We start from the raw sequence: 72089 nt of genomic DNA on the forward strand, positions 1-72089 counted from the left end.
ACCCCCGAGGACAAGACCTTACCCTACCATCGTTCACCAAAGCCACTATAAACTAGGAGTCACTACGCAAGCACTATCTCGAAAACAAGCAACAAAAATAAAATGAATAACCGAAATATAATCTACCATTAAAGGTTGCAAAACAGGTGAAGAAATAAAATAAAAGAACTAACGGGAACTATAATCTACAACTAAAGGTCAGAAAAACAGATGAAGAAATAAAATAAAGGCACTAAAGGGAACTATAATCTACAACTAAAGGTCAGAAAAACAGGTAAAAAAATACAATAAAAGAGCTAAAGGGGACTATAATCTACAATTAAAGGTCAAAAAGAATATGTGCAAAACTAGAGCAAAACTATTAGGGGATATATTGAATAAAGATTCAAAATAAAGATGTAAACAGGTAGATAACAATATAAACAAGTAGGCAAAGCTATCACTAATGCAATTAATTTGACAATACTAGGGTAAATACTAATTAAAGATTCAAGAACTAATAGGCAGGCAAGGAAATGTAATTACGCTAAAATATCAAACTATTAAAATATCAAGACAAGAGAGGAACAATAGAACCTGGATTGCAGCCTTTGAAGTTAACAGAAATCTGGCCGGCGGTGATGGATTGCGATGAGCTGGCTGAAGGGGACAATACAAACCCTTAAACTGATAAAAATCTCACCCTATAGCTCCTGATTCCTAATCTAAATCCCAATTTCTTTACCGGAAAAAGAAGACAAAATCGCCGGAGAAAGGCGAGTGAAATACGACGGCGGGAGAAATCTCTGCAGCAACGACGGCGACGGTACTAGCAGTGGCGGTTTGGTATGAGGGATCGAAAGAGAGATAACCCTCAGTAGTAATAACACCTTTCAATCTTGTGATTATTTCAGTGAGAGAACAACCTAGCAAAACCCCCCAGTTTTCTTGTTGAAGAACGAACAAATAAATCCCCCAATTTTCGTATCAAACAACGAAGAAGCAAACAATTTTCCAGAAAATGAAAGAACATCGATTGGGCGGCAATCTACTTGTAATTATGAGATTATTATATAGTATCCAAGCAGTAGATTTTTATAAGATAAAATACCAAATTTATGAAACTTCAAAAAGTTTTAATAAGTATAAATCTATTGCTCGATCATACTAAATATTTTTCATGAAAGATGATTTCCATCTTACCAAATACCAAAACATGGCTTGATCATGAAAAATATTTTCTTGGAAATTATTTCCCCTCATATGAGACATACCTTAAAAGGGAGCAGTTTGCTAAAAGTAGTTAGTAAGGATATTAAGCCTAATGGTAAGCTAATAAAAGGTAATATGATAATTTAATATTAGATAAGTAATGGATAATTCAATAATAATAAACAAGGAAGAACAAGAGAAAATATATAAATAAAAAAATTAGTTGTAGCTAATATAGAAGATTAAGAATTATTTGAATTTGAGATGAGTAAGTTATTTGAATTCTAAAATGAAAAGTCATAGTACTATATATATGGATAGATCACATAGATAAAGCCAAAATATATTAAACAATATAAGAATTTCATGTAATAGATTAAAATTTAAAAACGTAAAGCCACAGTCGTGTCAAGTAAACCTTAAACCACGGTCCTCCTCATGACTCTCTCAATGCCCACATGGCTAATATGAGTCTTAAGGACCACCAGTTATGTTGCCATAACCAAGGTTTACTGTCTGGACTGTTAAACTGTCTGTGCTCTATAGTCTCAACCTCAGAACCATTGGGTGGTACAGTATAAAACTAGCAGCAAAACATATTTTAAGAATAGACTAGTATGCATATTAAAATATAAAAACATAATTAAACTTCATATAGATAATTTCAACAATTAAATTAATACTTGATATATGTAGTAAATAAAATAGAAGAAAAAACATAATTGCTTATTACATATAATAAATATATTAATTATAAAATATATCGGTAATTTTAGAATAAGTAATATATTTGTTTAAGTATACATCAGGTATATTTCTAGGTTATTTGTAGTATAAATTATTTAATTATATATTTGAGTTGTAGGCAATCCAAATTTATTGAATTTAAATCCATAAGAAATTTGGATTTAATATCAATTAAATATATTTCGGTCCAAATAAATATTATGGGCTACTATAATTGGATTAATTATATAAGTCCAATACATATGGGTTAAATAAAGAAGTCCAAATTCATTGAGCTAATCCATTTAGTTGGGCTACAAATGATGAGCCAACTTTATTAGGCCCAATATGCCATCTTCCTAGAGGCCCAATTTGGTGCCACGTGTCAAATGACGTGGCATGCCAAGTCAAACATAAGAGCCAATAGGATCGTGCCACGTTTCAAAATGACAAGGCATGCCAAGTCAAATAAAAAAGCCAATGAAATCACGCCACGTGTGCAAGTGACATGTTATGACCAATCAAATGGGGCCTTGTCACTCTTCAATCTGATTGGTCGGAAAGAGTTTGTTCTCATCACAACTCTTCCCTTCACAACTATAAATATGGTCTTCATAACCTAGAAAAGAAACCAAAAGTTATAACAAGAAGACACAAGGGAGCTCGTGGATGAAAGGCCACAATTCTCTGCAAACTGCAAGTGTTCAAGCATTCAAGCACTTCAACACAAATTTCAAGTATCCAAGATCAAGAACGAAGTCAAATCAAATACAAGGCGTTCAAGATCAAGGCTACTTGTTCGTGATAAAATTCATGGCAACAATCAAAGCGTTCACGACGGATAAATTAAATTCAAATTCAAGATCAAGCTCAAAGGCCCTTGAATTTATGTTGGAAAAGTAGAATCAGAGGATCTATAGAGATTGTAACACTCATATTACTTGAAATTAAATACTACGATTGTTGCAATATTTTTCGGTCTCGATTATTTTCTCAATGCAAATTTATTGTCTACAAATTCTGGCACACCCAGTAGGACAATCTCTACCTCTCATCTCAACTTTTCAATCACCAAAGTTCAAGAACATCGAAATGGCTTTACATATCATCAACTCTAGATCAACTTCCATTAAGGCTGCTAATTCTAAGTTCTATGCTAATGTGGAAAGTATACTTGATGTTACATTTGAAAGCTTTGAGCCAGTTACAAGTAGCAAAGCAAGCTCTTCAGGACAACAAGCACTCTAAGTGTCATCTGTATCAACCCCTATTTTGGGATCTTCATCCTCAAAAGGAGTGAGATCTTCTCTAAGCACGACCCAAAAAGGGAACAACGTCGCCGAAGTGATTGAAAGTTCTTGCCCAACTTAGTTTATCAAAGTCCAAGAAACCCTCCATGCAAGCCGATGATGATGGCTTGAACACTAGATCTACTATAGCCTCCATTAATGCCACCTCTGAGCTCTATCCCAATAATGACCGATATCATTCTTCATCCTCTATGTCGATCATGCAAGTAATGGTTATTGAAGCTTCTACCATATTAGAACAACTTGCAATTTTGACAAAAATAGTTGAAGGCCTATCAAAGCGCATGCATGATCAAGATGCTAAACTTTCCAAATTAACAAATAAATTGGATAGCACGATAGAAGGAGAATCCACACAAACACCTTTAAATTTTCAAAGGTCACAAGAAAAAGGAGACTCTTCAGAAAAGCAAGCAACGACAGCCAATGAGATCCAAGTCTCCGTCGAAGGTCTGATTCCCGTTGAGAAATTAAATGACTTTATCATAGAGGCTATCAAAGATAAGCCTGAGTCGTCGTCCAAATTATCTGTCACATATACAAAGTCGTATACGCAAAGAATTGATAACTTGAAGATGCATGTTGGTTATCAACCTCCTACATTGCAATAATTCGACGGCAAGGGAAATCCAAAACAATATGTAGCGCACTTCGTTGAAACTTGCAATAATGCTAGAACGTACGGTGATTATCTTATCAAACAGTTTGTTCGCTCGCTCAAAGGTAATGCATTCGATTGGTACACAGATCTCGAACCTGATTCTATCGATAGTTTAGAGCAGTTGGAGCAAGAGTTTCTCAATCGTTTCTATTGCACAAGACTCATCATAATCATGATCGAACTTACAAACACTCATCAAGGAAAGAATGAGCCAGTTATTGACTTCATCAACCACTGGAGGAGCTTAAGCCTCAACTGCAAAGATCGCCTTAGCGAAACTTCTGGCATCGAAATATGCATTCAAGGCATGCACTGGAGTCTTCGCTATATCTTACAAGGCATAAAGCCAAAAACATTTGAAGAACTAGCAACTCGTGCACATGATATGGAATTGAGTATGGCTATAGGTGGATATCAAAGGTTTCCTGGATTTGAGCCTCATTATGAAATAGAAGCAGAGGATGCTGAGAATGGGGGCAAATATTCATCCGAAGATGAAACTGAAGAGTCCATGCATGTTGCAATGCTCCTCAATGCACGAGCGTAAACTGCAAGTTGTAATGCTCCTCAACGTACGAGCGTAAACTGCAAGTTGTAATGATCCTTAACGCATGAGCCTAAACTGCAAGTTATATTGCTCCTAAACGCACGAGCCTAAACTGCAAGTTATAATGGTCCTCAATGCACGATCCTAAACTGCATGTTGCAATGCTCCTCAACGCACGAGCTTAAACTGCAAGCTATAATGCTCCTCAATGCACGAGCCTAAACTGCATGTTGCAATGCTCCTCAACGTACGAGCCTAAATTGCAAGTTATAATGCTTCTTAGTATATGAGTATATATTGTATGTCACGAAGCTTCCCAATTTTGAACTAAATCTTTAAGGCGTAAAGCTCTTCAAATTTGGGCAAAGTGTTCAAGTCGCAAAGCTCTTCAAATTCGAGCAAAGTCTTCAAGTTGTAAAGCTCTTCAAGTTTGGGCAAAGTATTCAAGTCGCAAAGCTCTTCAAATAGGAGTAAAGACTCAAGTCGAAAGCTCTTCAAAGTCGAGAAATAACTTCAAATCGCAAAGTTATTCAAATTCGAGCCAAACTTCAAGATGTAAAGATCTTCATATTCGGCAAAGTCTTCAAGTTATAAAGCTCTTCAAAGTCGAGCAAAGTGTTCAAATTGCAAAACTCTTCAACTTTGAGCTAAATCTTCAAGTCACGAAGCTCTTCAAATTCGAGTGGAACTTCAAGTTGCAAAACTCTTCAAAATTGAGCAAGTCTTAAAGTAGCGAATCATTTCGAATTGTAAGCTAAATCTTCAAATTACAACGCTCCTAGATGCACGAGTCTAAACTGCAGGTCATAGATCTCTTAAAATTCGAGCAAAATCTTCAAGTTGCAAAGCTCCTCAAAACACGAGTTTAAATTGCAAGTCGCTACGCTCCTTGACGCACGAGCCTAAACTGCATGTTCCTATACTCCTGGCCCGCATGAGTCTAAACTGTGTACGACCAAAAAATAAAAGTCCGCTAGATTGAAAACCTCAAAATAGGCGGCCTAGTCAAAAGTTAGGACATAAAAAATAAAAAAAAAATTACCCATTCTGAACTACGGTATGACTTGATCCTCTTTACCGAGGTACGTAGGCAACTTAGAGTTTCATTCTGGGTTCAGTCGCATAAGTTCAAAAGATACATAATCCCCCAATTGTTGTTCGAATGAAGTACGATGGAATGTAATCCATTCAATCAGCACTTGAAAATCGAGCTGAGATACCATTCTTCTGTTAAACTTTGGATCCCATTTGATTTAAAGGGGGAAAGCCGCTATGGTAAATTGGTGTCTTCAATGAAATGATTAATATCTTTTAGGAGGCTGCCAAGAATTTGCATTGAAGTCCGGGGATTCGTTATGTCATTATGTTCGCCAAACCTTCAAGTTTGTTGGTCTTCAAGTCCACCATCCTTCAAGTTGAAGTCTGCAAGTCTGCTAGTCTTTAAGTTTAAGTATTCAAGCCTCCAAGTCTTCAAGTTGAAGTCTTCAAGTCCTTCAGTCTTCAAGTTGAAGTCCTCTAATTCGCCGGTCTTCAAGTTGAATTATTTAAGCCCTCCAAGTCTTCAAGTCTGCTAATTTTTCAAGTTGAAGTTTAAAAGTCCACCGCTCCTCAGGCTGAAGCGTCAAAGTCCGTCGATTCTTCAAGTCCGCAAAACTTCAAGTTTGTCGATCTTCAAGTTGAAGTATGCAAAGTCCACCAAGTCTTCAAAGTTCGCCAAATGTTCAAGTCGATGTCGTCAAGTCGACCAAGTCTTCAAATTGAAGCTTTCTAATTTTTCAATCTTAAGGTGGACATGTTAGTCCATTAGCACCTTAAGTTGGCCTCTTCGCGTATTTGTCCTTAAAAGGAACTATGATTTTCAATCTTAAGGTGGACGTTTAAGTCCCTTTGCACCTTAAGTTGGCCTCTTTGCGCGTTTGACCTTAAAATGAACTATAATTTTCCAGTCTTAAGATGGGCATTTAAGTCCCTTTGCACCTTGAGCTGGTCTCGTCACGGATTTGATCCTTCTATATGCTATTGAGGATCTTGTCCTTTCATAGGTTACCAGGAATTGGTCCTTCTATATGTTGTTGCAAATTTGATACTCCTTTTGATACTTTTATATGCGGTTATGGATTGGATCCTTTTGTATGCTGTTATGGAGTTGATCCTTCTATATGCTGTTATGGATTGATCCTTCTATAAGTTGTTGTAGATTTATCCATCTCTCTCAGAGAGAGAGAGAGAATTTGCTAATGAAGATATCTCCATTACCTACAAAAAGGGAAAGAAACGAACGCAAAGTAAAATGAGGAGAAATTACCGTGACGCAGCTAAGTCAGAATAGCCAAAAGAAAAAGAGGACTCAAAACAGCTCGCAAAGGCAGCAAATTGATGATGACAAGCGTAGAGAATTATGCCATATATATAGGAAAAGCAAATGTGGCTATCAAATAGTGATTTCGATGTGGGACGTTGCGATAATTAGTCTTTGAAAATGACTCGGATAGTTGAAAGGCGGCAGTAAGAGTTTGTTATCAACAAGGATTCAGTAGCAAACTTTGAAGACAAATATCCCTAGTCAACTCCTAAAGGGATTTGGATAAGTGTTAGCATGGTAAAGCAAGCTTGAAATAGCTTGGAATTGAGTTACGTGGAAACTTCTTAAGGCCAATTAAATTGCATTAATTATGAATTGAGCTGAATCTTAATTTATGGCCTTACACGAGCTGTACTAAACATGTCAAGTATAGTTCTCAACTAAAATAATAATAATAACAATAAGAGTTATTTTAAATCTCCAAACTCAAAGGGGACATGAGCAAACAATCACAACTCTCACGTGACTGAGGATTGGAACTTCCGTGTTTCAAGTATTTATTATTTGTAAGATGATTTGGCTCGAGTTTTACGTAAAAAGAGAAGGAATGGCGCTTCGATATTACTTCAATCCTTGTCTTCCAAATTCATCAAAATGTATATTTTGCCACGTCTTGAAGTAGGGGGCATTTGTAGGCAATCGAAATTTTATTGAATTTAAATCCATAAAAAATTTGGATTTAATATCAATTAAATATATTTCGGTCCAAATAAATATTATGGGCTAATATAATTGGATTAATTATATAAGTCCAACACATATGGGTTAAATAAAAAAGTCCAAATCCATTAGGCTAATCCATTTAGTTTGGCTACAAATGATGAGCCCACTTTATTAGGTCCAATATGCCATCTTCCTAGAGGCTCAGTTTGGTGCCATGTGTCAAATGACGTGGCATGCTAAGTCAAATAGAAGAGCCAATAGGATCGTACCACGTGTCAAAATGACAAGGCATGCCAAGTCAAATAAAAAAGCCAATGAAATCACGCCACGTGTGCAAGTGACATGTTATGACCAATCAAATGGGGCCTTGTCACTCTTCAATCTGATTGGTCGGAAAGAGTTTGTTCTCATCACAACTCTTCCCTTCCACAACTATAAATATGGGTCTTCATAACCTAGAAAAGAGACCAGAAGTTATAACAAGAAGACATAAGGGAGCTCGTGGATGAAAGACCACAATTCTCTGCAAACTGCAAGTGTTCAAGCATTCAAGCACTTCAACACAAATTTCAAGTATCCAAGATCAAGAACGAAGTCAAATCAAATACAAGGCGTTCAAGATCAAGGCTACTTGTTCGTGATAAAATTCGTGGCAACAATCAAAGCGTTCGCGACGGATAAATTAAATTCAAATTCAAGATCAAACTCAAAGGCCCTTGAATTTATGTTGGAAAAGTAGAATTAGAGGATCCATAGAGATTGTAACACGCATATTACTTGAAATCAAATACTATGATTGTTGCAATATTTTTCGGTCTCGATTATTTTCTCAAAGCAAATTTATTGTCTACATGAGTTTCATCAAAAAATTATTCATGATTATGATTCAATTCCTTTAACTTCATAGAGTTTTTTTCAAAAGAAAAAAAAATGATACTTGAAAAGGCTTTATTATTTTATATTCGCCGCACATTGCACCGGTTCTGATACTAGTTCAATTAAGAGATTTTTACATGATAGGTCTCTTATTTAAGAATATTTATATAAATAACATCACTTGTGGTTTGTTTCAATAATGAAAGATTTTTTTACTATTTTGGCAGGTTAAGAAAATAAATAGATCCCACTAAATCAGGAATTTATTTTATTCCCTTATTCCTTATTAAATGTTTCTCTCTCATCTATATGGTAATGAAAATATGAAAAATTCAACCTTTTTGGATTTTGATTTTTTTTAATTGTTTGGATATTTAGATCTATAAGCATGTATGAAGTAATGTAACTTAAATTCAGTAAATATTTATAAAACGTACATTGTATAACCACATATTTTTTATTTAATAATTTTATATTCTATTATATTTGAATATAACAGTTACAGATTCATCGCATCTTTCTAGAATAAATTTAAAGATTTATGTTATTCTTTTAGTATAAATTTGTCATAATAAATTTAAGAATCCTTTATGCCATGATTTTCTCTTCATTTTCACTATTTTCTCCCCTTTCCACAAAATTTAATCACTAAATAAAATGAAAGGTTTTAAACGTGAAACATTCATGAGTCATTTTTATACTTTATATATAATAGTAATACTTTATAATATTTAAACAACTGCAATGTGCTCTAAATATATAACAACTATACAATAAATATGTGGTATATTTTATATTATAAAATTTAATATTCCGAATATACGTCGTATATATTTATCATATTGAGAAAAAGAATTATATACTATGTATATCCAAATAAAATAATATTTTATACTAATAATATTTAATTTGGACTTCATAATATACTTATTAAATAAATATTAATGTATTATACTAATAATATAATATGTATAATATCTAAATATTATAAATATCACTTATTCATCCAAGCATGCACAGTTATACAAGCATTCATATTTATCAATAAAATATAGTTATACCACCAAATAAAATATTACCATAATTGAAATAGAGAGAAAGTACCAATAAAATAATAATTAATGATAATTTTATTATTAGATGGGAACTGAAACCCTTTGATTTTATATTTAAGGAAATGAACAGTTTAGATGCGTGATTGTAGGTACGGGTTTAAAGGTTTCTGCTAGGAATATAATTATGTAAAATACCTGCACGTTTGTGAAAATTTTTCTTAAATTTTGTCTATTTATGTTTTTTGCCCTATTTTAATGCCCCAAATTCGGATTCAAGTTTGCAATTACTGGAAACTTCTTAGGTACGTTTCTCTCCCAATCTCTTCGACCTACCGCCAAAATCGAAAGATTCAAATGCCTTAAGCAGAGATCAGCTTCTGAAAGAGTAAAGACGAGTAATGGAGGCCGAGGAGGAGGAGGTTCTTTCGTCGTCAGAACGTGATGATTCGAGCGACGAATTCCTTTGCGAGCCCGATGATGACATCGATTTCGAATCTAATAGCGGCGATGATGACCAGAATGTAGAATCTCACGCGGGTACCAGTTCGCCTGATGAAGATCGAAAATCGCAAAATGTTGATGCTCTTGTGAGGTAGAGTCAATTATTCATTTATTCTTTGCTTGCAAAGACCTAGCATATAAGTAGTAGGTGGATAAAACTGCTCTTTGAGGACGGTGGAGACCTTTGGTTAAACTAGGGTTTCGCAGTTATTCATATGTTATTGTGACAGAAGCTGTTTGTTTTGTCAATCGCACTGGCTCATGTCAGCAAAGAGTTCTGAGAGTAGCAGTTAAATATGGATTAGCTATGCCTAAATCCCAAACTAGTTAGGGGCGGTTATATGAATCTTCTATTTCCCTTCTGCTGAGTTTGGCCAAGTGCTCCCTCTATCCCAATTTATGTGATGATATTTTCTTTTTAGTCTGTCCCAAAAAATGATACGTTTCTATATTTAGAAATAATTTAGCATTAAACTTCCTATTTTTTCCGCAATTAGATGATTTTTAGCCACACAAGTATTTATGGGTTGTTTCCAACCACAAAATTTCAAAAGTCTTTGTCTTTCTTAAACTCGATCAAACACTATCTTATAAATTGGGACGGAGGAATTACTAAATAAATTTGTCTTTTAGGCAAATTAGGGGGAACTCTAACAGCAGCTCTATACAATTTGAAGTTTGTACCAATGTTCTGATCCAAGTCTTTCCTGCAGAGTTATTGGAATGCACATTTCACTTTTTGTGCAAAATGAATTAATACTTTTTGAATTCTGATAGATCACTAATGCTGAAGGGAAACTATTTAGGAATCTTATAACATGGATCTAAGATATCCTGATTGTGATGAAATCAGGGGTAATCTTATTGTGAAAAGACAATCCCTACTTCCACGAGTCTATTCAGTGACAGATGCAGCAGCCAATCTCCGAAAGCCATTCAAACCTCCAAGCTCCAATGGTTACAGTAGTACCAATGAGCATCTAGCCCGTCGTCTTTGTGCTCGTAAAAGGTTTGTGCCATGGGGGTCAACAAGGCCAGTGTTGCTTGCAATTACAAACAGGCTGCACGCTCCAGAAGCTGCTGAGATAGATGCGGTGGAAGAAAATGTAGAACTGCCACCTGGTGTTGAAGCTTTGGTGTTGTGGCAGCCTGAAGAAATTGTGGAGGAAGGCTGTAATTTAGTACCTATAATTGTGGATCCATTGCTTGTTAAGTTCCTTCGTCCTCATCAAAGGTACTTCATGATATAGGGTGTATCTGATTATTTGCATGTGATATTTAATGGTGCAATGTTGAATTAAGTGCATGAATGAAAGGGCAATGTTAGAATTGGAAGCTATGGACTTAAATGTATCTTAGTATGATGCCCTCAAAAGATTCCTCATATTGTCTGATTAGGTTACTTTGTACCATTTTAGTTCATGATATTCATATGGAATTTGCAACATTAAGCTGATGATATGCATCAGTAAGTTGATAAATTTTTCGCTCCTCGTCATAACTCCAAAAAGAACATTTATATTATTTGCTGAACTTCAACCTTCTACTTAATCTTAACACCATTGTAGTATTCAGTCTTCTTTTAAATGAATTTCAAACGCCCTAAGCAGCACCGAGAAACTCTTAAATTTGACTTTTTTTAGCATGCATGCAGCATCTAAGTCATTTAAAGACTATACTTGATTTTACTTGCAGGGAAGGGGTCCAGTTCATGTTTGATTGTGTCTCGGGTGCACTTAGTACCTTCAACATTAATGGGTGCATTTTAGCTGATGATATGGGGTAAAGTGTTTCTGATTATTCTCCCAGACTTCGTGCCTCTAAGTTGAGCGGGATTAGGTATTTTGTTTTGGCTTATTGGCTGCTCTTATTGTTTTTGTGCAGTTTAGGGAAGACTCTGCAATCAATCACTCTACTTTACACTCTTCTTCGCCAGGGATTTGATGGAAAACCAATGGTCAGGAAGGCAATAGTTGTGACCCCTACCAGTCTCGTTAGTAATTGGGAGGCCGAAATCAATAAGTGGGTTGGAGAAAGAGTTAAGCTTGTTGCTTTATGTGAAAGCACCAGAGATGATGTTGTGTCTGGCATAGAAAGTTTTATTAATTCACTTAGTAATTTACAGGTAAATTTTTCTGACCTATCCAATTTGCAGTTATGGCTAAGGGTTAGCAATTCATATAATGTTCTCGCAGGTCTTAATTGTTTCCTACGAGACATTTCGAATGCATTCTTCAAAATTTAGTAATTCTGGATCATGTGACCTTCTCATATGTGATGAGGCTCACAGACTGAAAAATGATCAAACGCTGACTAATCGAGTAAGACATGTTTACTTATTCTGATGACCTAGATTTCCTTTTGTGGATGAATTAGAATCTTTGTTAAGCCTGATTAAAAACTTGTGATTAGGCGTTGGCTGCTTTAGCTTGCAAGCGCCGGGTTCTGCTATCAGGGACACCAATGCAAGTGAGATCCTATCAGACTTTTCCTTTAATATCTGTTATTAACATAATCTGGTTTTGCTGTTTGATGCATTTTTCTTTCTTCCAGAATGATCTAGAAGAGTTTTATGCTATGGTTAATTTCACCAATCCTGGTATCTTGGGCGATGCTGCACACTTTCGGCGTTATTACGAGGTGACCTTACTACTTGAATACACTGAAAGTTAACGTGAATTCTAGTGTCCTTATTCTTTTCCCACAACTTTGTGGGGTTAAGGAACAACATAAGCTTTTTATCATATCAGCAGTGAATGCACACTCCATCTTATCTTTTATTCTCTGGGTAAGGACAAATATATTTTTCGGGGTAAGGAGAAATATATTGGTTGTTACTCTTTCTTTCAGTATATAAGTATTTAATCTAATTGTGTTTTTTATCCAACTGTTTGTAGGCACCAATAATTTGTGGTAGGGAACCCACTGCTGTCGAGGAAGAGAAGAAATTAGGATCTGACCGCTCTGCTGAACTGAGTTCCAAAGTTAATCAGGCAAGTTTTTCACTGAAAAGCATGCGGTGTCAGAATTTCGACTAGTTTATTTGCTGCTTAGCAATTCTACACCCAAAAATCCAGTGTAGAAAAGATAGATATATGATGGAAATATCACTCTATGGACTTAGAAGGCTTGAAACCAGTCCATAATCTTTTTGTTTTCCTTTAGGAAGCAAAAGGTTAAATCATTAAATTCGGGAAATCGAAAATATTCAAGAAATGAAATATAATCAGACATGACAGAAATTAATTAGTAAAAGTTAGTGCAAATTGGATTTGACTAGGAAATCCACTCCTTGCAGAATTAGATGCCTGTCTCTTGACTAAAGCAACATGTTAGGGACCTAAAATCTGGTAAATGCTCACATTGTACTGATTTTTTTTCTGATGAAGTAAGGTGTTATATCACTGGAATCAAGAAGAGGCAAAAGAGTACAAAAGAAGTTTGGTTAGCTCCTATTACAAGAATTCATATATCTAGAACAGGGAGTTAACCAAGACCAGAAAGTTGGTTTGTATGCCAAAGTAAGAGAACTAATGAAATCTAGAAGGGGGATACCATCATTTACAGGGGTTAAGTTGCTCCAACTGAAAAGATTCATCATCCACCGAGATTTGAAGGAACAGTTAGGAGTTGAAATGACATCATCAAAGCATCTGTGATTTCTTTGTGTCCAGATACACCAAAAAATACATGTTGGGGTCATATGCCAGATCTTCTTGATGGTTCTGTCAATTTTCCAAATGCTCCAACTTTCAACTTTTTCCTTTATATTCTATGGAATTGTTCAGCTAATGCCAAAAACTGATAGGAACATGTGCCATAGATCAGCAGTACAATGCAAAAATAGGTGGTTGACTGATTCTGAGCTGTCTTGGCAAATATAACATCTATTCACCAGCTGGAAGTTTGTTACGGTCCCCTGCTATCTAGTTATGGGACGATGCAGACCAAATCATAGTTAATATGGAGTAAATTAGGAGTTTGGGAAGATGTTTTCTTTTTGCGACCTATGGCGCTGGTTCGTTAAGAAAGAACCTGCAACTCTTGAGTTAAAGTACTCCAAGACTGGAATAAATTTCTATCTACCTTTCACTGAATTCAAATAACTTTAAATAAAAACACTGATGGATTAACCACCCACCTAAAAATTGTGAAATAACTTCCTAACACAACTGGAATGAGAAAGTGGCTTACCAGTGATAACCGCTACTACTAATAATTGCTACAGGAAATATATGAACATAACTAACAGATGCATGAAGTTGCTGAACTCATCTACTTCCTGATCTTCTGAAACATTCAATGTGTAAATGTTTGGTAGACTAAAGGGGTGCTAACATTACTCCCCTTCTTCAAATCGCGCTTGTCCTCAAGCGAGAAATGTGGGAAGTGTTGTTGGTAGACAAATCAGTGCAAGGATTTGACTCTTGTGCGTCAGATTCTTTCTCCTCTTCCTCTACAGATTCAATCCAGAATAATTTCTTGCATTGATGGCCCCGGGTGAATGGGTCATAACTATTAAAACAAAGTCCCTTAAGGCATCTTTCCTCCATCTTAGATCTGGTCAATTTCTTTACAAATCTGGTGTGTTGTTGAGGTGAGAAATCTACTGTCTTTGATCTACAGACATCTGATAATTCCGAATGAAGGGGTTATCCCTTGCGTTCATAAAGCCGGGACATACTCATAACCGTAGCCAAATCTGGAGGATTATGCAACTCCACTTCAGTTTCTATATAGTCAGCAAGACCATTGATATAAAGTTCAATTTTTTGCATCTGTGTGAGGGTATTGGCCTACGAAATCAATTGCTCAAACTTTTCCTCGTAATCTGCCACAGACCCGACCTGGCACAACTTGGCCAATTCTCCCAACTTCTAACTTCTGATTGGTGGCCCAAAACAAAGGTTATATTAACGTTTGAATTCATCCCAAGACGGTTGAGGCATATTTGTCTCTAGTTGAAGGAACCAGAGTTGTACATTCCCCTCCAAATGAAAAGAAGCAAGTCCAACCTTTTCTTCTTCTGCAGTTTGCTGGTGTCGAAAGAAGTGTTCGCACCTGTCAACCATCCCAAAGGGGTCCTCTTGGCCACTAATACGTGGGAAATCCAACTTTGTATATCTAGGAATGCTGGAACTTCCTCTAGTTTCTGATCCTGACCTTTCTGCCACTTCAGCTTTACCCTTCCAACCTCGATTATGACTGGTACTTTCAGTTGATTCAGAATCGGCCTTCGAATTTGCTAAATCCTTTGTGATTGCATCCAAGCGAGCATTTATGGCTTCCTGTCCGGCTAAATTGGGTGCACGTTCTTCTTGGAACAAGTTCATAGTACCAGTTGTTGTTGGATTTGGTCTCTCATAACTCCCGTCGTTGATACCAAGTTGTTACAGTCCCCTGTTACGGATCTAGTTATGGGACGACCCTAAGATCAGATCAGACTTAATATGGAGTAAATTAGGAGTTTGGGAAGAGATTTTCTTTTTGCGACCTATGGTGCTGGTTCGTTAAGAGAGAACCCGCAATCTCTTGAGTTAAAATACCCAAAAACTGGAATAATTTCTTCCTACCTTTGACTGAATTCAAATAACTTTAAATACAAACACTGATGGATTAACCACCCACATACAATTGGGAAATAACTTCCTAACACAACTGGAATGAGAAAGTGGCCTACTACTAATAACTGCTGCCTACTAATTACTGCTATAGGACATATATGAATATAAACAGATGCCTGAAGTTGCTGAACTCATCTACTTCCTGATCTTCTGAAACTTTCCATGTGTAAATGTTTGGTAGACTAAAAGGGTGCTAACAAAGTTCCTTCTACATGGATTGTCTTGGATCGGATAGCATCTTTGAGGGCTGTCCATGTAAAGCACATGACTCTTGTAGGGAGTTTTGACTTCCATATCAGCTTCCAGGGCCAATGTTCAATCACTTCATTAGGTGCACACAATTTGTTGTACCCTACCTTCACTGAATATGAACCTTTACTGGAGTTGCCCCACCTTAGTCCGTTGTTGACTTGTGAGTTCATTCTGAAGCCTTCTAGTATTCTGAAGTGCGTTGAAGTGTTCTCATTTGAAGTATTTTCCCTCGCATGTGATGATTTGAAGTGTTTTCCTGCATATTACTAACAGCCTTTTTTGTTCCTAATGTCAGTTTATTTTGAGGAGGACAAATGCGTTATTGTCAAACCACCTACCACCAAAGGTATGCCTTATCTTTAACTCATTAGATAATGTAACAGAGTGTATTATGAAGAAGTGTTGAATGTGCTAAGAAGATTCGACATTAGAAGAAGCACAATGACTTTATCTACTGCACTTTTTGCTACTCTATAGGATCTGTTATTTTGTGTAGACTGTTGTTTGAGGTACTAATTACATGATAAACTGCCAAGTTGTGATTTTGGCATCTAGGGCAAACTCCTTTCGTCTCCTGTATGTTTGACTAACAAAATTCGGACCAAGTAGAGTAGTAATAACTTTATTATACTCGAATTATTAAGTGACTTTTTGGAGTTTAATACGGCTTTTGACTGTGTTCTCTTCCTTACGATGGTGCAGCAGAACAGTTAACTCAATACTACAAAAAAGAAAAAAAACTAAATGAAAAGAATGTCATTTAGGTGTTAAAGCAATGCAAGTAAAAAAGAAATCAAAAGTTTTACCTCAAAAAATCTTTACTCATTTATACTGTTCAGAAAAAAGAATGTCTTCTCATTTATCTAGATAGTAATTATATGTTGGTAGTATTTTGATCTTCTGAAGGTTCTAAGTGAAATCACTCTTTTACTCTGCAGATAATCGAAGTTGTTTGTTGCAAGTTGACACCTCTCCAATCAGATCTATACAATCATTTTATACATTCGAAAAATGTACAATTCTTATTTGTTGTAGCTTTTTCTCATGTGGAGTATTTATATCATTTAGCTCTTCTCTAGGATAATTTAGTTTGTTTTTGTTCTACCACTACCAAGTACAGGTGAAACGAGCTATCACTGAAGAAGCAAAGCAATCAAAAATCTTAGCTTATATAACAGCTCTGAAGAAGCTTTGCAATCATCCGAAGGTGAGCTATCATTGGCTCATAGTTTCTCAAGTCTATTCATTTGTAACAACTATACTGCTTATTGTCTAAAAAAAGTATACTGGCATTGGGTCTTCTTTTAAGATACCAGCAACGCTACAAGGTTTTCCATTTTTTTTGTGTGTGTACACTATTAGAGGAAGACAAACAGATTAAAGAAGAGCAACTGATACTTATAAAATGTACCTGAAACCATTGCTTTAATGTTGATGCCTCGAAATGTACCTGAAACTATTGCTTCATGTTGATACCTTGAACATGTACCTGAAACTAATGCTTTATGACAAAAGTAGGTGTTAGAATATTTTGCACTTCCATTGCAAGATAGTGGTGAAGTTAATGGTGGTAACTTATAGGCACTTCCATAGAGGACTAATTCTTTATAATTGAAAATTATGGAAAGATAAACCTCTTGAATTGTCCTTGCTTTACCTTGTTACTTCTTTTTCTCAAATCCTTATTACTTTCATAGCAGAATGTAATCCCAAATAGGAGGTAAGAAATTTCTAATCCAACATAGCGAAAACCATGATATTATCCCTTTTGAATTTGTTAAGTTGATGGTCAGTGCCTGTAGTAACTTCTATAAATGAATATTCCTGAGAATTTAAATTTGGGAGAGCAAAACTTTAGGATAATTCTTCTTGTTGACCTTTTCTTTTTGATATCGAAGAAATTTCCTGTGGGTTTCTTGCCTGACTCCAGCAGCGCACAGGTTAGAAACTCCGGGGAGTATGGGTTTGCCAATTGACCCTCCTTCCAACTTAAACACCACACTTTGTCTACCGCAGGGTTTGAACCTGTAACGTGCACCTAACACCCACATCACGTGTTGGTTCTTTAACACGGGACCTAAGCCCTGGGGTCCTGTCCCCCTTGTGTTAACTTGTTACTGCTTTTCCTTATTACTTTCATACCACATTAAAATGCCAAAAGTTCCTACTCCAACAAAGTCCAAACCATGATATTATCCTTTTGAGTTTAGTCAGTTTTGCAAGTAACAAAACAGTTGCTTACTAATGTCAAATATTTGAAGCTGATATACGACACAATACGAAGTGGAAGTCCAGGGACATCAGGATTTGAGGACTGCATCCGCTTTTTCCCTCCAGAAATGTTTTCTGGAAGGTAAGCTGTTTTAGCCCACTGTCTCTCTGTCGATCTTCAGCTTTTTTCCCAAATAAAGGAATCTTACAAATAATCTGCTAGGTGTGGCTCATGGACTGGCGGATCTGGGTTGTGGGTTGAACTGTCAGGGAAAATGCATGTCGTAGCCCGGCTACTGGCTCAACTTCGTCAGAAAACTGATGATAGGATTGTTTTGGTTTCCAACTACACACAGGTATCGAGGAGCAACTCTATTAACAGAATCAGACGTGTGAAATACAAGTTTTTCTGTTACATGTGTTAGTTTTCTTCGATTTGAATGAATGTTTAGTTTGCTCTGGCTTTAATTTCAGCTTCTGATCACAATTATGAATTAATGTTCTGGGAGGGCTTTTGGGTGGCTTAATGTACTCGCCACTAGTGTTTTCATTAATTAATGGGCCTGTTAAGATCACCAAGTCATTTTTTATACTGTCTAAAAGCATTTGTATTTTTTGATGGGCTCTGTCAGGATAATGTTAGAAAAGAAAGGGAAGATAGTTATTGACGGTGCTTTTGTTGTCATTACCTCAGTCTGGTATAATTTCCATATTTAGTCAATCCTAGGAATTGCACTTCCTTTTGCAGATTTGCTAACTTTGTTCTTCCCTTTCTAACTCTTGGTCGAGTACTCATATGTTTTCTAAAAGTGAGGTACATGCCACAATGATCTTCATCTCCTAAATACCGAATGTTTTTCTCGGTATTACTAATCTGATTTCCATAATTGTAATCGGATCAAGTGGCTGTATTATCTATCTAGTCTCTAGCTCCTTTAGTTACTCGGTTTAATTTCTGCTGGTAAAACTTTAGCATCAGTCAGACAATCAGACTATTTTGATGACTATAACATCTGTTTCATAAGATAGCAAAGGTTAACAGCCTGCTTTCAAGATTCGAACACTGCTATATATCATTATTTATTTGTTTACCTATAATCAACTTTTCTAATGTATAAGTCAGTAACTGAAATCTCACTTTACTTTTCTCTTCTTTCTTTTGCGTCTGTCCTAACTGTGTACGTTGTGAATAATCAGACGCTGGACCTTTTCTCTCAATTATGCCGTGAAAGGAGATATCCCTTCTTAAGACTTGATGGAACTACATCAATTAGTAAAAGACAGAAGCTAGTTAATCGTTTCAATGATCCAACAAAGGTACACGGGGATGTTGTTACACTTTAATTTTTTTTATGCTTTCACAGATTTGGCATTAGCAAGACTTATTTAGTGCATATTTTAGGATGAGTTTGCATTTCTGTTGAGCAGCAAGGCTGGAGGTTGTGGTCTTAATTTGATCGGTGGGAACCGTCTGGTTTTGTTTGATCCTGATTGGAATCCAGCCAATGACAAACAGGTGAAAGCTTTTTCCTGAGAATTACCAAATGATGCCAGAATATATTGCACATCAGGTACATAATTTCCAGATTTTCCAACTCTTCCACAGGCTGCTGCAAGAATCTGGAGAGATGGACAAAAGAAGAGGGTCTACATCTATAGGTTTTTGAGTACTGGAACTATTGAAGAAAAGGTTTGATTGTTAGAAGCATTTGCTTAACAAGTTCCTATTTGCTCTCCTTCTCCATTGAAGAAGCATTATATTTATTTGCAGGTCTACCAACGTCAGATGTCAAAGGAGGGTCTTCAGAAAGTTATTCAGCAGGAACAAATAGATTCTGATATCCAGGTACTGTTTTGGAGTCTCTTATCTTTTCTTACTGTTCTGCTGAAATGTGGTACCAATACGTGATTGCAGGGAAACTTTCTCTCGGCAGAAGACCTGCGGGACCTGTTCACATTTCATGATAGTGTGAGGTATGTTCCTTTGCATTAGCTAGTGCATTAGAAGTCTCCAATACCTACACGGCTCAAGTATTTTTTATCAGTTATTACGGTGAAGTTGGGCATTCCATAGCGTGGAAGTGAAGAGGACTCCAACCCCCTCCCTCTTCTGCTTTAGCATCTGAGACATACCAAAAGGCGTATGTAATGGGATTCAAAGGTAGATCGAGGATTTAAAGGCAGTGGGTACAACTCTTCGCACGTGTGTGTGTGTGTGTGTATGTATACACATCATAATTATTTTCCAAATATTCTGTATACATACATTTAGTTTGAGTTTGCGGCGGTATGTGCAACTACTGCTTATATGCAGGATCTGTCTCTGAGAATTACACACTATCACCCGATTTCCTGTTCTGCATCTTCAAATGAGGAAAAAACATCTGAACACATTGAAGTATGGTTAAGAATTCTACTTTTTCTCTGATCTGTTTCCTTTGGATAAGAAGAAAGATTGTCTGCTATATCGGTGGGGTTAACTTTATAGAAGAAATTACTTATGGCAGCTCAACATTGTGTAGTTCTCATGTTCCTTCATGTTGGAGCGATGATTATTTAAGTAGGTTCAGACATTTTATTATGACCGAGTGTAATCTCATCTTCACGCTCTTCTATAACTTCATATCTCGTATAACCAAAATGCATATTGTCTTTCATATTTATTTCAACTGCAAGTGTCAATACAGGTCTGAGATTCATGAAAAAATGAGCTGCAACCGCTGCCAACCAGATGCAGTGATGCCAGATGACAACCCAATAGCTGATTTCAACACTCAGGGTCTTCAGCCCGACCAAGAGGATATTGGGGGATTTGCAGGTGTAGCTGGTTGTCTTCATGCATTACGAAGCTCGGAGAAACAGGTTGGTTTATATTTCTGTAGCCCAAGTTTCAGTTCTGTAATTTGGTTTTCATGCTAACAAACATCCTTTTCCAGATTGGAGCTCCAAAGGAAGAGGACTTAGCCAGTTGGGGTCATCATTTTTCCCCAAAATCCGTGCCAGATGTAATTTTCCAGTCTGCAGCAGGAGACGAGGTAAGCAGAGGTCAAATTGCTATTACATTGAGCTCAGAACACAACCTCCTCTCCTCCCACGCCCTATAACAACAAACCCCAGTGTATTCCCACAAGTGGGGTTTGGGGAGGGTGGGATGTACGCAGCCTTACCTCTACCGTGGAAAGGCAGAGAGGCTTGTTTCCAATAGACCCTCGGCTGAAGAAAAGAAGAGAAGGAGCACAACGACAAGTAGGAACAACTCAAGATAATAAGAAAACTGAGGCAAAGAAAGCAATCAAACAATAGTTAGTAATAGCAATCTGAGAATAAAACGAACACAAAATATCAAGAACGTTGACGCAAAGATAGTAATCAAACAATGAGTAGCAATATCAATCTAAGAATAAAACGAAACCATACAAACACTAATGCTACTGGACTAAGAAAGAAGAAGAGACACGCTTGACTAACTACTAATCTTCTATTTTAATCCTCGATCTCCACACCCTCCTATCAAGGGGTCATGTCCTCAGTAAGCTCCAACTGCGTCGTGTACTGCCTAATCACCTTTTCCCAATACTTCTTTGGCTTACCTCTACCCCTCCTCATACCCACCAAGGCCAACCTCTCACAGCTCCTAACTGGGGCATCTATACTTCTCCTGTTAACATGCCCGAACCACCTCAGCCTCGCCTCCCGCATCTTATCCTCCACAGGAGCAACTCCCACCTTATCCTGAATGACTTCATTCCTAATCTTATGTAACTTGGTGTGCCCGCACATCCATCTCAACATCCTCATTTCAGCAACTTTTAACTTCTGGACATGGGAGTTCTTGACTGGCCAACACTGTGCCCCATACAACATAAACGGTCTAACCACCACTTTGTAGAACTTACCTTTAATAAGTTCTTGGCAACAATAAAGTAAATGAAATAAAAAAGGAATGAATAGAGAGTCAAACTTTTGTGTTCTATTTAATGTACTAAAAGATCTTCAAAAATCTACTCACGTGGCATACTCCAATAAATGTTGAGATAGATTATTATGACCAATGGAGTATGGGCAGATTTAGTATTGGTTTATGGATGAATACCAAACAAAACTGTAAAAGTACCGCTTGAAAATTTTGCAAGTTGCTTAAACTTTGGAACCAAAATTAAGTCGATGTACAGGGTTTAGGATTAAAAGTAACATTTTAAATTCTAGTCTCTCTGCAGAACCCTATATCAAATATTATTTCCTTCTGTTGAATTCTGGTGGGCTTATTTGATAAACCTGTTGGAACATCTTGGAGGGGACTACTTACATATGTACAATATTTCAATAAATTCTAGTCTCTGTGTGTGTATTAAAATATATATTTCTGATTAATTTATGGTTTAAAGTATAGTTTTAGCTTCAAATAATTTTAAATGTCTCGCAAAACTCATTATATCATATGGTCTTGCACTACTGATACAGTTATTACGGTCCAATTTACAACATGAACTACACGTTTCTAGGAATTCTACTACTACAAAATTTTGTGAATTGCATGTCTAGGAGATCCTGTAGCTTGTACTGAGTAGAAACTTTTGGGGCCTGCTTTTCCGTACTCCAAAGTTTTAAGCTAAGAACAATGTGAAAGTTCGTTGTAGGATACTTACTAATGTTACATAATGAAGCCAAAAAAGGAGACAAAGTTAACCCTTCATGTCCCTCAGGGTCTTATTTACTGTTCTATTATCTGAAATTGGAATACTCATTTTGTAATATTTGCAGGTTTCTTTTGTTTTCTCTTGCCAAGTGGATGGGAAGCTTGTGCCTGTTGAATCAACACTAAAACCAAAACAGGAGGTGGAAAATAGAGAGTTGTCTCATTTCAAAGAAAAGCTTTTGAAAAAGTCCAATTTTTCATCTCCACGACGAGCACCATCATTACCAACATTGTCATCAAGCAAGCAATCCAGCGAGAAGGAAAATTCAATTCAGAAACTGAATTTGATATCGCAAGCTCAAGCGCTGTCAACATCAACATCAACTCCTAATGAAATTTCTCTGAGTACATTACCTGCATTTTTCAAACCTTTGCAAAAGCCAAGAAGCAAGCTATATAGACCTTTAGAGGATACTAAAATAAACTTGAAGAACAAACTCTTTTCCGAGAATCATTTGCCCAGAAAGAGATTATCTCCTGATTACATAAATGATGATGATTTTGCCTAGATTTTTGTTCCTTTGCATTGTTTCCTTCAAATGTTTCACGTTACCTGGCTACAATTTAACAATTTCCGGAGCTATCAAACCAGTCCTATGTTTCAATTATACCGGGTTCTCAGTAATGAACCCAAGTAGCTTCTTGTGGAGGCATTTGATTGGTGAAATATTTACACTGAAGGCATGGCAAAACATTTGATGGTATGTACCATTCTTCTGGCTTCAATTAGGGAACAATCACATTAGTTGATTCTTATGTTTTGCAGATATTTCTTATTTTCTCCCATTGTGGCATGCTGGAAGGAGACTTCTTGATACGCAGGTTTTATCTTCATATATACAATGGACAAACCAAAGTTGAACTTCTATTTGGTTTTTAATTGGGGGCTTTTGCATCTATACCCGGTTTTGGGGTCAAAATTGAATCTATACCCATTTTGCAAAAACATTTGCAAGCCTATTCACTTTATGATCAACTTCAGACTTATCGGGTCTGAAGTTAAAAATAAATTAGTCTGAAGTGAAAAAATTGCAGTTCAGATGCATTTAAGGCCAAATAGGTCTGAATTGCAACCAATGGTTTCATATACTTAAGACCAATAAGTCTGAAGTGAAAAATTGCACTTCAGATGCACTTAAGGCTAAAAGGTTTGAATTGCAACAAACGTTTTCCTACACTTGCCAATAAGTCTGAAGTGAAAAATTACACTTTAGATACTCTTAAAGCCAAATAGGCCTGTAGTGTAATCAATGACTTCATGCACTCAAGGCCAATAAGTCTAAAGTGAAAAATTGCACTTCAGATGCACTTAAAGCCAAAAGGTCTGAAGTGAAACAAACATTTTCCTGCACTTAAGGTCAATAAGTCTGAAGTGAAAATTTGCACTTTGATACACTTAAGGCCAAAAGGTCTGAAGTGCAACCAACGTACAGAAATTTGTTCTTCGAATTTTAACAATCCAATATACGATTTAGTACCTAAATCTATTCTAAATGAGCTCAAATTTGAAATATAACATCCAAATATCATCAAGAACAAACCCCAATCATCAATTTGTCAAAATAACAATAAATCTAACAAACCCAGTTTGCAATTAAGAAGAAGAAACCCTAAGCAATAGTAAAAAATAAAGCGCAACAACAGCTCACCACTGTAAAATATCATAAATTACCTTAAAATATATTCACAAATACCATATAAAATCACTGTCACCCGAAGAAGGAGAAAAAGAAGAAAAAAGAGGAGAAAAAGGCCTGAAGTTGTTTAAAAAGTGGATACAAGTTAAAAAAAATATTAAAAAGTGGGTGCATATTAAATGAGGACGACCAAATAGGGCGTAGGTGCAATTTTTGCGTTTAATTGCATTTGTCCATTTTGATGGGTTGGCCCATTCTTCTGGCCTCAATTCAGGGAACATTGCCTATAAGGATTGACATTAGTCAATTCTTATCTTCTGCAGATATTTCTTGTTATCTCCCGTTGTGGGATGTCGGAAAGAGACTTTTTGATATGCTCTCAGTAGTAATTGATTTCACCACTTCTTGTTGAGGTTTGTGAATTGTATTTGTTCATTCGAGTCTTTGAAATGAAATAGGGAGAGCATTTAAGGCCAAAAGATCTGAAGTGAAAAATTGCACTTTAGATGCACTTAAAGCCAAATAGGCCTCCAGTGTAACCAATGACTTCATGCACTCAAGGCCAATAAGTCTGAAGTGAAAAATTGCACTTGAGATGCACTTAAAGCCAAAAGGTCTGAAGTGCAACAAACGTTTTCCTGCACTTAAGGTCAATAAGTCTGAAGTGAAAATTTGCACTTCGATGCAGTTAAGGCCAAAAGGTGTGAAGTGCAACCAACGTTTTCATGCACTTAAGGCCAAATAGGCCTGAAGTATATATTGCCCAGAAACAGAAATTTGTTCTTCGAATTTTAACAATCCAATATACGATTTAATACCTAAATCTACTCTAAATGAGCTCAAATTTGAAACATAACATCCAAATATCATCAAGAACAAACCCCAATTATCAGTTTGTCAAAATAACAATAAATCTAACAAACCCAGTTTGCAATTAAGAAGAAGAAACCCTAAGCAATAGTAAAAAATAAAGCGCAACAACAGCTCACCACTGTAAAATATCATAAGCTATCTTAAAATATGTTCACAAACACCATATAAAATCACTGTCACCCAAATAAGGAGAAAAGAAGAAAAAAGAGGAGAAAAAGGCCGAAAGTTATTTAAAAAGTGAATAAAAATTAAAGAAATATTAAAAAGTGGGTACGTGTTAAATGGGGACGGCCAAATAGGGCGGCGTGCAATTTTTGATTTTAATTGCATTTGTCCATTTTGATGGGTTGGCCCATTCTTCTGGCCTCAATTCAGGGAACATTGCCTATAAGGATTGGCATTAGTCAATTCTTATCTTCTGCAGATATTTCTTGTTATCTCCTGTTGTGGAATGTCGGAAAGAGACTTTTTGATATGCTCTCAGTAGTAATTGATTTCACCACTTCTTGTTGAGGTTTGTGAATTGTATTTGTTCATTCGAGTCTTTGAAATGAAATAGGGTTTAAGGTCAAAAGGTCTGAAGTGAAAAATTACACTTTAAATGCACTTAAAGCCAAATAGGCCTCCAGTGTAACTAATGGCTTCATGCACTCAAGGCCAATAAGTCTGAAGTGAAAAATTGCACTTCAGATGTACTTATAGTCAAAAGGTCTGAAGTGCAACAAACGTTTTCCTGCACTTAAGGTCAATAAGTCTGAAGTGAAAATTTGCACTTCGATGCAGTTAAGGCCAAAAAGTCTGAAGTGCAACCAACGTTTTCATGCACTTAAGGCCAAATAGGCCTGAAGTGCATATTGCCCAGAAACAGAAATTTGTTCTTCGAATTTTAACAATCCAATATACGATTTAGTACCTAAATCTACTCTAAATGAGCTCAAATTTGAAACATAACATCCAAATATCATCAAGAACAAACCCCAATCATCAATTTGTCAAAATAACAATAAATCTAACAAACCCAGTTTGCAATTAAGAAGAAGAAACCCTAAGCAATAGTAAAAAATAAAGCGCAACAACAGCTCACCACTGTAAAATATCATAAACTACCTTAAAATATGTTCACAAACACCATATAAAATCACTGTCACCCGAAGAAGGAGAAAAAGAAGAAAAAAGAGGAAAAAAGGCCTGAAGTTGTTTAAAAAGTGAATATAAGTTAAAAAAAATATTAAAAAGTGGGTATATGTTAAATGAGGACGACCAAATAGGGCGTCGGTGTAATTTTTGCTTTCAATTGCATTTGTCCATTTTGATGGGTTGGCCCATTCTTCTGGCCTCAATTCAGGGAACATTGCCTATAAGGATTGGCATTAGTCAATTCTTATCTTCTGCAGATATTTCTTGTTATCTCCCGTTGTGGGATGTCGGAAAGAGACTTTTTGATATGCTCTCAGTAGTAATTGATTTCACCACTTCTTGTTGAGGTTTGTGAATTGTATTTTTTCATTCGAGTCTTTGAAATGAAATAGGGAGAGCATTGACAGTACATCTCTTCCCCACCCTCCCCACAACAAAAGTAGATATTATAATACTGCAACGAACAAACAAATTAGGCAAAGGTGCCCATAGCATCATGTGCAATCCAACTAGGGTAAAAGTGCTCTAGAGATACTTCTTTCAAAAAAGTAATAAAAAACTTAGCTAAGTTGTGTGCTAGTAATTTTGATTTCTAGGAATATAAACAATGTGTACATTATTAAGCAAAGTTGATAGCTTCCACATGTCTTCACAAGCTGCTTCTATCTCCAATGAGGCAGTAAATTTTGATGTCAAATAGCTCAAAAACCCAGTAGTCTCCCAGTAGCTCAAAAACGCAGCGAAACAAGAACAACAACAACAAACCCAATAGTCTCTCACGAATGGGGTCTGGGGAGGGTAAGATGTACCTCTACCCCTGGAAGAGCAGAGTAAAAGCGCAGCGAAAACGTACCATAAATACAGTCATGAAATTAACCCCGAATCGACCCTTTTTTCATCGAAAATTGCTGCTTAATAATCCCACTATTTCAGCAACATAAAACCAGCCTCGTACCACCGAAAACTACCCCAAATCAGTGTGAAAATAAGCCCGAAATCACAGTCCAAACCCAGTTGAGTTGAGTCTGTTCGGGGTTGTCGATTCCGATTCGAGTTTCTAGTTCATAGTTTCGCTTGAGGATTACTGTTTTGGAGCTTCTCTTTCACTGTACCCGTTGTATAATTCCAGCAATAAAGGTCTGTTCTTTCATTTTTTCACTGGTTATTTCATCTGCGTGTTTTGTTATTTGTTTGCATAAATGAATAGACTACATGAAACTTTAATTCGTTTGATTGACGCACGTGGTGGCAAGCGGGTTCAACTGAATCCGCTTCATCAAAAAATAATACTGTGTATATGTATAAATTAGGATTAAAGCTGCGTAGATTTTGTATAAATATTTTATTTGAACCCACTTAACAACTACTATTTTACAACTAAAGTTATATACTTCTAAGATTGAACCCGCTTGCACAAAATCCTGAGTCCGTCAGTGTTGATGCTTGGTCGTTTAATTTGATTATTTCTTTGTTAACTGAGTTTATGGTTGAAATTTTATTTGGTTTAATGTTTAGAGTGAGTTTCTAGCTTTCTGTTGCTATGCTTTACTAGAAATAGATAACCGTAGTATTTTAATTTTGACAATAATTAGTTATGGCTATAAAATAAGTAAAGGGCTAAATGTGGCAAAATTGGTTATGTGGTAAATAATTGGTGCCAAAATGAAATGGGCTAGATCTGGAGCTTAGTACAAAAGGCCTTCAAATATCATTTTTGGGCCAAGAACGACTTTGCCTAGGCCCACCTATCCCACTTCAGTTTTGGCCTATTCTCAATAGCTTTACAAGTCAGCCCATTTCTTATAAATTAATGAATCGTCTGAATTCTTCTAGTTCGGGAAGATGATTAAACTCAATAATCTCAGAATTAGTAAATGAACAACTTTTGAACATTCGTAACTTGCTTTAGGCACGATCAATAATAAATTATCGTGACTATGGTTACGGTTCCCGTGGCATAGTCATGATATATAATTCTAAATCCAAGTGCACGTTTGCGTGGCTTGCCCTTATAACTTCAAAGTAACAATAAAATTAAACATGTTATAAATTGCGGGTGCGTTTCACGCGGCGTGATTTACGACGTGTATAAAATGACAAGTGTACGACATCGTAACTTGTTCTGAAATAAATCCATAAACACTCGAAATGAGTTAAAATAAAATCAAAAGCGGTAAAATGGTCAAACACAAATAGGTCTAAAACGTGTAATCATCAAATATTTAAGCCAGGTTTATTTGTTGAGCGACCGTGCTAATACCACGGAATCCGGGAGTGCCTCACACCTTCTCTCGGGTTAACATAATTCCTTACCCGGTCTTCTGCATTTCGCAGACTTTAAACAGAGTCAATTTTCATTGATTTGAAATTTTAAAATAAATGGTGACTCGAAAAATCGCAATTAAATAATTTTGAGTGACGACTTTAAAAATAAAACAAAAATAATCTCATTTCAAATAATACCACTTAAATTGAAAAATCACCTTATCTTTGGAAAAAGGAGGTGTGACATTGACACAGTCACAATGTACAAGGCGGTGCACATGGGATCACATGATGGATAGAATCTTGTAGCCTCTGGGGAACAAGAGTACTAACACAAGAGTTACCCAGGGTTTACTAGTGGGTTCTCTAGCTGCCTTGTATTGACTGCATGTGTTATGATCTTTCTTTCTTTGGGCGCGGTATTAATTTATTATTTTTTGTTTCATGATATAATGTATATTATTGCAATAATAGAAAAAACAGTGTTTCATTTCATTTGAACACAATCCAGATCTCATTCATCCCAGAGCGATTTGTTACAATTATTCAACTACATCTCCAGATCTCATTCATCCCAGAGCGATTTGTTACAATTATTCAACTACATCCGCCACCCCAAAATAAGAAAATTTCTTTGTAATTCAATTGAAAAATATCACTGTTTAGAGGGTTTTAAAAGTTACATTGATGATATACATATAAGATTTTCAATCTTTGATTATTTTATAATGGAGTGTTGTCCAGCATATTTTTCTGATTGGAAACGCAATTAAAAGACAGAATATTATGTCCTTTTGTGGGTGGTATTTACCAAAAGTTTAAGATGTGAAAATAGGGCCGGGCTTGTGTTTTTTGGAAGGACTAATTTCTCGAAGTGTATGACGAGTTATGTACACACGATTTTGTAAATTAATATCATTATTATTATAATAGAGATTTGAAAGAAAAATTATACATAAAAGAATAAAGTATAGGTTTATGTATATAATCAATGTGTATCATCACTTGTAAAAACAATTGGATACCGTCTAAATCTAAAAAGATGAACAATCAAATTTTAAATAGAAATATGTTTTTATTTTTATTTTTAACTTATTTTGATTTTATGACTATCATGTAATGAAGTGTATACTTCATTATATACGATATCCTTGTTGTATGTTATTTTTTCTACCGTTCCCAATGATAATTATATTAGATCGCGATTGTGTTTTTCAATTTTTTTTTGGTGTTCTTAATTGTTATCTTCGTGTTTATCTCTTCATCTTCAATTTCAGTTGCACCAACCTTTTCAACTTCGTGTGTATTATCTTCAATTAAATGTCTTGTAACTTGACCTCCTTAGTTTTGTGTGTTAATATTGATAAACAATGTGGAATCTTCATTCTTAGTCAACACCAATTTGCAATAAAATTTGAATTCTTCTTTTTGTACTAAAAGTTAGTAGGTTATCTTAAAAGGATCATTGCAAAAATAAGGAAATATTATTACTTGATATGTTTTGTAAATTAAAAATTAAATGAAAAGGTAATGTGAGATTGATTGTATATACGTTTTAACATCGGAACCAAACAACCGTCTTATAATTTTAAAGAGTATAATATTACTTCCCCGACTCTAAGTTATGTGGCGGTATCTGACTCGATACGAAATTTACAAAAATAAAATTTTTAAAAAAAAAAGATTATTGGAATTTGTAGTCTAAAAAAATTATAAATATTTGTATGGTTGTATATCAATGAAAGTATGAAGTCTATAGATAAAAGTATTTCTAGATAAGGAAATGTGACATTCTTCTTGAGACCGACTAAAAAGGAGTTTCACATAAATTAGAACAAAGGAAATACTATGTTCTTTGTCATCAAATACCTCGACTTTTAGAGGGCATATACACATGGACGGATTTATAAGAGAGATTATGGGACACGTAAACCCATGGTCTTTTCTCAAAATTAGATATTTTATGTACACATTTTCTAAAATTGGTAAGATATTAACTGTTGACACCCATACTCCAAGAAGTTTGAACGATACACTTGGTTAAAGGTTGAGTTATTTACCAAGAGGAATACAGATCAATTCTCACTTAACATATTTTTTCCTCCTTTTTTTAGTGCACCCATGTACTAAAAATTTTAGATCCGCCTCTGCATGTACAAACATACATAAATAAACTATTGGCTTATTTAGTGATATATAAAAATGTAGATAAAATTTTGAAAAGTATGAGTACTTTCCTTTGGCTGTAATCAAGATTTTCAATGTTTTATTGCAATATTATATTTACAAAGTTCACTTTCTTGCAAGAAGAATTGCTCGGGTCATCTTTATTTACTTTATTTTTTAATATTTGCATTAAATCTATCATATATATAATAAAATAAATTGATTAGATTGTATATTATTAACAACTACAGTGGATATCACGAAATTTCCTTCTAAAATATAAAAAGAAAAAGGTTAAGTATAATAAAAGATAAAGAATTTACTATAAATATATATTTTTTTGATACATGACCCTGGTATATTGTACCCGTAACAACACATAATGCTACAACAGATGCTCATTAATTAACTAATGCTCATTAATTAACTATTGTAGCATTTCACCATCTTTTCTGCTAGTTCACCCATAAGGTTATACGATCACACGTGGATTATAAAATTTAATATTATATTAATTGCAATAAATACCTTTGATTCTATCAATTAATGATTATGATAATTATTAACAAATAATTTAACTGATTTCAACTACCTTTTGTTCATAAGTACTATTACAGTTCTTTTTCTTTTTTATTCTTTAACGGTGGTCTTAACTTCCACTAAAACGCCAAGTATGTCTGTAAAGAAAATTAAAAGAGTAAATATGTAAACTGTAGAGGCCTTAACTTTCAATTAAATGTCAATATGCCTGCAAAGAATATTAAAAGAATATACATCTATATTTTTAAGAAATTGTTGAGTAAATAGAAGTAAAATACATTTGATGGAGTATTAATCATTGAAGTATAAAGAAATTACCAGTGTTCTTTTGGTGCATGTTGCCTCTTCGAAGGAAATCATGTTTTCTTTGTGGGTGTTGTTGATTTTGTATCTTCTGGTTGCTTGAAGTAGTTTGAGTTCATCTAGTTGAAGATAATCTATATGGAGTGAGATGATCATCCACATGACCATTTCACCAAATGATGACTGTCGGTGGCTTATATATGCATCCTTTGGCAAGTAATCCAAATGGCACCTGTAACATTTAATTTGAATTAAACATTGTATCCCTTGGCAAATAATCAAAACAACCATTCATGTTATTAACAAGGGTATAGATAAATCTATTTTATATTATTCAATAGAGAATCTAATTAAATAAGAAAGATATTTAGGTAATTTAACTCTAAATTTTTGGGTTCCAATCTACTAAACAATATATCAAAGCAGCAAACCAATAAGCCTATGATATTCCAGTGAAAACCTCTCATAAAATGATGTATAGGATAGCAAAATAACACATGAAACTCAAAGTGCACTTATTTCTTTCTTATTAAATAAGGTATTTAATAATGATAAAAATAGAAAGTAATTGAGATCTATGTATACGGTGGAAATAGATTTCGGCCTTCGTACGATTGATCGAGGTCGAAACATAATGGATCGAAGAAAGATTTCGTAATATCGAGATGGGTTTCGAAGATGGTATGAACGAGCTTCAGATTTCAGGTATAGGTCAAACACCGAGTTCGAAGTCATTATCGAGCTCAGATCCGAATCGAACTATGATGAGATGATTTCGAGCTTAAGGGGCAGAGGCCAACCGATATCGAGTCCGAATCATTACCTGATTCCGAGTCCACATCGAGCTCTAGAAGCAATACCGACCAGCACCGAGGCCGATCGAGCTTGAGCTCATAGACAAGAGCCGTTGCAAACACACTAAGGGAGAGAATCTCGGCGAAAATTAGGAAAAAACTGATTTATCATGGGTTCTCCACTATGTATTTTTAATTATATCTAAAGTAGGATCCTCCACTATAAAGAGGATGGCTACATTTCTGTAGAGGGCAGTTTTTTGACTTACATGGTAATTCAAGCACCATATTCTCCTATATTCAAGAGTTACTCTTTTAAGCTTCATAAATTGATTCATCTTGCTTAGTCCTAAAAATCATCTTCTTTACAACCTTGTTTATTTTACATTCTTTGCAATCCATATTTGATATTTCTATTTATCCTTACAATTTGTATTAAGCTATATCACATATCCTTAGAACTACGTACAAATTCAACTCTATCCGTTTTTCTGGTAAACAGTTTGGCGCCCACCGTGGGGCTAAGGATAACAGTGATTATTTGATACGAATCTACAAAAACACACCGTTTTACCCTTGTTTCCGAAAGTATCTTGGATTTCGGATTAGCAACGACTAACTACCAATCAAATGGCCTTACCTATCGACAACGAAGCTGGTCTTCAAGATGAGAACAACAACTTGACACCTAGTACTTAAAGACCACTTGTCAATACCGTTGGAGCTCGAATCGAAGTGCCGATAGATATCAATTCGCATATAGAAATTGAAGCGAACCTACATTCTGAACCTGAAAATAGCATTCATGGTGGCACTCGGTCTGCAGCTCGAGATACCCATAACGTCGAGGAAAACGGCGTCAGCTTGCATATGATTTTCAAAATATTGCAAGCTCAACAGGCAGCAATCGCTCAGTTGCAGAGTCAAATCCAGATACCGAGTAGACCGGAGCCCAGTCAACCCCGAGAAATCGCCCATACAGCGGAACCAGCTATAGTGAAATCAAATGAGCAGGAGTCGGGGACTAATCCAGAAATTGCTAATATGTTCGAAGAACTGACCAAACGAATAGAATCGGAAGAAAGGAGGATCGAAGCAAACGACAAAAAGGTGGAGACATACAACTCTAGGGTTGATCAGATCCCGGGGGCACCACTAATATTGAAGGGCTTAGATTCTAAAAAATTCATACAAAGCCTTCCCCCCCAAGCGCGGCTCCTAAACCGATCCCAAAGAAGTTCCGCATGCCCGAGATTCCTAAATATAACGGAACTACCGACCCCAACGAACATGCCACCTCATACACATGTGCCATTAAAGGGAACAATTTAGAGGATGATGAGATCGAATCCGTATTATTGAAGAAATTCGGTGAAACCATGTCAAAGGGAGCAATGATATGGTATCATAATTTGCCATCTAATTCTATCGATTCTTTTGCTATGCTTGCAGATTCCTTCGTAAAAGCACACACCGGGGCCATAAAAGTTGAGACCAGGAAGTTGGACCTGTTTAAGGTAAGACAAAAGGATAACGAGATGCTAAGGAATTCGTGTCTTGTTTTCAAATGGAACGAATGGATCTACCCCCGGCCACATACGATTGGGCTGTTCAGGCTTTCACTCAAGGTTTGAACGAACAAAGTTCGATGGCTTCACGACGGTTGAAGCACAACCTGATCGAGTACCCGACTATCACTTGGGCCGACGTGCACAATCGGTACCAATCAAAAATTAGGGTCGAAGATGATCAGTTGGGGTCTGAACTCGCTGCTCGAAGGGATATCAATCGAGAACAAGGTCAGATCAGGGATCGATACCGACCGTATAATGAAAACCGCAGAATCAATGAATCGAGACTTAACCCCGGACAAAGCAACAAAAGAAGTGATCGAGGTCAACGGTCTCGGGGGATGATGAACAGAAGTGGGTTCGATAGGCCTATCGGATCTAAGGAAGTGCCTCGGTTATTAGAGTATAACTTCAGCATTGATGCATCCGCTATCGTGTCGGCTATCGGACGCATCAAAGACACTAAATGGCCTCGACCCATGCAGTCCGATCCTGCTCAGAGAAATCCCAATCAAATGTGCGAATATCATGGCACCCATGGCCACAGAACGGAAGATTGCAGGTAACTAAGAGAGGAGGTGGCCCGATTATTCAATAAAGGGCACCTTCGAGAATTTTTAGGCGACAGGGCGAAGAACCATTTCAAAAACAGGGATTTCGGCAAGCAAAACGAACAAGAAGAACCACAACACGTCATTCACATGATCATCGGCATCGTCGATACCCCTCAAGGGCCGGTGCTTAAATGCACTAAGACATCGATTGTGAGAGAAAAGCGATCTCGAACTCAGGATTACGCACCCATAGGAAATTTGTCCTTCAATGATGAAGATGCAGAAGGAGTCATACAACCTCATAACGATGCACTGATAATATCCGTACTTATGAATAAAACTAAAGTTAAGCGTGTGTTAATTGATCCAGGTAGCTCGGCCAACATTATTAGATTGAAGGTCGTACAATAGCTCGGTCTACAGGACCAGATCGTACCCGCGACCCTGGTTCTAAACGAATTCAATATGGCATGTGAAACCACCAAAGGCGAGATAATTCTGTAGATAAGCGTGGCCGGGACTATCCAAGAAACGAAGTTCCACGTAATCGAAGGTGACAAGAGGTACAATGCCTTTTTGGAAGGCCATGGATCCACAACATGAGAGCTGTACCTTCGACCCTACACCAGGTTCTTAAATTCCCAACATCGAGGGGGGTCATAATAGTGTACGGAGAACAACCGGCCGCAAGAGAAATGTTTGACGTCGAGGAAGCGAATCCGATATCCTCGCCTTCGCCAATAAAAGGATCGAGCTCAAAAGGGGAACAAGATGCCAAATAGCAATCACAGACACCAGCTTTAACCCAACCAGAAAATCAGAAGATCGATGAAGATGATGATCAAAGGATCCCTCGATCCTTTGTGCTTCCCGATGATTCTGACGCTACCCAATCAATGATTAAAGAGTTGGAGCAAGTCATATTAATCGAGCATTTGCCCGAACGAAAGGTATACCTGGGAACAGAATTAACCCCCTAACTCAGGAACAAGCTTATTCAATTTTTTTATCGATAACATGGATTATTTTGCTAGGTCCCATTTAGATATAACAGGGATCCCACCAGATATAATGATGCATCGGCTAAGCCTGGACCCTAGGTTCCAACCAATAAAGAAAAAGAGAAGGCCCCAATCTGAGGTAAAGCAAACATTCATAAAGGACGAGGTAACTAAACTTCTCAGAATAGGGTCCATTCGGGAGGTGAAATATCCCGAATGGTTAGCCAATGTAGTTGTAGTCCCTAAAAGAGGGAACAAACTTAGAATGTGTGTATATTACAAGGATTTAAACAGGGCATGTCCCAAAGATTCTTTTCCACTGCCTAACATCGATCGCATGATCGATGCCACGGCTGGCCATGAGATCCTTACTTTTCTCGATGCTTATTCCGGGTATAATCAAATCCAAATGAACCCCAAAGACCAGGAAAAGACTTCATTTGTCACCAAGTATGGAACATATTGTTATAATGTGATGCCCTTCGGGCTAAAAAAATGCAGGAGCTACTTACCAACGCCTGGTAAATAAAATGTTCGAGGAATAAATAGGTAAATCAATGGAAGTTTATATTGATGACATGCTAGTTAAGTCCCTGCGCGCAGAGGACTATTTGACCCATTTGCAGGAAACATTCGGGATTTTAAGGAAATACAACATGAAGCTCAACCCCGAGAAATGTGCTTTCGGGGTCGGTTTGGACAAGTTCCTCGGCTTTATGGTGTCAAATCGGGGGATCGAGATTAACCCCGATAAAATCAAGGCCATCAAAGACATCGCCATCGTGGACAGCGTAAAAACTATGCAGAGGCTAACAAGACGGATTGCAACCTTAGGCCGATTCATTTCGAGGCCGTCAGATCGAAGTCACAAATTTTTCTCTTTACTCAAAAAGAAGAACGATTTTGCTTGGACCACGGAATGCCAACATGCATTAGCGGAATTAAAACGATATCTATCGAGCCCACCACTGCTTCATACTCCAAAAATAGACGAAAAACTTTGCTTGTACTTGGCAGTATCGGAAATCGCGGTAAGTGGTGTCCTAGTTCGAGAATAGCAAGGTATGCAATTTCCCGTCTATTATGTAAGTCAAACCTTAGGAGAAGCAGAAACTAGATATCCACACTTAGAAAAATTGGCACTTGCACTGATAAGCGCCTCTAGAAAGTTAAGACCGTACTTTCAATGTCACCCTATATGCGTATTGACCACTTACCCACTCCGTAATATTTTGCACAAGTCCAAACTATCAGGCCGATTGGCCAAATGGGTCGTCGAACTCAGTGGGTACGATATCGAATATCAACCCCGTACGGACATCAAGTCTCAAATTTTAGCAGACTTCATAGCTGATTTCACGCCGACCCTCGTACCTGAAGTTGAAAAAGAACTCTTATTGAAATCGGGTACGTCATCGGGGGTATGGACCCTTTTTACGGATGGGGCTTCGAACGTGAAGAGGTCCGGGCTAGGCATCGTTTTAAAGCCACCCACGGGTAACACTATTAGGCAATCTATCCAAACTACTAGGTTGACTAACAACGAGGCCGAGTATGTGGCCATGATTGCATGTCTCGAGCTAGCTAAAAGCTTGGGAGCAGAAGTCATTGAAGCCAAGTGTGACTCTTTGCTGGTGGTAAATCAAGTAAACAAAACCTTCGAAGTTCGAGAAGATAGAATGCAAAGTTATTTGGGGAAATTGCAGGTCACTTTGCACCGTTTCAAAGAATGGACTTTACAACATGTTCCACGAGAGCAAAACAGTGAGGTCGATGCACTTGCAAATTTGGGATCATCGGTCGAGGAAGACGAGATAAGCTCGGGGACTGTCGTTCAACTCTCGAGATCCGTGATCGAAGAGTGTCATGCCGAGATAAATTCTACAAGCTTAACCTGGAATTGGAGGAATAAGTATATTGAATACTTGAAGGATGGAAAGCTCCCATCAGACCCTAAATATTCGAGGGCCCTACGAACCAAAGCTGCTCGATTCACATTAACTGCAGATGGAACGTTATACCGAAGGACATTCAATGGACCATTGGCAGTATGCTTAGGTCTAGGAGACACCGACTACATCCTACGTGAGGTGCACGAGGGCACTTGTGGAAATCACTCCGGTGCCGACTCATTAGTCCGAAAAATAATCAGGGCAGGGTATTATTGGATCGATATGGACAAAGATGCAAAGGAGTTTGTTCGAGAGATATATATGCATTTTTGCGAGACTGCGCAGACTGCTAGATGACAAGTAGGTATGTCACCTACTTGCTTAAATGAGAGGATTAAATATTTCCAAAAAGGGGCTATTTAGGGTTGGAAAAAGAGACATTTTAAGGGCTTATCTCCTGAAAATATAACACTCATTATATAGCAAAATAACCAGAGATAAGCCCCTGCAAAAATCCTCCCAAAAATTGAATAGAAACCCCAATTGATTTTCTCTTCTTTTCTAGTTCTAGTTGAAGAAAGACCTAGGGTTTGAGGAATCCAAGATATGATCTAAGTTATTCAACAAATAAGGTAAGTTTTCTGCTCTCTTTCATCCATTTTTATGCTGGAAATGTATGAAAAGTCATTCTATAATTGTAAGAACTCACGGGACCGTGATCGGAAGCCATGAGTTTGAGTTATTCAACTTGTAGTGGACTGTTTTGTGGGTTGTTTGGTGTTACTGTTGGATTGCATATTTTGCTACTATTTTAGGGAGTTTTGTAGGAGAAAGTGTGTGGAGAAACACCACATAAATGCAGGGTGGTGGGCTGGACGTTTGTCGTAACATTTTCGGGCTGTTTGACACTCCTATGATGGTCGTTTTGTGTATGAAGAGATTGGGGTGTGTTGGCTGTTTTGTAGTATTTTGTGGTGTATGTATGGTTGGAAAATAATGTATATATGTTGTTATTGTTATGCTCTTGTGTTGTTGGTGTTATCTCGAATCGGGAGGAAGTAAAGATTATATGAGAGATGCTGCCCATTTTAATATAAAATAAGCTTGTCGTTCGTTATACAATTGTTGTACCTTTTGTAACTTAATGATAGTATTATTATCGTTGTTGTAGATTAAGGTGAAAAGAGATGATTTCAACGTGGTTATTGGAAAGATTGTGATAAGGTATGTTAAGGCTAAACCTTTTCTTCATTTTGGCATGATCTCGTACCTTCATTTTACCATCGAGCTATAATCAGTGGGCAGGCCCCTATTGGGCAACCTCTGATCAGATGGTAAGTTATATACCGAGCCTACTGTGGTTGAGCGTCTATGAGCAAGCCTAGAATGGCCAAGATACCGAGCCTAGTATGGCCGAGCGCCTATGAGCGAGCCTACTACGGCCGAGCAGTTACACGTACCGAGCCTTATAAGGCCGGGCAGCTATTTTACTTACTATATTGAGAGAGTTGAGTCAGTATCATCAGGTAAGTATATCTCCAGATCATCTTTGACTCCCAGTTACTCTCAAGTATTATATTATTAGTTCAGTTTCAGCTTTTATTTTATTTCCTTACATACTCAGTACATTATTTCATACTGACGTCCCTTTCCTGGGGACGCTACATTTCATGCATGCAGGTTCGGATAGACAGACTGGTAGACCTCCTCCATAGGTGCTATCCGTGTTCAGTTTGATCGGTAAGCTCCTCTTCCTTCGGAGTTGCCGGGTCTAGGGTTTTGAGTACATATTATGTATGTAGGTATATTATGGCTAGGTCGGGGCCCTTTTCCGACCACAATACATCCATTAGTAGAGGCTTGTAGACATATCCTGTCAGTTAGTGCAGTATATTGGGCTGGTAGGCCTTGTATTTAGATTTTTGTTGGTTTGTCAGTTATAGTAGTTATGACGGCCTTGTCGGCCCAGCTTTATATTGATATTCAGTCAGAGCTAGTTTCCGTTCAGTTTCATATTTTGTTTCACAAATTGTCTTGCAATGTGGCCCTATTGCCAAAGTATGGCATTGTATGTTCAGGGTCCCTCTGTCTCAAGTTGGTACACTCGGTTAAGTGAGGCACCAGGTGCCGGTCTCGCCCCCCTAGGTTTGGGGCGTGACAAACATCTTAGCAGAGTAGTTCTATCCTAGGGAGTATACATGCCGTGTCTAGTAGGGTCTTGTTTATGGATGTGTTGTGCACCACATCATATAAGCAGGGAACTACAGGGCATTTAGGAGTTGGTTACCCGTCTTTAAAATCTAAATCGTGTTGTAGAACTGAGTTATAGGAAATTTGAGTTAAATTTACATATTGGTGTTTGCATACAGAGATGACGATGACTAGGAAGACTACGGCTAGTCAGAGGATAGATACAGCAGCGGGTGAGGGTGACGAGTGCAAAACACACACTAAAATATGCTTGCTATTTGAATATAGTATAATATAATATCGTATCCACATGGATTAGAATTAAATAGTATTTTCGTAGTTTATAGATTGGTTGCTATCCAAGATGATAGACAATTGAGAATTATGTGATTAAAAACTAAAATTAACTAAGAATCTAAAGCTAATTGACGAATGACAATCGAAACAAAGGTAAGCAAAGAAGCTATCAATGGGAGAAAATAGGGATTGATTGGATAGGTGAAAGATAATTGTCTAGGATTAAACTCTAGTTAATTCACTTCTAATATTCAAGTGAGTCTCTCGAATTAACTCAATTATTCGTTCAAACGTTTAGTAGAAACTCCTCTCTCGATTAAGTCTTAACCTCACAATGTGAACCAATTTAAGCTCGATGAAGATATGCAAGAGTTCGTAGTGGATTGGTCTTTAGGAGAACCTCTCTCGATTATCCTCCTAACTATGTCTAAACAATAATTCAATTAGCCTCTTTTGATAACTAACAAGAATTAATGAATTCAACCAACAAGATAATGCAAAGATATCACAAGTATGCCTCTCTCGATTACATGAACATGTGAATATAGATGCAACAATTAAAACACCCAAAACGATTCAATGCATAAAAACTAGAGTTAATATCCATCAATAAATATCAATAAACCAAATCCATCAATCCCTAAAGAGAATTACTCCATAGATATGGAATAATTCATCACAAATATAAAGAAAAACATAAAACGATCCAAACTCTTGTCTTGAGTGAGGATTGAATAATGAATCCATTGTGCTTTCGCTTTTCCACCTTCTCTCTAGCCTCCTTAGGTCTTAGATGTGTCAAAAGTCTATAAAATAATGTTTTTACATATATTTATACTAAGTAGGGTTAGGCCCAGACGAAAATACCTTTTCTGCGCGAACTGGGATAATAACTCTGTAAAACTTGTACAGGCACGCCGCATGGCAGGGCGGTTGTGGGAAACTTCATAGAGCTTGTTCTGACAGACTTCAAGAAAATTGGGCAGCCGCGGCGCCTCACGCATCGCGGCTGTGGGACTTTCTCTGAGTACGGATTTTTCTTGCTTTTTATCTATCCCGACGTGGTTCTCGACCCCCGAACGCGATCCCGGCTTATTCCCTTGGACTTTTACTCAGACTTCAAAGCTCCAAATCACTCGAATTCATTCCATAACATCTATATAGCTCGGAATCACTCCTACAAGGCATAAAACACACAATTGGTGCAAAATACTAGCGATTAAAGCTCAAACTCAATTAATGTGCAGTAAATTGGAATGTAATAAGCAACTAAAACACGCAATTATAGCCTACCATCAACACCCCACACTTACACCATTGCTCATCCTCGAACAATCAAACCACACTTTATAAATACACGACCTTTTTAAACAACTCTCCTAACTCATCATACCAAGAATATTTAAAATAGGCTAAGCACAATAGTGTAACATTCTTGCCTCAAGATTTGACTCACAAGTACCACGCATTATTTATAACTCGCTCACTTACTCTAACACAGAGGTCAACGACATTACCTTTCCTTCATGAATCACGTGCCCTCACAACAAAAGAGAGTAGTTCCATACACAATAGACATTAAGAATAATTGGGAACTCAAGATAGAAAGAATTTACTCACTCTCAGAAACAACATTCATATGCCACAAAAGATGCACCATAGGCTTACCCGTAGTGTACTACTAAACTAATCGAGCCCTTTCGGTCAAGGGTCAAGTAGGAATTTAATAGGTTATAATGTAGGCTGCGGGATGGGTAGGATACATTTAGATATAAGAGTGACTCCACCTCCCTAAGCACTTTAATACATACATTTCATTGTTCAAAACCCCACACATATGTCAAACTATAACTCCACTTTTACATCAATATACATTAACTCCCAACTTCTTTAAGAACAATTAAATCAAGATTTACTACTATCATGGAATATTTTGCATAATCATACAACATTTTTTTTCTTTTTCAATTCAAGTGGCTCTTACTTTTTCAAAATATTGCACCTTTCTCCTTATTTCAGTAGTTCCACTCAAAAGCCAAACCAACCACCCCACACTTCAACTTTTACAAAGATTCATAACAAATTTAAGTGCTCACGAGAGGTTAAAGGTTCAAATAGATGGTCAATTAAAAACAAACGGGTAAGGCTTGTAATGTGGTTGCCAAAAAAACAAGTTTACGGGCTCAAAGGGAGGTTAACTAAGATATATAACAATTAGGTGGGTAAGATCATATAACTGGTTCAACAAAGAAATGCCTAAATCACTTCCAAGACTGAACAACACTACTATTTCGCTTTGCAAACACACGAGGCAAATTCTTGACATTAAATGCAATGCACAGAATACACAAAACCTCACACACACATGGCACATAACTCACTCAAGATTGGACTATCAAGACACTCTAGTCAAAGCAGTTAAGCAAAGTTAAGATCATACAATTTAAGGTACTTATGCAAGAGTCAAAAACTGAGCGTAGGTGTCACAACTAAAGCACTCACTATTCTCAAGGCATAACCAAGTCAAAAGATATTGCCTTCAACTCAAAACATAGCACAAGGTTTCCTACATCTAACAAAAATAAAAACTAACTACACCCGGTTCAAACAAAACCCTTGGAAAAAGAACCGTGGCATAAAGAAAAACCAAGGTGAAATTATTACACTACCTAACAAAATAGAATCTTTTTGTCTTTTTCTTTTGATTTTAATCCCTCAAGAAAACCGTCGAATGATATCCATCGTCGGGAAAAGTCAAAAATTTTAAATGTTTATGGTTTTTCTCATTTTTCTATCTCTAACTACTAAAACAACAAAACTAAATTACTAACACAGATACATACAACATACAATTTTTCCCACCCCACCCTTTAAGTTGTGGCATGTCCCATGACACACAATGAAAAAGCATAAGGTAAAGGAAACTTCCCTGAATTTTCAGTCGGGGTCTGAGTCGAAGTCGGGCTCCATTCCACGCGCTCGAACCAATGCACAGATCCATGCAGACAGCTTCTTCTCAGCCTTCTTGGGGTACACCACACACTTATCTTTTTCACTAGTTGTAGCCTTTTCTTTCGGGCTCTTCAGTTTCCTTCAACACTTGCAGCTGGATTCTCCTTCTTCACCCCCGTTTCTACATTCATCTCAAAAGTCACAGTCTCCTCACCCACTCTAAGCATGAGTCTTCTCTCATGTATATCCAATATCGCTCTGCCCATTGCTAAGAATGGTCTTCCTAAGATTAGGGGTATCTCCTTGTTCTCCTCCATCTTTACCACTATAAAATCTACTGGAAATACGAACTTATCTACCCAATCTAAGACATCTTCCACTATCCCCTCGGGTATTATAGTTGTTTGGTCTGCCAGCTGCACAGATATTGGTGCAGACCTTATCTCTCCAAGCTCATTCTCCAGTTTTCTGTAAATAGACAAAGGCAGTAAATTAATTGAGGCACCAGAATCACACAAAGACTTATCAAAATTAAGAGTGCCTAACGAGCAAGGTATAGTAAAACTCCCTGGATCTTCATACTTTTGTGGGAGTTTGTTTTTCAAAATTGCGCTGCAATGCTCTGTGAGCTTGACTACTGATGTCTCTTCTATCTTTCTCTTCTTTGTCAGGATTTCCTTCAAGAACTTAGCATAAGCTGGCATTTGGGAGAGCACCTCTGTGAATGGAAAATTTACATTAACTTGTTTCAGCATATCCAGAAATCTCTCAAATTGCTTGTCCAGCTTCTCTCTATAAAGCTTTTGGGGAAAAGGTAAAGCAGGCATGTGCTCGCTCTCATTAGATTCATTCCTTCTTGAATTCTCTTCCTTCTTCTTCTTCTTCTTCTTCTTCTTCTTCTTCTTATCAACTTTATTTTTCAGCTGCTCCCCACTTTCTTTTTCAGGTACCACCTCTTTTTGGATAGGGGTGGGCTCTTTCACTACTTGTCCACTTCTCAGAGTTACAACATTTACCGTCTCCTAGGGGTTTCTTTCAGTATCAGTTGGCAAAGTACCTGGGATCCTTTCAGACAATATGATGGCAATTTGTCCCACTTGCTTTTCCAAGTTTCGCAATCCTGTGCCAAGTTATTTGATAGCTTCTCTATGAGCATCTAATCTCCCATCTGTCTTGATAATGAAAGACTTCATCATATCTTCTAGCCCATGCTGATTGGATTGTTGAGGTTGAAGCTACTGCCTTTGCTAATTTTGGAAGCCTAGAGCTCCTTGTCCCTGGAATCTGGAGTTGTTTTGTTGCCATGCATTTGCAGTAACCCCAGGTGAACTCCATGAACAACCCGGGTGCTTCTGACCCATTGCATTGAAGTTATAATTTTCCACAACATTTACTTCCTCAGTTGAGGCCCGACACTCATAAGTAGGGTGTCCTCTTCCATATATACCATAAGCTGCGTGATTCTCACTTTGTATTGAAGCTAAGGTCAGCTTCCTTATCTCTTTCGCCATGGTATCAAGTTGTACCTGCACAGATGTGTTAGCATCAAACTGGTGAACACCATTCGCCCTTCTTCTTTCAGCACTTTCAGAGGGCCATTAATTTGCATCTTCAGACAATTCATTGAGAATAGTGACTATCTCCTCTGGTGTCTTTTTCATCAAAGGACCTCCAGCTGCATTACTCAATGTTCAACATGAGGCCGGTGTCAAACCATCCCCAAAATCCTGGAGTTGCATCCAGAGTTCAGTTCAGCTATGTTGACACTCTCGAACTAATTCCTTGAACCTCTCCCACGATTCAAACACAGTTTCAGTATCTTTCTGGCAGAAGTTATGGATCTCTCTTCTAAATTTGCCCGTCTTAGCTGAGGAGAAATATTTATCAAGAAATGTTTTGGTCATCTCATCCCATGTTCTAATTGATCCCTAGGTCAAGTTTCGAAGCCACTGCTTTATATCATCTTTGAGTGTGAAGGGAAATGCACTTAAGTAAACTGCATCTTGTGAAACACCATTGTATTGAAAGGTGTTCATAATCTCCTCGAAGTTCATTAGATGTGTATTTGGATCTCTGTTTGGCTTCCATCTGAAGACACAATAATTCTGAAGAGTTTGGAGCAACCCTTGCTTCAATTCAAAATTGTTAGCAGCCACTGGAGGTGGTCTAACACTTGATATGCCTTGGTTGTAGACCAGTCTAGCATAATCGCCAAGTGGTCTCCCAGCACCCAAAGGTTGATTCTGAACAATTCTCCAAGATCTCTCCTCCTCATAGACAAGTTGTGCATTCCGAAGAGCTATTTCCTCCGCATCTCGTGCTTTGTTTTTTCGTTGTTGGGCTGCCTCTCTTGTAGCCAAATCAACATTATCATCATCTCCAGCCATAATTTCTTTGAGTGAGGATTGCCCAACCTTCTCTATATTCTTGGGGAGATTTCTTTTCTTCCTTAACTGTCGCAGTTGTTTCTTGATTTCTGGTTCGCATGGTAGCAATTCTTTCCCAGAATATCGAGTCATGCACCAATCTAATCTGTAGCCTGCGCACAATTAAATAACACCAAGCGTAAAAAGGAAAAAATAAAATAAAAGAAAAAATTCCTGAATTAGCACTACAAACTATTTCAAACACTATTGATTGCCAATCTCCGGCAACGACGCCAAAATTTGACGAGCACAAAACACACACTAAAATATGCTGGTAGTCGAATATAGTATAATATAATATCGTATCCACAGGGATTGGAGTTAAACCGTATTTTCGTAGTTTCTAGATTGGTTGCTATCCAAGATGATAAATAGTTGAGAATTCTGTGATTAAAAACTAAAATTAACTAAGAATCTAAAGCTAATTGACGAATGACAATCGAAACAAAGGTAAGCAAAGAAGCTATCAATGGGAGAAAATAGGGATTGATTGGATAGGTGCAATATAATTGTCTGGGATTAAACTCTAGTTAATTCACTTCTAATATTCAAGTGAGTCTCTCGAATTCACTCAATTATTCGTTCAAACGTTAAGTGGAAACTCCTCTCTCGATTAAGTCTCAACCTCACAATGTGAACCAATTTAAGCTCGATGAAGACATGCAAGAGTTCGTAGTGGATTGGTCTTTAGGAGAACCTCTCTCGATTATCCTCCTAACTAGGTCTAAACAATAATTCAACTAGCCTCTTTCGATAACTAAGAAGAGTGAATGAATTCAACCAACAAGATAATGCAAAGATATCACAAGTATGCCTCTCTCGATTATATGAACATGTGAATATAGATGCAATAATTAAAACATCCAAAACGATTCAATGCATAAAAACTAGAGTTAATATCCATAAACAAATATCAATACACCAAATCCATCAATCCTTAAAGAGAACTACTCCATAGATATGGTGTAATTCATCATACATATAAAGAGAAACATAAAACGATCCAAACTCTTATCTTGAGTGAGGATTGAATGGTGAATCCCTTGTGCTTTTGCTTCTCCACCTTGTCTCTAGCCACCTTAGGTCTTAGATGTGTCAAAAGTCCATAAAATAACATTTTTTACATGTATTTATACTAAGTAGGGTCGGGCCCAGATGAAAATACATTTTTCTGCGCGAATTGGGATAATAACTCTATAACAATTGCACAGGCGCATCGCATGGGGCTACGTGCCAAGCGGGGAAGTTGTGGGAAACATCAAAGAGCTTGTTCTGACAGACTTCAGGAAAATTGGGTAGCTGCGGCACGCGCACCGCCCTACGCGCCGCGACTGTGGGACTTTCCCTGAGTACGGATGTTTCTTGCTTTTTAGCTATCCCGACGTGGTTCTCGACCCACGAACGCGATCCCGGCTTATTTCTTTGGGATTTTACTCAGACTTCAAAGCTCCAAATTCACTCGAATTCATTCCATAACATCTACATAGCTCGGAATCACTCCTACAAGGCATAAAACACACAATTAGTGTAAAATACTAGCAATTAAAGCTCAAACTCAATTAAACTGTAGTAAATTGGAGTGTAATAAGCAACTAAAACACGCAATTATACCCTTACATCATAATGGACTAGCAAGGTACCCCCAGTAGATGGGTCCTAGGGCAAGACCCCCACTCGACCATTACCGGCTCCTCTACCACCTGAGGAGATTCCTAGGGATTTCGCACATCCAGTTCCCCCTACAGTTCCATCAGATCAAGACTTGAGGAGTGCGGTGCATTTGTTGACACAGTTGGTAGCTACCCAGCAACACGCTAGGGCATCAGCTAGTGCAGGATCTTCTGAGGGGTTTGGGAGTTCAAGGGTCCGAGAGTTTATTTCCTTGAGTCCCCTAGAGTTCACGGGGACAGATCAGAGGGAGGACCCACATGATTTCATAGATCAGCTTCACAGGATCTTTTGGGTTATGCATGCGACGGAGAAAGAGGTAGCTGAGCTGGCAGCTTTTCGACTCCGAGATATAACCGTCCTTTGGTACGAGGGATTGGAGAGGTCCAGGGGACGTGATGCACCTCCAACTATTTAAGAGAACTTTTTAGATGCCTTCCTTGTCCTGTACTTACCGCGGGAGTTTCGATAGGCTTGAGTCGATCAATTTCTACCCCTTAAGCAGGGCAATATGAGCGTTCAAGAGTATAGTCTCTGTTTTGACTCATTGGCCAGATATGCTCCATCCATAGTTGCTACTATGCGGGATAGGATCCACAGGTTTATAGCAGGGTTGGCCCCAGAGTTGACTGAGGTATGTGCCACCGTTGCATTTTAGGATAGTATGGATATCTCCCAAATTCAGGCATTCTCCCAGAATGTAGAAAGGGGCAGGCGTCGACAGCAGGGTACAAAGAGGAGTGAGCAAGGGCAACGTAAGAGGATGAGATTTTCCAAGTTTTAGGAGCAGTCTCAGGGTAGTTATAGGCCCCAGTACTTCAGATGGCCACCTAGGCCTCCACCGCCTTAGTTACTGGGTTACCGGTATGACTGCTATACTCAGTCAGGACCAGGTGAGAGCTCACGGGCGCCGGGTTTGCAGCGACAACGAGGTTCAGGACAGAAATGGTCATTTCTACCGCGGTGTGATATCTGTGGTAGAGGACACTTGGGTCAATGCCAAGTAGGTTACGACTCTTGTTATATATATGGGCGTCCGGGGCATATAATGCGAGATTTCCCAAATAGAGATTCCGGGGGTATGGCACAACCAACTAGTTTAGCAACAGGATCATCTATGTCTGTGCATCCTTCAGGGCACGAGTCTCAGTCTTCGGCTGGTAGAGGTCGAGGCAGAGGTAGATGTTCTAGTTTAGGCGGTAATCAGTACCGTATCTATGCCTTAGCGAGTCGACAGGATCAGGAGTTTTCGCCAGACGTTGTGACAGGTATATTTACCATCTGCTCTCACAATGTTTATGCCTTGATATATCCAAGATATACTTTATCGTATATTACCCCGTTTGTTGTGGGGAAGTTTGGTATAGTGCCTGAAATACTAAGTGATTCTTTTATGGTATCTAAACCGTTCGGAAAACCGATTATTACTAGACAGGTTTACCGAGGTTGTACGGTGACAGTTTATAGTCGTCAGACCTCAGCCAATCTAGTTGAGCTAGAGATGATGGATTTTGATGTTATCATGGGCATGGACTGGTTGGCAGCTTGCTATGCCATGATTGATTGCCGAGCAAAGGCATCCAGATTTCATTTTTCGGGGGAGCCAATCTTTGAATGGGTAGGTAATACAGCGACACCCAGAGGTAGGTTTATTTCCTATCTGAAGGCGAGGAAAATGATCGCAAAAGGGTGCCTTTATCATATTGTGCGAGTTAGAGATGCAGATGCTGAGATACTTACACTTCAGTCTATTCCAGTAGTCAGAGAATATGCAGATATGTTTCGAGATGATCTTCCAGGTATTCCTCTAGAGCGAGAGATGGATTTTAGCATCATTTTGCTTCTGAGAACTCAACCAATATCCATCCCTCCGTATAGAATGGCACCTACCAAATTGAAGGAGTTGAAAGAGCAGTTAAAAGATTTACTGGATACCCAGTACCTCACCTTGGGGTGCATCGGTACTGTTTGTGCGGAAGAAAGATGGCTCGCTGAGGATGTGTATCGATTATAGGCAGCTGAACAAGGTGACTATTAAGAAAAATAGCCACTTTCAAGGATCGATGACTTGTTTGATCAGTTGCAGGGGGCTAGATGCTTTTCAAAGATAGATTTGAGGTCGGGGTACCATCAGGTCAGAGTTCGGGAGAAAACTATTCCGAAGACAGCCTTCAGAACCGATGTGGCCACTTCGAGTTCCTTGTCATGTCCTTTGGGTTGACAAATTCACCTGCCGTATTTATGGACTTGATGAATAGCATGATAGTATTTATTGATGATATTCTGGTTTATTCACGTTTAGAGGAGGAGCACGCGGACCACCTACGAACGATACTCCAAACCCTCCGCGATCGTAAGTTGTATGCTAAGTTTTCTAAATATGAGTTCTGGTTAAAGTCTGTAGCATTCTTAGGGCATATTGTATCCGATGAAGGAATAAAGGTAGACACTTAGAAGATTGAGGCTGTGAAATCCCTGCCTAGACCTACCACTCTAACAGAGGTTCGTAGCTTTCTAAGCTTAGAATGCTACTACCGGAGATTCGTAGAGGGTGTTTCTTCCCTTTCGGCACCATTGACGAAGCTGACTCATAAATCAGCTAAGTTTCAGTGGACAAAGGCTTGCGAGGGGAGTTTCCAAGAGCTTAAGAACAGGTTGACCTCAACGCCAGTTCTAACACTTCCAGAGGGTCCAGAGGGTTATGTCGTGTATTGTGATGCCCGAGATGTTGGCTTAGGATGTTTCATAATGCAACATGGAAAGGTAATTGCATACGCTTCAAGGCAGTTGAGGAAGTACGAGAGGAATTATCCAACCCACGACCTCGAGTTAGCTATGATTGTCCATGCACTCCAGATACGGCGACATTATTTATATGGTGTTCATGTGGATGTATTTACAGATCATAAAAGCCTGTAATATATCTTCAAGCAAAAGAGTTGAATTTGCGATAGAGGCGATGGCTAGAGTTATTGAAATATTACGACGTTAACATTCTCTACCATCCAGGGAAAGCTAATATTGTAGGTGATGCATTAAGTCACCGACCTATGGGTAGCTTAGCACATGTAGAGGATGAGAAAAGAGAACTAGCTAGAGAGATTCATCAATTGGCTTATTTGAGGGTTTGGTTAGTAGATTCTGAAGATGGTAGAGTTGTACTCCAAAACACTGCAAACTCATCTCTCATAGATGAAGTAATGGAAAGGCAGTACGAGGACCCAGAGTTGGTCGAGTTGAGAGAGTGAGTTCCGCAACAGAAGAATCTACTGTTAGAGCTCAAGGAAGATGGGGTTCTCAGATACAGGGGTCGTCTGTGTGTCCCAGATGTAGCAGAGCTATGAGATAGGACTATTTCAGAGGAACATTATTTGTGGTCCTCCATTCATCCTGGGTCGACGAAGATGTATCATGACATGAAAGATGTGTACTAGTGGAATGATATGAAGAAGAGCATTGCTGAGTTTGTCGCCCAATGTCCTCATTGCCAGCAGGTGAAGGTAGAGTTCCAGAAACCCGGAGGGCTAATGTAGACTATAGAGATCCCGACATGGAAATGGGAGACGATAAACATGGACTTCTTCACGGGTTTGCCTCGTTTTCATCGTAAGTTTGATTATATATGGGTGATAGTCGATATGCTCACAAAATCAGCCCATTTCCTACCGGTCAAATCCACATATACAGTTGAAGATTATGCGAAGTTATATATTAAGGAGATAGTGCGGCGACATGAAGGTCATTTTACAGCGCATTTCTGGAGGTTATTTTAGAGAGGTCTAGGGACTCAGGTGAATCTCAACACAACTTTTCATCCACAAACTGATGTACAAGCCGAGCGCACAATTCAGACGTTCGAGGATATGTTATGAGCATGTGTGTTGGATTTTAAAAGAAGTTGGGATGAGTATCTACCTCTTATTGAATTTTCAAATAATAACAGTTACCACTCCAGTATCCAGATGGCTCCGTACAAGGCTTTGTATGGGCGTAAGTGCAAAACTCCTATAGGGTGGTTTGATGTTGGAGAATCTGAGTTACATGAGCCAGACTTGGTTCAGGAGGCCGTATAGAAATTAAATCTTATCCAGGAGCGACTGTTGATAGCTCAGAGTCGTTAGAAGTCATATTCTGATGTGCGGTGACGAGACTTAGAGTTCGAGGTTGATGACTGGGTATTCTTAAAGGTGTCACCTATGAAGGGCGTAATGAGGTTTGGCAGGAAAGGCAAGCTTAGCCCACGGTATGTTGGGCCTTATAGGATTATTCGAAGAGTGGGCCGAGTAGCTTATGAGTTAGATTTTCCCTCAGAATTGGAATCTGTCCATCCGATTTTTCACGTATCTATGCTACAGAAGTGCATTGGGGATCCTACCCGAGTGGTGCCCACTGATAATGTACAGATCACGGAGGACTTATCGTACGAGAAAGTTCCAGTTGCCATCCTAGACCGATAAATCCGCAAGCTACGAAATAAGGAGGTAGCCTCCGTGAAAGTTTTATGGAGAAGCAAGAACGTGGAAGAGATGACATGGAAGCGAAGAAAAAAATGAAGTCTAAATACCCCCACCTATTTCAAACTGAAGATATGGCTCGAGATGGGATACTTCAGCACAGATCTATTCAAGCCAGTAGGTCATCAGGTAAGCTCTTATTTTTGACTTGCAGTATTTATGATTGACGGCTGTGTGAGGCCAAGTGTTGCTATTTATAGACATTGGCCATGTGTGGCATGTATTGTATGGTTTATGGATGTGTGCATATTAATTTTAGTCTAGTGTACGTAGGGGACTCTGGGGATATTTTCCCAAGTTTCTAAGAGTCAACATTCGAGGACGAAATGTTCCAAAGGGGAAATGACATTACACCCCAGATTTCCGTACGTAAAAGTACGTCGTAAGCAAACTGTAAGAACAAAAATGAGATCATCTTTGAAAGTATATAAATTAAGTTAATCATGTTACTTCGGAGGTTACAAATATTGAAGATCATGAATAACAAGTACAAAGAGGGTTGGAAGGTTCAGAAGCTAAAGGAATTGAAGAAAATAATGTTTCGTCGAAAGTTGACAAGTTAGGAATGTTATAACCCGTATCTTTGGGGTGAGACTAGGGTTCTTAACATGATAAGTGGTTTATGTTATAATTTATGTTAGTCTTATGATAGTCATGTGTTATGTTTTGAGGTCAAGCGAGTTGTGGAACAAAAGTCGATGAAAGTCATCAAAAGTTACGTCTATAAGTTTTACTGAAATTCGGGTCAAATGTCACTGCGATTTGCTCCCAATATACTTAGAGTTATGAGGTGATCAACCCATCAAATTGAAGATCTATGAGTCTATTTTGTAATGCATTAAACCGTTTGTCAATACGATAACGAAGTACAGAGATATATGAAAATTTTGCGAGACTGCGCTGACTGCTAGGTGACAAGTAGGTGTGTCACCTACTTGCTTAAATGAGAGGATTAAATATTTCCAAAAAGGGGCTATTTTGGGTCAGACAAAGAGACATTTTAAAGGCTTATCTCCTGCAAATATAACACTCATTATATAGCAAAATAACCAGAGATAAGCCCCTGCAAAAATCCTCCCTAAAATTGAACACAAACCCTAATTGATTTTCTCTTCTTTACAAGTTCTAGTTGGAGAAAAACCAAGGGTTTGAAGAATCCAAGATAGGAGCTGAGTTATTCAACAAATAAGGTAAGTTTAATGCTCTCTTTCATCCATTGTTTATGCTGGAAATGTATGGAAAGTCGTTCTATAATTGTAAGAACTCACGGGACGGTGATCGGAAGCCGTGAGTTCGAGTTATTCAACTTGTAGTGGAGTGTTTTGTGGGTTGTTTCGTGTTGCTGTTGGATTGCATGTTTTGCTACTGTTTTATGGAGTTTTTGAGGATAAAGGGTGTGGAGAAAAACCACATAAATGCAGGGTGGAGGGCTGAGCGTTCGTCGTAACATTTTTGGGCTTTTTGACACTACTATGGTGATTGTTTTGTGTATGAAGAGATTGGGGTGTGTTGGGCTGTTTTGCAGTATTTTGTGGTATATATAAGATTGGAAAATAATGTATATATGTTGTTATTGTTGTGTTCTTGTGTTGTTGGTGTTATCTCGAATCGGGAGGAAGTAAATATTATAGGGGAGATGCTGCCCGTTTTAATATAAAATAAGCTTGTCGTTCGTTATGCGATAGTTGTACCTTTCGTAACTTAATGATAGTATTATTATCGTTGTTGTAGATTAAGGTGCGAATAGAGGATTTCAACTTGGTTATTGGAAAGATTGTGATAATGTATGTTAAGGCTAAACCTTTTCTTCATTTTGGCATGATCTCGTACCTACATGTGTTTGATAACGAGACATAAAGAGATGTTCGTATTCCTGAATTTATTCACATTATCCTAGTTTTATAAGTTATAGTATTCTCCCTTATCAGGACTTTATATTCAGTTAAGTATTGTTTCCTTCAAGTCAAGAGAGCAGAGAGTTTATATATATATATATATATATATATATACTATCGAGCTATAATCAGTGGGCAGACCCGTTTTGGGCAACCTCTGATCAGATGTAAGTTATATACCGAGCCTACTGTGGCCGAGCGCCTATGAGCAAGCCTAGAATACCCGAGATACCGAGCATAGTATGGCCGAGCGCCTATGAGCGAGCCTATTATGGCCAAGCAGTTACATGTACCGAGCCTTATAAGGCCGGGCGGCTATTTTACTTACTATATTGAGAGAGTTGAGTTAGTATCATCAGGTAAGTATATCTCCAGATCATCTTTGACTCCCAGATACTCTTAGTTATTATATTATCAATTCAGTTTCAACTTTTAGTTATTTTATTGCCTTACATACTCAGTACATTATTTCATACTGATGTCCCTTTCCTGGGGACACTGCATTTCATGCATGCATGTTCGGATAGAAAGGCTGGTAGACCTCTTCCGTAGGTGCTGTCCGTGTTCAGCTTGATCGGTAAGCTCCACGTCTTTCGGAGTTGCCAGGTCTAGGGTTTTGAGTACATATTGTGTATGTAGGTATATTATAGGTAGGTCGGGGCCTTGTTCCGACCACAGTACATCTATCAGTAGAGGCTTGTAGACATATCCTGTCAGTTAGTGCAATATGTTGGGCTGGTATGCCTTGTATGTAGATTTTTGTTGGTTTGTCAGCTGTAGTAGTTATGACGGCCTTGTCGGCCCAACTTTATATTGATGTTCAGTCAGAGCTAGTTTCCGTTCAGTTTTATATTTTGTTTCACAAATTGTCTTGCAATGTGGCCCGATGGCCAAAGTATGACATTATATGTTCAGGGTCCCTCAGTCTCAAAATGGTATGCTCGGTTAAGTGAGGCATAAAGTGCCGGTATCGCCCCCTCTCCCCCAGGTTTGGGGCGTGACATATTGGGTCAATTCGTTGACCCACTCCCAAACTAAAACGGTATGTATAAATACACATAAACCCTAGTTTGGAGAACGTGACCCTTTCTACCTCATTAGGGACGAGGATTTCAACATTGTTCCAATTACAATCCTCCTTCACGACAGGGATGCTAGGAGGATGAATGGAAGAAGGATATTTACGAACATGCCAGTGTCTGTCTCTTTTGCGATTTGCAGGTTCTTTTTGTTCTTGAAGGTTAGATTTCATGCTAAGTTGAAGGGGTATGATGGTGTTCACGTAGGAGGTGCAGACTCGACATCAGTCTCATTTGTTTTGTTCTTCTTTGGGCCTCCACTGAAGAAAAGGCCAGAGTTTTCGAGGGCAGAAGTGTTAGAAGACATGTTTATGAAGAAAAATGTTATTGAGAAAATTGAATTTTGGAGTAGAGTTCTAAGATAAATCGGAGAAGTTATAGACAACAAAAATCGTGGTCATGATTACCTCAAAAACGGGCGGAAATATTTTCCGAATCACGGGATAACACGTGTTGGGGTCATTAAATATGAGGAGACGTGCGTCATTTCAAGTGTTAGAAACTGTTCAAGAACTTTCCCGCCAAGAAAAGAGTTCTGATATACTTTACGATAACACTAAGTTGCATCACCGAAAAGTAGGGGGCTATCTGTTTGGGGTAAAATTTGTTAGGGACAGTTGGACGAATGACGAAGTGACACGTGGAACTGAAGACAGGTAGGATGTGAGTCAGCAAATAGCTGACACCAGATGCAAGCATGTGACCGGTGGTTGATGAATCCTGAAGACAGTGTAGCCGATAACAAAGATTCAAAGCTTTGACATCAGATAACATTCAATGAGCAACCGTTAATGAGAATATCTACATTTATAACCAACTATTATGCAGTCATCAATGACGGTTTTATTCTTATTTAAGAGGAGCTTGATTTAGGGATCTTGTCTTCAAAAATAAAGCTATAAATAGGAGAATTAACATCCATTGTTCGGACGAAAAATATTTTGTACACAGAAGCTATATTCTGCTCTCGAATTATAAAATTACTTGCTTTATTTTGTTCTTAATATTGTTTATACTCTTGCTTCCGGAGAAGCTCATCATACCAGCAGGCTTGTATTTCTTTAAGTTATTTTTACATTCTTGATTTCATTCTTGTTTATTTCATATTGTTGGATCAAATTAATTCACGTTTCTATAAACCATGTTACAAATTCAGGTGGTGAAATTAAGATAAGAGAGGTAACCACTATGGTGGAACAAGCTTGAAGATGTGGGTTTAAATTTCAAGTTTAATTTTTGTGAGATATTTGGAGCAGGCATTTTTAGACTTGTTAGAAATAGTTTGAGGTTGTATGCAAAATTTAAGGTTATTTGGTGAAGATTTAGATAAAACTTAGGTGGGCTAGCCGTTTTTTAAGCAACTAATTAGTGTTGAGTCATTGTTTGAAATATAAAGGCAAAATATCTAGTACTCCAATAAAATTAGTTTGAAAAGACTTTTCTGCCCTTGCATTAGTTCCTTGAGACCTTGAACCTGCGTCTACATGAAAGAAAGAACATTCTCTTAACCATTATTCATTTACAAAAGTCAGCTCTACATAGTCATGATTGCTACATCACTCCTAAAGCAAGATCCCACCTTCAGAGAGTTAGTTGCCGTTCAAACCAAGTGCAGCCCCAGAGTTTATTTCGAAAAGGTTTAAGATGCCAGATATTCCTACGTATGATGGGACTTCAGATCCACACGAGCATATTACGACCTACACTACAGCTGCAAAGAAAAATGGATGGGCCCAACACGAGATCGAATCTATCTTCTTGAAGAAATTTGGCGACACCTTGACGAAGGGTGCTATAACTTGCTATTCTCTTTTACCTGAGCATTCCATTGATTCTTTAGAAATGCTTGCAGAATCATTTATTAAAGCTCATGCTGGAGCAAAAAAGGTCCATGATCTTGGTGTTGCTCACATGATCTTCTCCCGGTCTAATTAACGATGTAGATCTTTTTTTTATTCATGGGTGAGTTCGATGGAAGGTATTGCACAGGCTTATTCGGCCGGGTAATCTCGGTTGAACGTCGGTCGTGCTTCTCGAGGTCAGGCATGGCAAGAATGGTCACCTCAGAGAGTTTTTAAGTGATCGAGCCAAAACAAAACTATATGAAAAGTCGGGATATTGTAGAACCATCAAAACCGGCTGTGGGGTCACATCATATGACGATAAACATGATCTTTGGTGGAGATGAGGTAAATGGGGTGACCTTTTCGACAGCACAGAAGACGAAGATATCGGTAACTCATGGCAAGAGGATTCGAGAAGTTTTAGAAGATGACATCACCTTTACAGAAGAGGATGATGATGGACTTCTTCTACCGCACAATGATGCTTTGGTAATTTCACTTAATATTTTAGATTTCAAAATTAAACGTGTGTTGGTTGATCTAAGACGTTTAGCCAACATCATACAATGGAGAGTTTTGGAGCAAACAAAGTTAACCGGAAATATAGTTTCGGCAATAAAGCTTTTGGTGGGTTAAACTTAACAAGTGTTACGACCCGAGGAGAGATATTGGTACCCACGTATGCCAAAGGAGTAATGAAAACCACTCTGTTCGAAGTGGTAGACGGTGACATGGGATACAACGTGATCCTTGAAAGGCCTTGGATATATGAAATGAAGGTTGTGTTGTCAATATATCACAGTTATTGAAATTTCTCACACCGGAAGGGATCAAGTAGATCAAAGCAGATCAACCATCTGCAAGGGAGATGAATACAATAACCTTGTCTAGAATCAATGACAAAGAAACTAGCAAATAGCAATACAGGAACCGGTCCCTTCTTCCACCTCGATGGAAGATAATAAAGAAGAAGAGTCATCGGAAATTTATCAGGTACCGAGGTTTCTTCAGGTACCAGAGGAAACGGATGCGACCAAATCAACCTCAGAAGTGCTCGAACAAGTGGCTTTGTTCACGGAGTTCTTAGAAAGAAAATTTCACTTAGGAACAGGGTTGAGTCCCGAACTCAGGTTAAAAATTATTTATTTCCTAAAAGATAACATCGATTGTTTTGCATGGTCGCATTCAGATATGATAACTATTCCATTAGAAGTGGCTATCCATAAGTTGAGTTTGGATCCTAACTTCCCTCCGATAAGACAGAAGAAACGACCGATAACAGAGGTTAGAAATAGGTTTGTCAAAGAAGAGGTAACCCGATTACTAAATTTTGAGAGGTAAATTACCCTGATTGGCTGGCTAACGTAGTAGTAGTACCTAAAAAGAATAATAAATTTAGAATGTGTGTAGATTATAATGATTTAAATAAGGCATGCCCTAAGGACTCTTTCTCGTTGCCAAACATTGATCTAATAATTGATGCTATGGCCGGGAATGATTTAATGATTTTTCTTGATGCATATTCTGAGTATAATCAAATTAGGATGCACCCGGAAGATCAATAAAAGACTTCATTTATCACAAATTTTGGCACATATTGCTATAATGTGATGCCTTTCGGGCTTAAGAATGCCGAAGCCACTTACGAGAGGCTTGTTATTAAGATGTTTGAACAATAAATTGGTAAGACAATGGAGGTTTATATTGACAATATGTTGGTTAAGTCTCTTAATGTCGGTTATCTTTTGAATCATTTCCAAGAAAAATTTGACATTCTGAGAAAGTACAACATGTAGCTCAACCCGGAGAAATGCGCCTTCAGAGTTGGTTCTGGTAAGTTCCTGGGTTTTCAGTCTCTCAGAGAGGAATCAAAGTAAACCCTGATAAGATCAAAGCCATCGAGGACATCCTGGACCAATTGACAAGTGTGAGGGAAGAACAGAGGTTGACCGGCAGGCTGGCGGCCCTAAGCAGGTTTATCTCGATATCTTTCGAGAAGTGTCATCATTTGTTTTTGCTTTTTTAGAAGAAGAACGATTTCGTGTGGACTCCAGAATGCCAACAAGCATTGAAAGACCTAAAAAGGTACCTGTCTAGCCCTCATTTGTTGTCAAAAGTGAAGGAAGGAGAGTAACTGTTGATCTATCTAGCAGTTTCGATTTTGAAAGTATCAGCTAGTGCTGTTCTGGTTCGAGAAGAAGAAGGTACATAATTTCCTGTGTATTATGTTAGTACTAATCACCCCTTCGGGAGAAACCCTGAGATAGGCCATTAGAAGTGTGCCATTACGAGGCTTTGGTTGCAGGACTTGAACTAGCTCGGGGACTAGGCTCCGAGGTAATCGAAATAAAGTGTGACTCCCAACTGGTAGTGAATCGAGTGTACAAAAAGTTGCAACAATACTTGAATAAGGTTGAAGTGTTACTTTCCCGGTTCAGGGTCGTCCACATAAATTAAAGGAACTGATTCTGATGCGGTCGTTCAACTGCTGGGTATTGGACATGGATGGATATTGTGAAGTTAACTCAACCAACCTAATTTGGTATTGCAGAAGTGCGTTTATAGAGTATTTAAGGCATGGCAAATTGCTTGAAGATCCAAAAGCATCCCGGGCACTACGAACTAAAGCAGCTCGTTATTTACTTGCTGACGGTCAACTGTACAGGAGATCATTTCAAGGTCCATTGGCTCGATGTGTAGGGACATTGGAGGCGGATTAAGTGATGAGGGAATTTCATAAAGGAGTATGCAGGAACCACTCTGGTGCAGACTCGTTGGTTCTCAAACTAATAAGGGATTGGCTACTATTGGCCCCGGATGGAGCAAGATGCAAAATTATTTGTACAAAAATGTGATAAATGCCAGTGTCATGCACAATTAGTGCATCAATCGGTGGAACTTTTTCATTCGGTGATATCACCATGGCCATTTATGAAATGGGAATGGACATAGTTGGTCCTTTATTACAAGGACCCGGGAGGTAAGATTTCTTTTGGTTTTAACTGACTATTTCACTAAATTGAAGCAGGTGCCTACAAAAATATCAGAGAACGAGAAGTTATGGTTTTCATATTAAATCACATCATATGTCGGTTTGGAATATCAAAAGAAATCGCTAGTGACAATGGGCCGCAATTTATAGGTTCCAAAGTTACAAAGTTTTTGGAGGGTCTGAAGATCAAACGAATTACATCTTCACCATACCATCCAAGTACTAACAGACAAGCAGAGTCCACCAACAAGACAATAATTCAAAACCTTAAAAAGATGTTAGAACATGCTAAAGGTAATTCGCCAGATGAGCTACTAGGTGTGCTATGGGCATATCGAACAATGGCGAAATCGAGCATCAGTGAAACATCATTTTCACTTGTATACGGTGTAGAAGCTTTGATCCCGGTGAGGATTGGGGAACCGACCATAATGTATTCCCGAGCAAAATAAGTAGCAAATAATGAATCACTACTGGTCAAACTGGATTTTCTTGAAGAACATCGAAATCTGGCGTATGTGAGGAGGGTGGCACAAAAGCAAAGAATGGAAAGATATTACAACCGCAGAGAAAATCTTCGATATTTCAAAGTAGGAGATTTAGTTTTGAGAAAGATAACTCAAAGTACTCGAGAGGTTAACGCCGGGAAGCTGAGACCAATGTGGGAAGGGCCTTACCAGATTTCTCCTATAATCGGTAAAGATTCATATCAATTGGAAAATTAAGACGGAGTTAAATTGCCAGTGAATTGGAACGTGACTCACCTCAAAAGGTATTATTGTTGAAGATCCTTGATGATTTTGAAAGTATGTGCTGCACTCCTTTTCCCTTCGTCCAGTTTTTATCCCAATTGGGTTTTTCTAGAAAGGTTTTTATTGAGGTAGCAGAGTAAAGGATATTACGAAGTAAGGTTCATCGATGATAACAAGATCCCTAGTGTTCGAATTCTCATACTTTGCATCCGAACACTGGGGGGAACCATTACATACTAAGGCACTAAAAGTGTTACAACGAACGGTGACAGTTAGAATGGGAATATATGTCTTATCAGGACCTTGGACTGCATGATCAGCCCCATAGAAATAAGTTGTATAAGTTAGCCACATGTATTGGCAGCTTTATTTATTTAAGCAAAAGAATGTTGATGTAAATGTACTCTTAAAGATAGAAGGAATAAATCAAAGTCCATTTGTTTTATCTTATTTCTAGTCCAAATGATAAGTTAATTTATTTTTTCGTTTGGAAGTTAGTTAAAACTTCAAATGCATGTGCCAGAATGAACAGGAGACATCTTCTTCAAGAGCACCGTAAACATAAAGACCCTCTCTTATGAAACCCTCATAGTTAAAGGGTATATTCTGGAAGTATGAATAGCCGGGATCAAAATTTATCAAATGTAAAAACAATTCCCGAGCTTTATCAGTTAAATAAAAATAAAAGAGAATATTTCTTGCACATTATGTAAGCAAAAATATCTTTCATTACTTAAAATTCCAAACTCAATAAAGAAGTTTTGGCATATTTATAAAGGGAAAAAAATATACATCAATTATTTTTGCTGCCAGAGTGCGAGGGGAGTGAAGAGTCTTTGTTTTCCTTTTCAGGAGAAGGTTATCCCGCTTCCAGTTCGAGGCCTTCATCTTTATCTTCTTCCTCTTCAGCTTCCTCTTCGGTTCCCGAATACTCGGAGATAGTGTTCGAAGATTCAGAGGCAACGGGCCGAGCAGGGAGGTTCTCGAGAGCAGTTATCTCCAATTCCCGAGCTTTGGCAATGCAGTCATCAATGTTTTAAATGCCTTCTTTGGCCTCCTCCAAGGTTTTCCTTATCATGTGATAAGTGGCGTAGGTTTTCTCGAGGAGGATGGAATCTTCCTAGTCTTGGAGTTTAGCTCAGATTTTTTTAATTTTTGTTTAGAGCTTATCATTTTCAGCTTTCATAAAACTGATCCTAGAATCAAGCTCAACATTGGTTGTTGCATGAAGTTGGTTTTGCTCCATGACCCTTTTGAGCCTTTCTTCTATTTTGGCTCTTTTCTCCTCGACAACACTGGCCTCTTTGATTTTTGGAGCGTAAGCTAGCCTCCAAGTTATTGACTTGCTCCATAAAAGCAGACTTGCGCTCGGCTGCAGCAGCCACGGTATCATGCAGTTCAGCCCACATAGCCTTCGCCTCCATAAGATCTTCATGTAATTGGGTGGCTTCTTGGTTGTGGGCTATTCTATCTTGCTCGGATTACTGTAATAGATCATCAAGCTTGCCCCATTTAAGCAACTTTTGCTTCCGAAATAAGGAGGTGCTCAGGAAGCTGGTTCTGTTTGGTTAAAAGTTGATTTCGTTCCGTTGTAAGTCCTTCTTTTTCCAAAATCAACCTTTGCAAGCACTCGAAAGCAAGGAGGATAGCCTAAAAAGGTTAAGCTAAGATTATTAAGGCAAAATTTAACCAAAAAAAAAATGAAAGAGAAGAAGGTTAGATTGATACCTGAGCCGAACATTGCATGTTGTTGTTTAGCAAACACTCAGTAGAAAGGGAGTCCATTTTTCTCCAATTTTTCTTTGTGGCTAGTAGTTTTTGGTAGTTGGCAACCCCCACTGGTTTGGAAAGTATGTGGCACTCATTCAAAATTGTAAGAATGACACTTCGTTTTCCACTGAGGTTTTGAGTAGGTGCCAGGCAAGTGTTCCCTAGATTCTCATGATCAGATGACCGTGGGGAAGGAACGTTTCTTGCTGGATCAGTTGGGGCCGGTGGAGAGGTAGCAGCTGGTGTAGAAGGAGATGCGATTGTAGCTGGCTCAGAAGTTGATGGTAGAGGTACCTCCGGGGTAGGATGCCTCTAAGTGGAAACGTCAATAGGAGCCCAAAAACGAGACTCAGCATTTTCAACAATTTCCATTTCCATGAAGAGTCCAAGAACTTCTTCCGGTTGTGGAGTTTTAACCTCACCTGGATAAGCATCCGGTTGAGCTGATGAAAATATTTTTCTTCTCTGAAGGGGAGCCGCTTCATCATTGGTTCCTTCATCATCAAGGACCATTGTGGCTGGTCCGATTGGCGTTCCATTCAAATTCTTCTCCCGAGTCTCAGCCGAGGAGGTACGTTTTCTCTTTGGTTTCTTGTCTTTAGGCCGGGGACTTCTGGAGGAGGCGCCTTCACCAGAAGTAAGAGTAGATTCACGAGCTCTCCTCCGGCTAAAGAAATTTTTCAATGCCCGTTGAGCTTCCTCCAGGTAATCGAGAACCTCGATGGCGGGGAAAATAACGGATCCCTTCGGAAGTCCTGTGTATTACAAAAAGAGAGTTAACAAATCGATTTTGAATCATGATAAAAGATTAAAGAAGGAAGAAAGAACCTTTACTTACCATGGTTTTTGACTTTTTAATTAAATCTGGGAGCCATTTCTTTCCACCTTCGAGATTCCGGTGTAAAAATTTCCAAAGTTTTCTGTACCCATTAGGCCAGGTTTTGAACCCACGGTGGTTCCCAATGAGTAGTTGAAATAAAGAAAATACAAAGTTAACGAAGGAGGTAAGTCTTTTTAAACACGGAAGGAAAAATATATCTGAGGACTTACAGAAAAGGTTCCACGATTCAGGGACAACAGGTGATGTTGTCGTGAGAATATCCCTGGTAGCGATGACAACGAACCGTTCCATCCAGCCACGATCATTTTCATCATCTACACTGGTAAGGAGGGCGTGGTGGCCGCGTTTGCTGAGCTTTAGCACACCTCCACAGATGATCTTTGGAGAGTAGAGATTGATCATGTGGAAAGAGTTAGGGTTTCTCCAGTCTCGGAGCACAATTTTTGGAGGCAAGCCACTGTACGCCATACTAATGGGCCTGCTTGAGCCAAACAAATTTGGTACCGGTGGCAGAATTCTAAAATTATATGGTCAATTCCTTGACCCAATCCCAAAGTGAAAGGGTATGTATAAACATACATGAACCCTGGTTGGAGAAGGTGGCCCTTTCCATATTACTAGGGGCCAAGATTTCAATGTTGTTCTATTCACAAACTTCCTTCACAACAAGAATGCTAGAAAGATGAATGGATGAGGGATGTATGCGAACAGGATATTGCCTGTCACTTTTGGGGTTAATAGGTTCTTTTTGGACTTGAAGGTCAGACTGGGTGTTAAGTTGAAGAGGTATGATGGAGTTCACGGTAGGAGGTTCAAATTTGACATCAACTTCTTTTGCTTTGTTATTTTTTGGGCCACCTTCGAAGAGAAGGCCGGTGTTTCCGAGGACAACGGTGTTAGAAGACATGATGGTAAGAAATTTGATAAGGAAGATTTTACTGAGAAAGTTGAATTTTGCAGTAGGGTTCTAAGAGAATTTGAATAAGAAGAAGAATAGTTTATAAAAGTAAAAAGTAAAATTGAAGAGTAGGGAAGAAGTTTATAAGCAACATAATTTGTGGTCATGATTACTTTGGAAACTAGAAAAAATATTTGCGAAATCATGGGGTAACACGTGTTCGGGTCATTAAATGCGAAGAGACGTGCGTCCTTTCAAGTGTCAGAAATTGTTCAGAAACTTTCCCGCTAAGAAAAGAAGTTTTATCTACTTCCCGAAAACACTAAAGTATTGTCACCAGAAAGTAGGGGGACTATCTGTATGGGGTAAAATTGATTAGCGATAGTTGGACAAATAACGAGATGACACGTGAAACTGAAGACAGTTAAGATATGAGTCAGTAAGTAATTGGTATTGGATACAAGCATGTGATCGGTGCTGTGTGAATTCCGAAGGCATGGGAACCAATAGCGAAACTTTGAAGGGATGACATCGGACAACATTCAATGAGTATCCATTACAGAGAATCTCTGTATTAATAACCAACTGTTATGCAGCCATCAATGACGGTTTTATTCTCATTCAAGAGGATTTTGATTTGAGGATCTTGTCTCCCTCAATAAAGCGATAAATAGAAAAATTAGTATCCATTAAGGGATACAAAAAAATTATTTGCACTTAAAGGCTATAATTTGCTCTCATACTATAAAATCTCTCACTGGTTTTTGTTCATATTACTGCTTCTGGAGAAGCTCATCATACAACCGGGTTTGTATTTCTTTAAGTTATTTTTACTTTTTTTATTTCATTATTGTTTTTTCATATTCTTGGATCAAGATAATTCACGTGTCTAAAAATCACGTTACAGATTTAACAGTACCGTTTTACGGATAAACATGCCCAAAAATATAATATTATAGATTTTTCGTCACATTCAATAAGATTATACCTTTGTTTCACATTCTGAGGTTCGCCAAGGTTTATTTTTTGCATTCTTTTTTAATGTCAGTATTCTTCCAATTGTAAAACAACAAACTATACAACTATATCCTTAAAGTTCTCAATTATTAAATCATAAAGTTTTTGACTTTATCCTTGAATTTTGAAATGTAGAACCACGAACTCTATGATTATATCGTTGAGTTCTCAGTTGTAAACCACCAAGTCCATGACTCTATGCTTGATTTCTCAATTGTAGAACAAAGAACTCCATGACTCTATCTGTAACACCCCGGAAAAAATTTCGAAGTACTTAAGTGTAAAGCCCGGTAAAATTTGCAAAGAAAATAATATTTTATGGTGCCGGACTAGGCTTATTTGGGTTTAACAATGCACCGGAAAGTAAAGGAAAATTTTTGGCGGAAAAGCACGTTTATGCGATCCATTATGTGATTGATTAATCACTCTGCGGGCCGCATAATGGCCGCAGAAGTGAGCAGGAGAGGGCCATTCTGGAAGCAGCTATGCGGTTGACTATGCGACCGCATAACTGTTATGTGGTACATTATGCGATCGCATAACAGTTATGCGGACCGCATAGTGACCACATACACAGACAGATTTTTGATCATTTTTGTCAGCAATTATACGACCAATATGCGGTCCGCATATCCATTATGTGGTCGCATATGTGACCGCAGAACCGTTCCGGAGTTCTATTTTTGAGTTTTTAAAACCCGACCCTATTTCGTTAAATACACTCTTTGGGCTATTTTTGAACTATAATATGATATTTTAGAGTGAGAGAGAGTGCCCTAGAGTGAGAAGGTATTCTTCAATAATTGTTCTTCAATTCTTGCTCAAGTTTTGAAAGATTAAGAAGGGAAACTCACTAGGTCTTCATCCTAGAGGTAAGATTCTACACCCTAAACCTCAATTTCGAATTTTGTCTAGAAATGGGTAATTAGCAAGAAACGTTTTGGGCATGAGAGTTGTTTATTTTACATGCATGTGATATCAAGGGGTGTAGGAAGATTGTTGAACTAAGCATGGTAAAGATTGGGTTGTGGGATGATGAAATTCTTCATAAAAGGACCTTGAAACCTTATGCACACCTTGTGTTTGATAAAATGCTCAAATGAGCTAGAACCATGATCATCTTCCTAATTTCGGTTCAATTTGTTATATATCTAAAATAAATTGAAGTTGCTAAGAATTCCGGAATATTTAGCGTGTAAGGAAGCTCAAGTGAGGTATGTTGGCTAAATTGTTCTTTAAGAATTGGAATTCCCAATATCCTTGTAAGTTCCGAGATGTTAATTATAAATGGAGTATTTCGATAAGTTTTGTGATGAAGATATATGTTCAATTTGTGTTTCAAATGCTCTTATCATATTGCATTATAAATTGAGGATGTGTCCCAAACTATGGATTATGTATCCACATGTTATAATTTCTAGTCGTGATTTATGTGAAAGTTATTATGCTAAGTTGTGTAGAGATTGTGATTGTGATACACCTCCACCCGCATACATTGGGGTGAGTCAGCACGATCGCTTTGTTTAGGGATTATGGTATAGAGATTGTGATTCTGATACACCTCCACCCGTATATATATATTGGGGTGAGGCGGCATGACCGCTTTGTGTAGGGATTATGGTATTATGGGACTGCACCTTCACCCGCTTATATTGGGGTGAGGCGGTACGACCCCTTTGTGTATAGTTTTGGTATTGTTGTGGCACCACCACCCGCATACATTGGGGTGAGGTGGCATAGCCGCTTGTGTTGGTATTGGTATCGTTGATGCATTTCCACCCGCATACATTGGGGTGAGGCGGCATAGCCGCTTTGTGTAGGTTCTTGGTACTGTGGTTATACATCCACCCGCATACATTGGGGGTGAGGCGGCAGGGCCGCTTGATTAGAGTTGTGGTATTATACGTACACTTTCACCTGCATACATCGGGTGAGGCGGTGGGGCCGCTTTGTATGAAGATGGTTACAGAAGATCTCATCTTAAATCTTATCAATGTTATTGATAGCTTTTAATAAGCTTGCTATAGTTTAAACGGTTATCTATATTATTCTATTGCTGCACTGGTTCATCATATTCATCTTGTATTTGTGAATTCTTAAATTAGTTTTTAGTTTTCATACTAGTACTATTCGATGGTACTAACGTCCCTTTTGCCGGGGGCGCTGCATCTTTTAAATGGATGCAGGTGGTTCCACAAGAGGAGATATTGATCAGTGATAGCAGCACACCTTCTTCCCAGCTGACTTGGTGAGCCCCACTTCATCCCGAGGTCATGTTTCTTTTGTTCTTTGTGTATTCTGTTTGATGTATAGTCGGGGCCTTGTTTCCGGCATTATCATTGTACTCATCTTTATCTATAGAGGCTCTGTAGACATAGTGTGGGTAGTATAATGGTGCTGGGAAAGTCAAACTCGTGTGTTGTGCTTGAATTACTATTTTAACTTCAGATTATGAAAAATATGTTTGGAATTAAGACTTTAAAATAAAGTAACTGATGGTAAGAAATTGGTATTGAAAACATGATCACTTTATTTTTTGATTAACGAAAACATTTATATTCTCTCTATTCATGAATGAGTTTGGGTAGAAGGAAATCTAATAGGCTTGCTCAGCCGGGTTCACACGGTTGAGCGCCGGCCGCGCTCCTCGATTTTGGGGCATGACAAACTTGGTATCAGAGCCTAAGGTTTTAAAGTGTCCTAGAATGTCTCGGAGCCGTGTTTAGTAGAGTCCTTATTATCGGTGTGTTGTCGACCACATCTATAATTAGGATGCTACATGGAAATGTAGGAATAATACCCTTCTTTCATGTTCTTGATCGTGCGATAAAGATGGTTGTAAGATTGTTCCTCCTTTAACTCCTGCGTTGCTCTAATTTTCAGTACATGGCACCTAAGAAGAAGGCAAGAACTGGCCAAAGAGCCAATGTCACCCCAGGAGTGACAATTGACCCTATAATTGATGATGTGGTTGAGCACCCGAGGAGTGAGAATATTCCTCCAGTTACTACACTGCCTGACTCTACTACAACTAATCAGACCGCACCTGTCCCTACACCTACAGAAGGTGCAATAGTTTTTCCAACTGATATTCCAGTTCCACCTCCAGCTCCAGCTTCCGATTCTAGTGTGTCTGATATTGATATTAGGGGAGCCATACAAATGTTGACACATATAGTGGCTTCTCAGGCCCAGAGATCACGTGTTGGGCCTACTTCTTCCAGTCATCCAGGGGAATCTGCTAGTTCCAGGGTGAGCAAGTTTCTTCAGTTAGATCCTCCAGTATTTACGGGTACTGATCCCGAGGAGGACCCCCAGGACTTCATTGATGAGATGCACAAAACTCTTCGGGTTATGCATGCTACAGAGATGGAGGGAGTAGAGTTGGCCTCCTACTGCCTAAACGGGGTGGCTTATTCTTGGTTTGAGTTGGGGGAGGAATCCCGTGAGGAGGGAAGCCCTCCGGCAAGGTGGGGTGAGTTCATAGATGCCTTTATGGATCATTTCTTGCCTGCCGAAACTAAGGCAGCTCGTGCCACTAAGTTTAAAAGGCTGAAGCAGGGTAGTATGAATGTGTGGGAGTACCATATGGAGTTTGCGCGCCTGTCCAAGTATGCTATTCACATGTTGCCCACTATGGAGGCTAGAGTGCACCGGTTTGTACAGGGCCTTAGCCCCTTGGTTATCAATGAGGCCTCTACAGCTGCCTTGAATTCCGATATGAACTGTGGTAAGATGGTGGAATTTTCTCAAGCCACAGAGACCCGCAAATTGAAGAATAGAATGGAGCGTGTAACACCCCAGAAAATTTTAAAGAAATTAAGTGTAAAACCCGGTAAAATTTGCAAAGAAAATAATATTTCATGGTGCTGGACTAGGATTACGTGTTTGAGAACGATGCACGAGAAAGTAAAGGAAAATTTTTGGCGGAAAGGTGCATTTTTGCGATCCATTATGCGACCGCAGAATCACTCTGCGGACCGTATAATGGCCGCAGAGTGAGGCAGTTAATTGGGTCAGTTGGAAGCAACTATGCGGTCGACTATGCGACCGCATAACTGTTATGCGGTGCATTATGCGACCGCATAACAGTTATGCGGACCGCATATACAGGCAGTTCTTTTGGCTATTTTGTAACCAACTATGCGACCGATATGCGGTCCGCATATCGGTTATGCGATCGCATACCTTGTTCCGGAGCTCCATTTTTGGATTTTTAAAACCCGACCCTATTTCGTTAAATACACTCTTTGGGTCATTTTTGAGCGATTATCTGACATTTTAAAGTGAGAGAGGGTGCCCTAGAGTGAGAAGGTGTTCTCCAATATTTGTCCTTCAATTCTTGCTCAAGTTTTGGAAGATTAAGAAGGGAAGCTCACTAGGTCTTCATCCTAGAGGTAAGATTCTTCACCCTAAAACCTAATTTCAAAAGTTTCTGAAAATGGGTAACTAGCAAGATAATTTTGGGCATGATAGTTGTTTATTTTACATTCATGTGTTATCAAAGGGTGTAGGAATATTGTTGAGCTAAAAATGATAAAGATTGGGTTGTGGATGATGGAATCCTTCATAAAAAGGACATTGAAATCTTATGCACACCTAGTGTTTGATAAAATGCTCAAGTGAGCTAGAACCATGATCATCTTCCTAATTTTGGTTCAATTTGTTATATTTCTAAAATAGATTGAAGTTGCTAAGAATTCCGGAACATTTAGAGTGTAAGGAAGCTCAAGTGAGGTATGTTGGCTAAACTTTCTCTCTTGGAATTGAATTTCATAATGTTTCCGTGAGTTTCAAAGTATGGGTTGCGTATTAAAATGTGGTGGCTTGAATCGTATTTCAAATGAAAGCTACTATGCCAAATTATGTGAGAAAATCTCAATATTCTTAAGACTCTTAATTGCTCATATGTACACCTAAAGTATTGATTGGGAATGTCTTATTGTTGATAACCTATAAAGATGGTTGGAAGTAAAATCAGTAAATTGGGAATATAAAGTGTGGCCAACGTGCCAATAGTGAAAGTTATACTTGTGACCAATGGTGCCACTGAAATGAAATAATTTGAGAAAGATTATGAAATAAGCTTTGACTCAACTATTCCAAAATGGACTTCGACAATATAATCGGCTAAAAGTTTATGAACTCAAGTGATGCTCATATGTGGCTGTTTTAGCTAATGCTATGCTTTGTAAGTAATTTTCAATGTGTTTTGCGTCCTTACATATTCGTGAGTGGAAATTGTGTATGATTTTAACTTGTACTTCGATTGCCAATCATTTTACTCCATTTATTGGAAAGAAATCGATCGTGTTTAAAGCCTTTATTACTAATGAATTTAAAGTTGTGATTTTCGGAATATTCTACTTGTTGATAATTATGATGATGATCTATGAAAGGGAAGAAATGAAAGTGTGAAATATGAAATACGGTCATTGCGCCATGAATAAAGAATCATATGTATGGCCAAGAGAGCCAATGAAATAATAATGTTGTAAGTGATTGAAAGTACAGATTAGGTGATATGTGGTGTGAAATGTTATGAGATATACGTATTTCTACTTTTGTGTATATTGTGTTATGAAACCCTATGGACAGTCTATGAAACGCATAGGTATATTGTGTTATGAAACCCTATGGACGGTCTATGAAACATATAGGTATATTGTGTTATGAAACCCTATGGACGGTCTATGAAACGCATAGGTACATTGTGTTATGAAGTACATTGTGTTATGAAATCCTGTGGACGATCTATGAAACGCATAGGTACATTGTGTTATGAAATCCTGTGGACGGTCTATGAATGCATAGGTACATTGCGATATGAAATCCTGTGGACGGTCTATGAACGCATAGGTACATTGTGTTATGAAATCCTGTGGACGGTCTATGAACGCATAGGTACATTGCGATATGAAATCCTGTGGACGGTCTATGAACGCATAGGTACATTGTGTTATGAAACCCATTATGATATGAAATCCTATGGACGGTCTATGAAACGCATAGGTGCATTGTGTATAAGAGGTATAGTTGTACGGTATGAATAAACACTATGGATGGTCTATGAAACGCATAAGTGTATAATATGATATATGAACACTAAGGACGGTCTAATGAGACACATTATTAATGCAGACAATAGGTGCCCCTTTTGTTGTCCTTGTTTGTACAGGTTGTTTCAATTATATTATATTATGTGTTCCACGTATAGATCATATGTGCATTCTATTTTGAAAGAGGATTTCTAGCTATACATACTAGTGCTATTCGACAGTACTAACGTCCCTTTTGTCGGGGGTGCTGCATCTTTAATGGATGCAGGTGGTTCTACAGCAGGTGGCATTGATCAGTGATAGCAGTACACTCCTTTCAGCCGATTTGGTGAGCCCTACTTCATTTCGGGGTCATGTATCTTTTGTTCCTCATGTACTTTATAGCTGAGGTATAGCCGGGGCCTTGTTGCTAGCATTTCCATATTACTCTTTAGTTGTACTTAGAGGCTCCGTAGACAGGTTGTGGATGGTATTTGATGTTGGGAATTGGATTAGAACTGTTGTTATTTGGCAACATGTTTTTCATTAAATCTATAAACTCGTACTATTTTGGAAATATTGAGTGATGCTGTTAATGGGAATGAAATGAAAGCGGTTAATGAAATCTCTTCAATATTTGATTAACGGAGTACATCTCCTCTTTATTCACGAATGAATTTGGGTAGAATGAAATCTAACACACTTGCTCAGTCGGGTTCACTTGGTTGAGTGCCGGTCGCACTCCTCGGTTTTGGGGCATGACAGAGCGTCAGAGTAGCAGCAAGGCCTGGTCCGCGGGCAACTTTGGTGGTTCTTCCGGTGGTGGTGGTGGTAGGTCAGTATTTAGGGGAGCATCATCAGGACCATCCCAATCATTGGCCCAGTCTTCGATGGGTGCACAATTATCTTTACCCAGTCAGGGCAATAGGGGACCTCAGCAGCAGGGTCGGTCCGACAGAAGGTTTCAGCAGTGGAGACTTCCACGCCCTAAGTGTGGAAGGATGCACTTTGGGTCCTGTTTCATGGACCTACCAGTATGCTATGGGTGTGGTTTGAGGGGTCACATTCAGAGAGACTGCCGCTCATCCCGCCGAAATATGGGCAGAGGTGCGGCACAGCCAGCTAATTCTGCAGCTACTACATCCACAACACCTCCAGCTCGAGGCACCCCAGCACCCGTAGGGCGTGGTGCATCTAGGGGTGGTGCACAGAATTCGGGAGGACCCAGCAGATTTTATGCTATGAGGAGACGTTGGGAATCAGAGGCTTCTCCCGATGTTGTCACATGTATATTGACTGTCCAATCTCATGATGTATGTGCTCTTATTGATCCCAGTTCCACTTTTTCATATGTCACACCTTATGTTGCTATGGAATTTGGGATAGAACCAGAACAGCTTTATGAGTCATTCTCTGTATCTACTCCGGTTGGTGAGTCCATTTTGGCCGTGCGGGTTTATAGGGATTGTGTTGTCACATTGCATGGTCGAGATACCGTGGCTGATCTT

At 38.3% G+C, this 72089-nt stretch overlaps 1 protein-coding gene and 1 non-coding gene across 2 annotated transcripts; both read left to right on the forward strand.

The window, feature by feature from the left end:
- Positions 1–9597: 9597 nt before the first annotated feature.
- LOC104089630 (protein CHROMATIN REMODELING 25) lies at positions 9598–23541 on the forward strand. The gene is made up of 21 exons (XM_070196842.1): positions 9598–9983; positions 10746–11126; positions 11588–11674; positions 11777–12017; positions 12088–12213; positions 12305–12361; positions 12446–12532; positions 12790–12885; positions 16064–16114; positions 16707–16781; positions 16889–16975; positions 18030–18121; positions 18203–18335; positions 19177–19296; positions 19382–19495; positions 19586–19669; positions 19751–19825; positions 19895–19953; positions 20667–20841; positions 20916–21014; positions 22741–23541. Exons 1-21 carry the CDS (start codon positions 9790–9792, stop codon positions 23182–23184), a joined length of 2877 nt encoding a protein of 958 aa, XP_070052943.1. The 5' UTR covers positions 9598–9789; the 3' UTR covers positions 23185–23541.
- A 21058-nt stretch (positions 23542–44599) lies between these two features.
- Positions 44600–44703, forward strand: LOC117281446 (small nucleolar RNA R71). The gene has a single exon (XR_004512073.1). It is a non-coding gene; the product is annotated as a small nucleolar RNA R71 (small nucleolar RNA).
- Positions 44704–72089: the final 27386 nt, after the last annotated feature.

This window comes from Nicotiana tomentosiformis, chromosome 3, assembly GCF_000390325.3.
Source record: "Nicotiana tomentosiformis chromosome 3, ASM39032v3, whole genome shotgun sequence".
Lineage (NCBI taxonomy): Eukaryota > Viridiplantae > Streptophyta > Magnoliopsida > Solanales > Solanaceae > Nicotiana > Nicotiana tomentosiformis.

Excerpts from the sequence above, each read along its gene's own strand:
- LOC104089630 (XM_070196842.1), top strand. The coding sequence starts at position 9,790 with ATGGAGGCCGAGGAGGAGGAGGTTCTTTCGTCGTCAGAACGTGATGAT. Across the intron at positions 12,018-12,087 it reads ATTCACTTAGTAATTTACAG|GTCTTAATTGTTTCCTACGA; the intron begins GTAAATTTTTCT and ends ATGTTCTCGCAG. Across the intron at positions 12,886-16,063 it reads TGAGTTCCAAAGTTAATCAG|TTTATTTTGAGGAGGACAAA; the intron begins GCAAGTTTTTCA and ends TCCTAATGTCAG.